A 72,089-nucleotide genomic window follows, 5' to 3' on the forward strand; every position below is an offset into this window, starting at 1 on the left:
AAACCAATGTTGTCCCCTAAATATTGCTGCAGTCAGTGAATACAGGTACCTCAGAACATACATTATAGAATAAACCTTGAATGGCTTGCCTATTTGAATCTGGTACATTTGAATCTAGACCAGTTTAAGCATATTATATTGCACTGGCTTTGATGGAAGCATTAGGTGATCAATGATATCTCTCCCACTGAAATCAAAGTGGCTTTATACTGCTTAATTTCTTCCTGGTCATCTTCTATTATTATAAAAAGAATTCCCCTGGTCTATCTGGAAACCCTTTCAGTTTCCAGACAATATTCACAATAAAATTTATTACAATTTAAACCACATGAAACAAAATAAAACATCTTACAAAAACAAATATAAGTTTTCAAAGATGGATTAAATATCCCCATAAAATGCTTACCTGCTTACATCTAATGTGTTATACTATACAGTAAAAACTTCTTTCATTCTCCAAATTGAACTTCTAACCAATAATTCAATTAACCAGTAGAAGTATTGAAGATACCGTAAAAAGAAAGGTACTAGTAATGTTGCTAATGAGACAGTAGACAAAATGAGATCTGGTCTAGTTCATTCTTATCAACTACCAATCATAATTTCTAAAGCACATATTAATGCCATTTGTTAGCTAGCAATGAATCAAATTCTATATCAAGATGAATTACCAATTCTTAAAATCCTTGCAAACAGAATTGTAACAAGGCGCCTGAAGAGAAAGGCAAGAAATGAATGGTTAGCCTTTTTAGACTTGTAAATTTTACTGGTAATATGTAGAGCCTGTCAAACTGTATTCATTTCTGCCATGTTGACAAATGCATATTTAAACCATTGCTTCTTAAGATAAGTCTTGCTCCCTCTGTTCTCTCAATTTTCTTTGACATATAGTCCTCCAGATAATTAAGGACAGGGCCGGTTGTTACTAGGCGGCCGCGGACGCGGCCGCCTCGGGCGCTGGCTGCTAGGGGCGCCATTCGGGCCTGACTTCCTGGTCGCGGCCGGCGATCGCCCGGGCGGTCGCCGGCCGCGACCAGGAAGTCAGGCCCGAATGGCCTAGCTGTGCTGTGCGCGTGCGCACAGCACAGCTAGGCCATTTTGCCCTTAGTAACAAACTAAGGGCAAAAATGGCTTCTCTGGCTGTGCGCATGCGCACAGCCAGAGAAGCCATTTTTGCCCTTAGTTTGTTACTAAGGGCAAAATGGCCTAGCTGTGCTGTGCGCACGCGCACAGCACAGCTAGGCCATTCGGGCCTGACTTCCTGGTCGCGGCCGGCGATCGCCCGGGCGGTCGCCGGCCGCGACCAGGAAGTCAGGCCCGAATGGCCTAGGTGTGCTGTGCGCGTGCGCACAGCACACCTAGGCCATTTTGCCCTTAGTAACAAACTAAGGGCAAAAATGGCTTATCTGGCTGTGCGCATGCGCACAGCCAGATAAGCCATTTTTGCCCTTAGTTTGTTACTAAGGGCAAAATGGCCACGCTGGGCGGGGGCGGGGCCAACTGTGGCCCCGCCCCCCTCACTAATCGCCCTGGCCCCGCCTCCCACGCAGCGTGGGAGGCGGGGCCAGGGCACGCTGGGCGGGGCCAGGGCGCGGGTGGCGGGGGCGCTTTTCAGCACCCCCGCTTCCCATTAAAAAATATCTCCGGCCGGCCCTGATTAAGGATAAGCTGAATTCTCATAACCCATACTGCTAGAATTCTGCAATGCTTCCCTGTGCTTTTCCCCTTTTCCTCTCATTCATAAAGTTCTATATTCTGTGAGCAGTCTCAATGAATTTCTTCAAGGTTTTGTTTGTTTTCATAAGAAGGGATAGTTCCAGATGAGGCTTTTTATTCACACCAGCACCCTGCAAAATCAGCTGAATTCTATAGATCTTCAGATGCCCTCGTCTTCCATCCCTAACTCTTGAAAAACTGTCAACATAGGAAAAATGTAATAACTGCACGTGCTCTCCAACTGTAAGCAGTGGTTGCCACTATCAGAAGCGGAATGAATCTGCTCTTGGTTTTAGTCCAGACTTGAGAAGAAGGGTGAAGAATGCTGAACCTTGTCTCTAACATAGTTTTAGTACTTGGATAGCTCCTTAAAAGTCTGGAATAAAACTTGGAATTAATTCACCACATCTCTGAAATGGAAAGTCACAGGAGGCAAATCCTTTACCTACTTATGTACAAAGATTTGAAACTAGTCCTCATGGTTCAAAATGAAAGCAGCAACACATATAATACAGTTGCTATCAGATCTTTTTGAGAATAATGTTCATATAGTCACCCTCAGAAGCATAATTTCCTGCCAGAGTAAACCAGTTCATTATTTTCTCTTTGCATAGTTGTCAAAGAGTGGGAATGATGGGAATGAAAGTCTGCAGGACTACAGTGTTGATACTTTCACAATGCTCCTCAGCTCTACTTCTGACATCAAAATGTGGACATTTGCAGGGGGAAAGCCTAGGCACAAAGACTGCTGCATGAAGGATTCCCATATTAATTTGAATTGGGATGGTGTAATATCTGGTTAACATTTGGAAAACTCATGTGATTTCTAACTCAGGTGTAAGGAAAAGACTGAAAACACACACACAAGTGTATGCGGAAATTCATAGTTAGAGACAAATATGATATGTGGTTTTGCCTTGCAGCCCATTGCGAAGAATTCATTTGCTGACCTTTTGTTTGTACTTTTTATTTTAGGAAAGCTTGAAGGAAATTCTTCTTAATACCAAAAAGCACATTTAGGCAAAGTTTGAGGAAATCTTGTGCACAAGACAGCCATGGGTAAAAGCTGTAATATTTATGCAACTGACGAATTCATTTTCAGAAGGGGAACCGCGGTTATCTGGCAGGCACCAATATTCAGTTATGATTAACAGCTTTATCTCTAACATTGGCTCTAGGAAACATTTTCCTTTTTCCAGACTTGCTTTCTAAAAACACTTTGTTCCTTTCAAACAGAGCTCTTGGAAAGCTTATGGAACTGATTATTTCCTGAGAAGAGAAGAAAAGAAAGGCAACAGTGGGCAAAGGCAATGGATAACCATCTGTAAACAGCCATGCATGAATTACATCTTCAAGAACAAATGTTATCACCAAGTAAGTACAAAGTACAGATGGACTTGATTTTGTCCTATTCAATATTTTGATTTCTTGTTCTCTGGCTATGATTCAGATATCTCATTCTGCAGAAAATACTCTTCCCACCACTGTCCTCTTTATGTATCAAGGAAGGATTATGGAGGAAGAGAAAATAAAAAATACTACCTCTCACAGCACAGTGGTCATTTAGGAAATATATTCCATATGTCACCAAAGGACTACAGGGAAAATGTCCATCAGCCAGCACATACATAAAAAAGAAAATATAGCAATAGTGGGCAGAATTCAAATTTAATCATGGATATATGTGTAATTCTTCACAAATTTCATTTTTTGAAGTAAGCAATGAGTAAATGTTAGATTTTTCCCCCTTCCTGTCATTTTTTTTAAAAGTGCAACTTATTTTGTGCCAAATTTACACTTTCTTGCACAAGAAGCAAAATATTCTATTTAGAAAATTCTAGTTTATGTGTGAACATCTCCATTATAATTTCCCCCAAATTTCCCCCAAGTGAGTCCCCTTGGGGAGATAGGGCAGAATACAAATAAAGTTTTATTATTATATGATTATTATTATAAGTGCTAAATTGTGAAGATTCCCATAGATCCTGGATTCTCTTTGTTAGGGCTTCTCAACACTTGAGAAATACATTTCGTACCATTTTTGAGCATTTCCAAACATTCTTTCTAGTTCATCCCTTATTTAGGGCTAACTCTTCATGTTATTCATGTCCTTTCTATTGATTTTAACAGGTCTGTTCCGAGTATGATGATATCTGCACCTATAGAAGCTTCCATGTCAGTACGTTGCATTATCCTGAATAGTTCCTTTCTGGACTGAAACCAAAAACAGGCCAATTCACCACTTATCTAAAATGGAAGCCTCCGACTGCTACTAGTATACACCCATTTCAACTAGTACAACTTATCCAAATATTTTAAAAATACCTACCAGGGTGGGCATGACCAGGTGATCTGTGCACTGTCTGCTGTCCAGGTGCTCACTACAGCTAAGCAATTTTAAGGACACAGCACTCCTTTTTATGTATATTTCTTCAACGGCAGAATTATTTTCCCATTTCTAAATATTTTCCTTAAAAAGAATTTTCTTTTTATTTTGAACTGAGGTATATTATAATTCACATCAGTTCCTGCCCATCTGGACTCTGTTTTGGTTGCAGGAATTCAATGCAATGGTTAAAATTGCAAATCTCAAAGGGAGTCCTCATTTTCATCAAAAGGGGAGGGGCTTGCATCCTTGCAGAAGTTGTTGGATTACCGCTCCCATCTCATCTAACCATCATAGTCAGTGGTGAGAGATGATGTCCACCTATATCTGGATAGTCACCAGTTTCCCATTCTTGATCTAGAGCACAGGTGAGAACAGCAGATAGACCAGGGGCCATTTCCCTTCAAGACATCCAAGAGTTATATCCCCCCCCCCAAAAAAAAACAAGCCCAAATTCTTCCATTTCCTCTGTGTGCCTCTTCAAAGAGGAAGGGATGTCCCATCATTTCTTGTCACCAATTTGAGATAGAACAAAAAGGAAAACAGAGGTAGAGTAGTTGTGCTTGTGAGGATAGGCTGGAGTTTTTGTGTCTTTGGGGAAAAGGTTAGGGCCGTATTTTAAAAATTGGTTGATAGGGACTTTAGGAACTGGTGTGGGGTCAAGGTAGGTCACAAGGGTGGCATCCCAAGACTCTATGCAACTCGCTTGCTCAACTTCGCCCATCTTGAATTTAGACAATCTCTGTACAGATGTCCACTAGGCATCCAGGAGCATGAGAGACATCCCAAGACACTTATTAGTGGCTCATGTCTTCCATGTCAGTAGGTCAGTAAATACATTCTTGCTTTTTCATCTGAACATTAAAGGAGATATTCAAGGTGCTGAACCATATCCCTAAAATAGACTACATAAGAAACATCACAGCAGGGTAAGTGTGAGTATGTTTTTCTATTGGGAACAGAATTAGATCTTTTCAGACCAGAGAAATAAAAGAAATAACAGCTTGTATAGAAGGCTTGTTTATTAAGACAGAATTGTCTGTCTTTGCAAGGTTTCATTAACCTTGCTGCAGTTCAGTCTCCTGAACATTTGTTCTCCGTGTTTTCTAAAATCTCAGTTCTTGACGAAAATCTATTCCTGCTGGGATTGAAACTGCTATTTCTCAGTTTCCAACTATTTTGAGTTAGAAGTGGTTTAGCTTACCTCTGGGAAAGGGCTACAAAAACAATTATACAAATATTGCTTAAACTTTGTTGCACCTTCCATGCGCAAGCTTTTTCTTGCTTTTCTACCAAATGAGTTTCACAATGAAAAATGCTGTCTGGAACAATGGACTGTTAAAAGAGGGAAAAGGACAAAGATGAAAACATGTTTTGCTCTTCTTTTTTTAACTAGCTGCAAGTCATCTCAGCACCCAAGTGTTCGAAGTCAAGCAATAAAATGTGTGTGCAAAAATGCCTATCCTCATGTTCTGAAAAATTGAAGGAGGAATTGCATGTCCTAGGTATAAAAGGAACTCCTGTGAGTGCTTCTGTTCAGGAAAGCTCTTTATGTGAAGGACTAATTTGGGTTAGATAATTTCTGGTAAGAATATTGTGTAATGGGGAAATAAGGTAGAAGGTGTCAAGTGGGAGACAACTGCAGTAGAAAATTACTATGTGCTGCTGTATATTTTTGGCAAATTACTTTTACAGAACTACAATTCAAAGAATCTACCTCCACCCAGCCAACATGGCTACAATAGTCCAAAAAAATCACCTATCCAAGTTCTATACTAAAGACTTAAGAGTTCCTCTGCAATTACTTGCCTGGTCTAAAGCATCTTCTTCCATAGTTAAAGGTAAAGGTTTCCCCTGACATTAAGTTTAGTCGTGTTGGTGCTCATCTCCATTTCTAAGCCAAAGAGCGGCCGTTGTCAGTAGACACCTTCAATGTCATGTGGCCGGTATGACTGCATGGAGTGCCGTTACCTTCTCGCTGGAGCGGTACCTATTGATCTACTCACATTTGCATGTTTTTGGACTGCTAGATTGGCAGAAGCTGGGGCTAACAGCGGAAGCTCACACCGCTTCCTAGATTCAAACCGCCGATCTTTCGGTCAGCAAGTTTAGCAGCTCAGTGGTTTAATCTGCTGCACCACTGGGGGCTCCATAGTTTCTTTCATAGCTGAATATTTATAAGAACAACAGAATTGGAACTTGTCTATCGTAGTTTGCCATCTTGTCCAAACACGCCTCAATGCAGGATGCAATACAAAATGCCTGGCAGCTGGTACTCACATGCCTTATCATGAGATAGGTTCTTCTTAGGTTTAGTAATTTCTTTACTATGATTATTATGTCTATTAAAAGTCTTTCCTAGATTTTAATTTGCATTCCTATCAGTGTGTTTAAATATGGAATCTTCTCCCCTGCTCTTGGACCTTCAAGTGCAGAACGTTTTCAATGCATTGCTTCACAATATTCCTCAGAATAATTTTTTGAACAGACTATTATTTTAAACAAGAGTTAAGTCATCATCATGGGGCCCCTGGTGGCACAGTGTGTTAAAGCACTGAGCTCCTGAATTTGCGGACCAAAAGGTCCCAGGTTCAAATCCCAGGAGTGGCATGAGCGGCCGCTGTTACCCCCAGCTTCTGCCAACCTAGCAGTTCAAAAACATGCCAATGTGAGTAGATCAATAGGTACCGCTCCGGCAGGAAGGTAACGGTGCTCCATGCAGTCATGCTGGCCACATGACCTTGGAGGTGTCTACGGACAACGCCGGCTCTTCAGCTTAGAAATGGAGATGAGCACCAACCCTCAGAGTCGGTCACAACTGGACTTAACGTCAGGGGAAACCTTTACCTTTACATTCAGTTATCATCATTTGAGGGAAAGGAAAAGTTAATCATTTCCTTAGTGTCAATGGTTTGCATGATCTATAATTCAAAAGTGCATACACAAGGGTTCTACAATACATGGTAATGGCATAATTAATTTGCTCCATTTGGATGTTGCCATTTCTCTACCCCATGGTTTGTCAAACTGACTGCCTTCAAGGAACCTATTCCTTGATTCCTCTCCATAAGCCTTGGAACTCTGGAATGTTGTCGTGGATTCTGGGACAGTCCTCATCTTTGACTGAGATCAATGGATAATGCATCCAACATAACGTTCCAATGTATTTCTGGAAGAAAGTAAAAGATGTGTAGTGGTGTAGAAACCTTTTATTGTCACTTTGTCCACTATGACAGAATTCTCATAAAATAGTTCTTCCCAAGCTTCTAAGCAATCTCCAGAGTCCTGCAGAACACAGTTTGAAACCCTTCCCTTTGAAGGGTTCAGAGTAGGCTATGTGGGGTTCGCTTGGAACATTCTTTTGATCCTCAGAACAATAGGCACAACACAAGACAATGGAATATATTTCAAAGAGTTTTGTGAAGAGAGAGACATGCAGACTTAAACTAGAAACAATATTCTTTTAGGTAGGAAACCCATAGTCTGGAACCTTCCACAGGAGATTTATGCAGCTTCTTTGCTTCTGTTTTTCAATGCTACATTAAATCTGGAGGAGTGTGGAAAAATAAATGTTACTTTTAAAGGGGATAGCAAGAGGAGCCATTATTCCACCCACAATGCCCCTGGAACAGTGCCAGGTTTGAAGCTACTTTTCATCCTTTCACAGAGACACCAATAGGGCAGAGTCTCTCAGATTAGTCTTTTCCAGTGCATGTACTCTAAATTCACCCAGATTAGCCTCTTACAATGCATGCATGCTGCTTCATTCATGGAGAGATACCGTTGGTTGCAATGTGCAGACCTGCTGTGTTTCCTCTTTGTTTCTTCTGCCTTTTTTCTCATCAGAGAAAAACAGTGAGGGAGGAGGGAAAAGACAGTGTTGCAATGCCTTTGAATGTGAACCTCCTGTCTGGAAGCACCCTAGGAGTGTTGCTTCCAGTTACCATGACAACTGGTAAAAAGGACTGAGAGAAGGGGATCTAAAAGGATACTTCATTGGCCATTAGAACTACACGACCAGAATAATCTCAGTGACTTACACTGATATAACTTTGTAGAAACTACATCTACGCCCGAGAGCCAGTGTGGTACAGTGGTTTGAGTGTTGGACTATCATTTTGGAGGCCTGCATTCAATTCCCTGCTCAGCCACGGAAACCCAGAGTGATCCTGAGTACATCACAAACACCCAGACTCAGAAAACTGTATGATAAGTTTGTCATAGGCTTGCTCTTGGTCAGAAAATATGACTCGAAGGCTCACAACAACAAACAATGTCTACACCAGTAATTTTTGGATGTTGCAGAAGGTTTGCAGTGCCTACTTGTGCTATTATTTTCCACAGATGTGGAATAGCAATAGATTTAAGTAACCATGGAAATATAATTGAGAACCTTATGTTCATTGCAGCACAGAAAGGGGACTATGAGTGATCTTAGTGCTGCCATTCATCCAGTAAGTACACTAGCAAAAAGTTACATTCCATCCTTTTCCAAAAGGGTGCTTTGTTTCTTGACCACCCCAGGAATTGGAAATAATTACAGAATTCTAGTAAAGTGCACACTGACTTTCCACTTTCAAGAGGAACAAAGACATATTGGCCTACTAATAAATTTCTGCCACTGCGTTAGGCTATATTTTTGTTGGATGTATTTCTCATTCTCATCTATTCTATTTGACCCCTGTGTGATGTTGTGTTGTATATTTTGTTTATTATATTTGGCCACCTTGATCATGGTATTCAAGGGGTGGATCATGCATATATTAATGCAAGAAATACAGCAACAACTGTTATTATGACTAAATTCAAATGCTATAAATTCTGTCTAGTCTTATTTTAAAAGTTTGCTTTCCCTCTGATCAATTTTCCTCTCATTGAGTTTCTCCAGGTGAAAATAAAATATGTTCTTCTCAAATGCTGGCTTACTAGAAGAGTAGAAAGACCTTGTCTTATGGATATGGAAGTTCAAAAAGAACGCTCTGTCAAATAATGTGCTGCTGATCCTTAGAACATACTCAGGAACCAGTTGTGATTCAAAACATGTGTTGATATGTATTTATGATGTTAAGATACTAGATGGATATCTTTTCCTCCCTCATAAAAATGCTTCACATTTTGTCCTGGACATTTCCTTACAGGAAAACCCTGCCCTGCAGACTGAAAGGAGATCCAGTGCCAGGCATGTTTGCAACAAAAAGCAAAGCATTTGCTCCCTTTCTGATGAAGAAGCTGGATCTTAGATCAACACTGACAACAAGATACAGTCTATTATGTTAAGGGATCAGACTAGCTTATAAGGCAAATGGCATCATTTGGAACACATAGTTTTGTTTTTCATAAGACAGGGGTGGACTGAGAATTCATGATAGGAAATCTTACAAAACGGATGCCAGTGCTCTACCCAGCATATGATTTAAGGATATTTGCCTCACTCTTCCAAATAATAGGGCTGGCCTCAATTGAAAGAAAACAGGAGGGGGTAGCAAACCAGGTACACAAAACCCATACTAGCTCCAGTATTCTGCTAGTCAACACGGCTGTCCTTCATGTGGAGATTCTATAGGTTGCAGTCCCCCAAAGTAACCTTTCTGAATTATAATATGGTTATAAGGCTTCTAAATTTTTATTTTGACTTTAATAGCCATTTGTTAGGATTGTTAGGTCCATAAACCATCAACAGTACTTCATGCTTATATCTCTGGAAAAAAGATGTTAAAAATTGTAGGTCCCAAATTTAACTCTGGCACTTTCATGTAGGGCTGAGAAAAACTATATCTGAACCCCACTGAGTTGCTGTTAAACAGTATCAGCAGAACTGAGCTAGAATGACCAAAATGATTATACAAAATGCTGCTTGATTCCAACTTTTCAGCTGCCCCTGTTTGTCTGGGATGGCCCTGATTAATTCTCTATAAAGGAAAATGGGTTCCTTGGAACTACAAAGACAAGTATCCACTGTTACAGTAATACTATTGTTGCTACAGTAATAATATTGTTGCTTTTATTGTTGTCTTTATTGTTTTTATTGTTATTTTAAAGCCAAGTGTATTGTTTTAATCTATTTTTATAAACCGCTCCGAGCCAAACTGGGAGTAGCGGTATAGAAGTTTTAATAATAAATAAATAAACATACAGATTTTTTAAATGTCAGGGTTGTTGTATGTCTTTTGGGCTGTGTGGCCATGTTCCAGAAGTATTCTCTCCTGACGTTTCACCCACATCTATGGCAGGCATCCTCAGAGGCTGTGAGGTATGGATAAACTAAGTAAGGAAAGGAAAGAATATATATCTGTGTGGAGTCCAAGGTGTGGCCAGAGTTCTTTGTCACTGGGAGCCAGCATTAATGTTTCAGTTAATCACCCTAATTAGCATTGGAAATGTTTTGTCCCTTGCCTGGGGGCATCCTTTGTTTAGTCAAGCCCTCATTGTGTTGGTTCCCATCTACTGTTTTGATTTTGGAGTTTTGTAATACTGGTAGCCAGATTTTGTTCATTTTCATGGTTTCTTCCTTTCTGTTGAAGTTGTCCACATGCTTGTGGATTTCAATGGCTTCTCTGTGTAGTCTGACATGATAGTTGTTGGAATGGTCCAGCATTTTTGTGTTCTCAAATAGTATCCTGTGTCCAGGCTAGTTCATCAAATGCTCTGCTATGGCTGATTTCTCTGGTTGAATTAGTCTTGAATTAGGTTGAATTAGGCCATGGGGAGCCCTCTCAGCCCAGTAGTAGCAAATTTCTATATGGAATACTTTGAAAAACAGGCCCTAGAAACAGCACCAAAAAAGCCAACTGTTTGGTTCAGATACGTAGATGACACCTTCACAATTTGGAGCAATGGAGAGGAAGAACTCAGCAAGTTCCTGGACCATCTTAACAGCATCCACCCAAACATCCAATTCACCATGGAAAAAGAAAAGGAAAACTGCCATTTCTAGATGTTCTGGTCATCCGCAAACCCAATCAACAATTGGGCCACCCAGTTTACAGAAAACCTACACTCAGAGATAGATACCTTCATAAAAACTCCAACCATCACCCAAGTCAAAAAAGGAGCACAATCAAAGCCCTGACAGACCGTGCACAAAGAATCTGCGAACCTCACCTCCTCCAAGGTGAACTCAACCACCTAAACTGGGCTCTACAGGCCAATGGATACTCCACCACAGACATCAGAAGAGCTGCAAGGCCAAGAATAAGCCATGAGAGTCAAGACAAAGATCCACCCAGAGGAAAGGTGTTCTTACCATACATCAAGGGAACCACTGACCGCATAGGCAAACTGATGAAGAAGCACAACCTACAAACTATCTACAGACCCACAAAGAAAATCCAACAAATGCTACGGTCAGCGAAGGACAAGAGGGATCCTCTCTCTTCTGCAGGAGTCTACCGGATATCATGCAGCTGTGGACAAGTATACATAGGGACCACCAAACACAGCGCCCAAACAAGAGTCAAAGAACATGAAAGGCACTGCAGACTAATTCAACCAGAGAATTCAGCCATAGCAGAGCACTTGATGAACCAGCCTGGACACAGGATACTATTTGAGAACACAAAAATGCTGGACCATTCCAACAACCATCATGTCAGACTACACAGAGAAGCCATTGAAATCCACAAGCATGTGGACAACTTCAACAGAAAGGAAGAAACCATGAAAATGAACAAAATCTGGCTACCAGTATTATTACATAACTCCAAAATCAAAACAGTAGATGGGAACCAACACTTTGAGGGCTTGACTAAACAAAGGATGCCCCCAGGCAAGGGACAAAACATTTCCAATGCTAATTAGGGTGATTAACTGAAACATTAATGCTGGCTCCCAGTAACAAAGAACTCTGGCCACACCTTGGACTCCACACAGATATATATTCTTTCTTTTCCTTACTTAGTTTATCCATACCTCACAACCTCTGAGGATGCCTGCCATAGATGTGGGCGAAACGTCAGGAGAGAATACTTCTGGAACATGGTCACACAGCCCGAAAGACATACAACAACCCTGTGATCCCGGCCATGAAAGCCTTCGACAACACATTTTTAAATGTCATTACACATATTTAGTTCAATACATCAATTTGAATATGAAAAGAAATAAAGCCATTGCTATACAGTAAAACACAGTGCTGTTACATTCACAGTAAAAGGAATATTTTTCTCTCGAAAGATGAATTGACTTATCTTCTCGTACACAATAATTGTTCTTATTTCTTTACTAAGCAATAGTAGACTCCAAATTCATGAACTGACTTCTCTCTTCATATATAATAACTGTTTTTATTTCTTTACTATGAAATGGTAGACTCCAAATTCACAATCGGTTTCGAACCAAGAGAATCTTCATCAGGTGGAATGTAGTTGTTATCTGTGTTGTTTTTCTGATAATTTGGATCCTATAAAGGGAACATATATAGTGGCTAAAGGTTATTTAAAATACATATAGTTGCATGAGATATACAAAATGCATTCCAAAGATAATATAAAATTATACTCACAGAAAGGTCTATTTCTTAACATTCATATTCTGCTAAAAGTTTGATTATGAATTTGATTGAGCATGAATGCAACTATGTGAATTTTAAATTCATATTGATATTTATATTGATAGATTGACCTAATAAGTTTAATGACATTAAAAAATTCTGTATTACTGTGACAGTGGATACCTGATTAATTCCTTCTCATCTCACTCTGTCAGTTGCTTTTAAAATGTCCCTGATTCTCTCTTCTCTTCCTCTTTATTCCCTTTGTCCTCAACTTACTTCACAAACTGAGTTGCACAAACTGAGTTCATTGTACAAAGGTATTTTGCTTTCAATTAACTCAGCAGAGAGGAGAGAAGAAGGCAGATCCTTGGCCTTTCTCTCCATATACACTTACATGTGTGCATGAACATACACTTATTTAAATGGAAGTGAGGTTAAGGGCTTGGAACCACTGGACTCTACACACTACAGTGAATGTAACTTTTATAAGCCTGTCAGCACAATCCAGTTCTTCTTCTTCTTTTTTTAATCTGAACCATGGAAACACTGTCAAGTTGTAAATGCTTTTTACCCAAAAGAGGACTTTGTACTATTATTCATCCCCCTCCCCCAATATTTTGAAGCTCTTCTACATCAAAACAAACCATTAAACGCAACATACAGCATCAGCCCAGGCACCACAACTATCAGGAAAAATGCAGCTTCCACATAGCAGCTGTAGCTACTTTAATAAGAAATCTGCATAGAGAAAATAGGCAATCACATTTCTGCAAAGTATGAAAATTTCCATTAAATTGTCTCTTCCTTTTATATAATGCAGCTGCAACTATTCTCTATGGGATTCCCCCCTTCCCACCTAGTACGTCAGCTCTGTTGACATTTAGAAACAGAATTATTTCAAAACAATTCACACGACATTCAGTAGATTACATTTAAAAGGTGGGGCTGGTTTGGTATCCCAAAACCTAGAGAGAAAAACATGGGCAAAATCCCCTCAAATTAAAAATCAAGTATATAAAAATTTTGTTTTCTAAATAAGAGTGCTTTCATGCAGTTAAAATAGTAAGAGAGAATATAATATATTTTTGCCCCTTTCTTCCAGATTAATCTCTGCAAATTTAGTCACTCTTAATCTTCAAAAGTCCCTGATATCATGGTGAGTTGGTTTTCTTTGGTCTACTGAATTTCACAGGTTTGGTTTTAATGAGAAAGGAGTGTATGGCTTTTTATCAGGTTTATCAGGCTATTGCTTATCATTTGACTTCCTGGGTTATTGGAAAGTGTAAGATTAATTTATTAAATAATTAATGTTAATATAGATTTTAGCATCTTCTACATATTAATCATCACAGCTTCTTGCAGCATATGTCCCTGTTACAGGTCTCTGCGCCTAGAGAACCTCACCTCTCTAGGAATGGAGATCCTTAATTGGAGTGTTGATACCAAGAATATCTCACTAAGGACATTCACCAACCTCATTTCCCTAGGGCAATGGTTCTCAAAGTGTGTTCCATGGAGCCCTTGGGGCTCCACAAAGCCTACTGAGGGGCTCTGCACTTATCTCCTCCTCTCCTGCTCTAGTCCAGCCTGACCTTGGCACACACTCCAATCCTGCCTGCCTGCTTGCTTGCTTGGCTTTGCGTAAAGGATTGTCTTTCCATGACCACCATCCAAGCCTAGCACTGCCCTTTTTCCTTCTCTCTCTTTTTCTATTATTTCCTTCATGTCAGTATACCTCCTTCCCCTCCAAGCTTTCCCTCCTCTTTTCTGCCCCCTCCCCCGCCTCCCTTTCTGCCAAAAGCCTTTTTTCCCTTGGCTCCCTTACTCCCCTCCTTGCCTCCAAAAGCCTTTTTTCTCACCTTCCTCACCATTCAGATATTTTCCCCTCACCTTGTTTGTTTCCAAAACCCAATTTCCCTCCCACTGCTCAGGGAGTGCTGTTTGTGCTTTTTCCACATGAGAGTAGGGAGTTGAACTGGATGGCATCTGGGGTTTCTGTTGTTGTTGTTGTTGTTGTTGTTGTTGTTGTTGTTGTTGTTGTTGTTACAAAGGCTGAGTGGCCATCTGTTGGGGTGCTTTGATTGTGTTTTTTTTCAGCACGGCTGAAGGGAGTTGGATTGGATGGCCCCTGGGGTTTCTGCTATTATTATTATTATTATTATTATTATTATTATTATTATTATTATTATTATTATTACATCAACGGCTGGGTGGTTATCTGCTAATGGTGTTTTATTGTGTTCTTCATGCATGACAGAGGGGATTGGACTGAATGGCCCCTGGGGTCTTCCACTGAAATATTGTTATGTTTACGTTGGTTAAAATTATTCTTCACTTTAAATATTTTATTATTCTTTCTTTCCTTTTCTTGCATTGTGCACTCTCCATCCATCTGCCACTGGCCCAACGCATGCCTGATATATATAATGTAATATAATATAATATAATATAATATAATATAATATAATATAATATAATATAATATATAAACATTTCTTGGGGCTCCATGAGAAACTTTTGCTTCTAAAAGGGCTCCACTGCTGAAAAAGTTTGAGAACCCCTGCTCTAGAGTGATGGGGAGGAAATGAGGTAACTATCAGGCTTTTAATCCTGTTTATGCTTCATGATCATGTTAATTCTTCACAATATTTTTACTGAAATTCCCTATTTTTTTTTACATATTACTGTGTTTTTATTTTCTTATTTCCTTGTTTGTTTGTTTTTGGTGTAGCCAATGAATACCAACTCCTGAAGGAACTGGCGAAAACATATTTGAGTATTTCTTGCCTAAGAAAACTCAGTGAAATTCATGGGGTCACCTTAAGTCATGAGGTGAGTTGAAGGCACATAAATATAAACTTTAACTTTTGTTTTATTCTAGCTTAATGTCTTTCACCTATAGGCTTGACAGACAGAGAGTGTGATTCATAAATGTAGTACGTCTCTAAATTCCAAGAACCCATTATTCTCTTGCACACTCTTATCCAAAAACCTACAGGTACTTTTAGGGAGGTGGCATACTTATTCAGGGCTCCTCATTTTGGAGAGGAACTGATGAAGGTATCTGCATTTGTGTGTGTGAGAGAGAGAGAGACAAAAAGGGAACAAAAGAGAAATTGCATTTTTGGTGCAGAAAGCAAGCAGGGGCTGTCAGAAGTTGAAAGTATCCACAGATTCTGGAGTCTTTTTCAGGAGATCTGATTGTTAGTTTTGAAGAAGACCCTGCTTCTTATGCCTTTACCCCAGAAAATATTGAAGCTACTCAATATAAACTGCCCCACATTATGACTGAATGCATTTTTCCTTCTACTCATGTAGGCCGGATATATTAATACAAGAACCGATCTGCTGCCAAGATCACTGTACGTATGAGGTCTTCATGTGAGCAGCATTAAGCTGCTCTGTTTGCTTTGTGAGTCACAGAGCAGTTGGCTGTGTGACACTGTTTGCTGAGCGTGGGAGGAGACAGTTTTGTGGATTCTACAGCATCGCTGATCTCCACTATGCCCTCTGGCATTGCTGTATCTTGAAGCAATCTCTTCCCAGCCATTCCACCCCCAAACAACAAACTGGAGTATTTTGAAATGGATTTAAATTATTTAAAGCTGTGTACATCGTCTTAAAACATATTTCTGGAATAGCTAGACATGGTAGAGCACATCAGACTCAATGCCAAGTTGCTTGGGATGTCAGAAAATGATCAGCCAATTCTAGTTTCACGAATGGCCACTGTTATAATCCTCAGAATTACTTCCCTCTGACTTCTCTCTTTATAATCCTGTCTTTGCTGAGTAGTGTACTGTATATACCAGCAACTTAGGCTAAAACCTCATGCATCTGTTGAACTAGATTGTAATTCATTCAAAATGCATAGCATAATGCTGCCATTATTCGTTAAGGTTAAAAACAAAAAGAAACCGTCTTTGCTGGGTTTGTTCGCATGTATTACAATCCAGCGGGAAAGATTGACAGCTGAAATCTACAATTTTAAAGAATGTTATTCATAAACTTAATAAGGAAGGGAAAAAATCCAGTGGGAAAGAGTGACAGCTGAAATCTACAATTTTAAAGAACTTTATTCATAAACTTAATAAGGAAGGGAAAAATCATTTCGTTTTTTAAATGTGGGACCAAATGAACTTGACAAATTTGTCCAACCAAACAGAGTGATTTGAATGCTTAACACCTTAAAATCTGTGAATTGAACAATATCTGTGGTGCTGAATTATGCTTGCTAACTTTTTTTTTCTGAGGCACCTCATCTTCAGCAACTAATTAGCAGGGAGATACATCGTTATTCTCTCCATGCTAGGGATACTTCTTAAATTTAGCCACTGCTGATGGTGGAGAGTTTAATTCAATTCAATAACAACCTGGATCCAATCCCAGGGCCAAAAGGCACTATGAAAGCAACTTCATAGGCCACAAATGTTTGTGTTAGATAAATAATAAAGTATTTTTTTAAGCAAATGGACCACCCAGGAGCATATATATACCAGCAGTCCCTGAGTTACAAACATCCGATGTACAAACAACTCATCATTAAGAAGGGGGTGAGGCAACAGGAAGTGAGAGAAATCTATCCCTCAGAAGGGAAATTCATTCCTGAAAGAGTAATCATCATGGAGAAAAGGTGTCTCCACTGAAGCTTCCCTCACCAATCTGTGTTTTCACAACAAGCCGTATTTTTCAAAATCCAATTATCATAGGGACAGAAAGTGAGATAAAATCTTCTGAACAGAGGTACAGACAGCAAAACAAACACCACAGGAGTGTTAACTCTTCCATGTGCTATCCAGAGCTTATCTATGGAGTTACACTCCAAATTCAACTTAAGAACAAACCTACATAATCTATCTTGTTTGTAACTTGGGGACCTAGATGAAATTCTTTGTCTGGTAGGACTGTGTACTGAAACGGGTTCTAGCTGTTTTGGTTGTTTTGGCCAGCCATTTTTTTTCGGCAAACAGACCACATGGTTACTGACCACAGTTACTTTTGGTTTTATTCGGCTACACATGGAGCACATAGAGGCAGCCGTGCACCCACATGGGGTTTCCCTGTGAGCCTTGCCCATTGAGCCAATCAGAACAGAAGAAAGCCATGACATGTCTTTAGCCAAGCTGGGCCTTCATTTTTCTGTTGCAAGCAGGCTTTTGAGAGAGACAGATTGTGCTCCAGTCTGCTAGTGATCTAAATTCTCAGTACCACTTGCAGTTCTGCATTGCTTGCCTTGCTTTTTGACTCAGATAGCAATAAATAAGTATTTATTGCTGTTTGACCAGGGAACAAGACCCCTCCAAAGCATTAAGAATCAAAACAGAAGTCTCCCAACTGTTTCGGAAAAATTAGTAAAGATTTGTTGTTTTGGAGGGTTTCAAGCTGTGTTTTTTTTCTCGATGTAACATACTCAGTAATTGTCTGGCGTAGGAGGGGGCAAGGAGGCTGAGGTGATTGACAACAGCAGCTGACAGCTACTGTACATGCTGTTTTTTCTTGTCAGCCAATCAGAAGAAGAGCCAAGAAAAAAGCTAATCACATGGCTTTCTGCAAAGCTAGTCTCCTCCCCTCACTATCTGTACTTCTAATTCTTTGTAGAGTTAGTAAGAGAGAAAGACATGTGTACTTGTTCTGTGGTTTGTTAAAACTTAAACTTGTTGCTTTTTGAAAATTCTGTTTCTTTCTGTCCCTTTATATCCAGTCTATAACCTTCCTCTGTTGAAGTTATCAAATCCCAAACTTATATTTATTATATGTGCTTAATCTGAAAAATTCTTAAAAATCAGTGGATAGACTGATTGTTCTGAAACTTGGCAAACTTGCTGCCCTGCTCATATTGTCTCACTGTGCCACAATTTGAGGGGATACTTCTTGTAGGTTTTTTTTTTTAAAAAAATGTTTAATTTAAAAAAACCCTAAAAACCAGTAGATGAACAAATCTTTCTGAAACTTTGCAGGATTGATGCCCTGTGCAGAAATTCAATGGGATACCTCCTGGAGTTTTTTGAAATTATAAAAACCTTTTTAAAAATTCCTAAAAATTAGCAGATAACCAAAACAGTCTGAACCTTGGTAGGCTTAAAGTTGTAAATGTTGCCTACAAGTGTGCCAAGTTTCATCCTGATAACCATATAAACAATGGAGAAATGAGCCTCTAAATTTTCCCTATTGCTGCTAATGGAACAAATCAAATGGAACAATTAGAAAGCTTTAGAGATTCAAATTACTAATTGAAACAGGACCTCTCTGAATCCTTACAAAATGAAGCAAGGGCCATCCAAATCTCAGAAACAAATCACTAATCAGATTACAGTCACTTTGCACACTTCTAGCAGACAAGCTCTTGATTGTCTGGAATTACCACCTTTGTCTTTTGGGTCTTGCATGCTTTGTGTCACACAGAACTTGACATTTGAGTTAATCAAAAACTCATCAGTATATCCACATCACAATTTCCTCCAGGATTGTGCCCTTCCAGGGGCATCACTGCAACAGATTGGTCCTTCAAGTTGACCAACTACCAACTGTCTTTCTTTCTACCACAGGAATCTCCTCCTGCAATCTGTGACGTCAGGGGAACCCCCGGGTAACCTGGGTGCAGAACCTAGTCTGCCTCTCTTTTCAGCCAATTAGGGGAAGGAGCAGAAAGTCTGAATAGCTGTCAAAAATGTATAAAATGTTTGTTGTGGCTCAGCCATCATGGCCCAGGTTTCATCGAGAGTTAGAGTTAGAAACAGATGGGGCGATGGATTTTGAGGGCATTCCTGCTTCAGTTCCAGGCCCCATGGCTTTGCAGGTGCCGGATATTGTGATATTACAGAATCCGCTAATTGACGAACATTCCAAAGTCTCTCCAGTGTTACCTATACCAGATGGTACAGACATGGGGGAGAATGGAACTTTTAATCAGAGAGATTTTGTTACAAAAGATAGAAGCAGGAAACAAGGGATGAGAAGAAGTCAAAGACTCGCTCACAAATTGGATAATGATTAAATTTCCCTTGAGAACTTTGTGGGTCCTGCACTCCCTAATTCTTGCAGACTAGGGATTCTGTTAAAAGTACTCCTCACTCTATTCTGATTGTGGTGTCAACTTTGCCTTTCCTCGGAAGAGGTTCCAGTTTCCAGCTCCTTGCCTTGTCTTCTGAAGCCATGCCGAGTTTCCAGTTTCAGGAGAGCTGCGCCGAGCCTCAACTCCCGAGTAGACCTTGTCTTGTTACCGTGACTTCTTTGTTCCTGAATCGAGATTGACTCTGCTTTGTTTACCTTGTTTCCTTGTCTTTGCTACGGGACTTTTCAAGCGGATTTGCAGTGCTTTGTTTCTACTATTGCTTCATGGACAAACTTTGATTTCTAAAGGAAGCTATCGAGCTTCACTTGTGGATTACAACTTGGACAGTGATAAACTCTTTCTGAATTGCAATAGACTATATATTATGGACTATTTCTTACTCTGCCTTTCAACCTTAAATGCTCATAGATATATATATTCTGCTTCAATAAATGGCTTGTGTGTTATATTGTTCCGGTCTGGTTTTCGAGTGCTCGCACTGAAAAGTGGAAAAGGTAAAATTATTGAAATGAAATAATTTCCAAAAAGAAAGAGAGAAACACATTCCAGTGCTTTGTGTACATACAATTAAATGTCATGTAAAGGAATAATAGTTTAATCATTTCAGAGCTATAGGTTATTTTACTTGTTAGAGTAATATCACATAACACCAAATAGATATACATCTCAAAATGGGATTATTTTCTTTATATCAGTGTGTTCATTTCAAGGAAATGATGTGAGAATATTGGCAGGAAACTAAAAAGACTTCTGTATTTAGGGATGTAGAAATTCAGATAATGCCAGAATCTTCCAACTAGCATGGTCACTAGCCTTTCTTACTCTGGTAATCTAGGAGCAGTACTAAAAAAAATGAGGATGGGCAAAATTACATTTCCAAGCTCTGGGAAATTCTGTCACTCTCTCCCATATCCAGACTTTTTAAAAAACTGTCTTGAATACAAATAATGTTTATGTTTTCAAGACTGGATAAAATGACATTCTCCCCCTTCCTCCCCAGTCAAATTATTCTATATCAGCATGCCAATGCTAAAAGATGAGGAGCATTTCAGAAGAAAAAAAGTAGCAGTCCTAATTCTTCATTAACTTGATGAAATACTAGGAATTCAAACCCAAACTTCAAGAGTTAAGCAGTAAGCGCTCAAAGTCCCATGCGTGCATGTATGAGTTAGTCAAGATTCATTTCCCCCACATTCAAAAGGTGTAAAGCTCAAGTTCTTTCTATCATAAATATGAAGAAACCTGCTAGGGGAAAATGGAAAGTTCTTACCATAAACTGTAAAATTCAATTCTCAAGTCATCCTTACCTGTATCGTCCCACACCTCAGTCCAGGAATGCATATAAATATATGAAAGCAACAGATACAAGTGCGACATTTCTGTTTGCCTGACAGCTCTTCATCCAACTATTGCTCTCTTCCACTTAGCATCAGTGCTGATCAAGTTATTCAAGATCTGAATGTTCACTATTTTATAGCATATAGAGAAGGGATGGCTATATTATCAATATAGAAGGTGTACATGAGTGTGCTTTCTCATTCCATGCAGTGGTCTGGTGTGAATTTATATGTACATACTGAATTAAAGGGAAATTCTATTTCTTATATCCTCCTCTTTCTCCCCCTCCTCTTCCTCCTATTTATTAGTACCCTGCTTTTCTCCAAAGAATGGGACACCAATCAGCTCACAATCTTAAGAACTATAGTTTAAAAACCTATAAAATATAAACATAAAATCATAAAATCACAGAGCTGGAAAATATCACAAGTCATCTAGTCCAATATCCTGCCATGCAGAAAGCAGAGTCAAAACACCTCCAGCAGATAACCATCCAACCTCTGCTTAAAAACCTCCAGAGAAGGAGATTTCACCACACTCCAGTGCAGCATATTTCACTGTTGAACAGCTCTACCATCATGATGTTCTTCATAACGTTTAGGTGGAATATTTTTTCCTGCAATTTGAATCAATTGCTCCGTGACCTAGTCTCAGAGCAGCAGAAAAAAAGCTTGCCTCCTCCTCAATGGGACATCCTTCCAAATATTTCAGTGTGGATATCATGTCCCCTCTCAGTCTTTTTTTCCTATAAGCTGCATATACAGTTCTCCAAGCCATTCCCCATAGGGCTTGGCTTCCAGATGCTTTACTTTCTCTGGATATGTTCCAGCTTGTGAATATCTTTAATATAATAATAATAAAACTTTATTTATACCCCGCCACCATCTCCCCAACGGGGACTCGGGGCGGCTAACATGGGGCCACACCCAGAGCGATACAATATAATAACATATAAAAACAACATATAATAACACAATTAAAAGCAATACAATAGATGATAATAGACATTACATCAAGAAATAAAAAAACAACAACAGTAAAACAGTAAATCAGTAAAACAAGGGCAGGCTGCATGGACACAAGGATAAAACTCGGAGTGAGAGGGACAGAGGGGGTACTCCATTGTGGACAGGGACACATGAAAGTAGGGCAGTCTAGAAAATAAATGCTGAGGGGGGAGTAACACAGAAATATATAGCAAAATTACTCACCGAAAGCACAGCGTAAGAGCCATGTTTTCAAATCTTTCCTAAAAGCTGACAGAGTGGGAGCTTGCCTGATCTCAATGGGCAGTGAATTCCATAGTCGGGGGGCCACAGCGGAAAAGGCCCTCTCCCTTGTACTCACAAGGCGGGCCTGGGATATAGACAGTGGTGATAAAAGGGCCTCCCCGGATGATCGCAAAGATCGGGCAGGTTTATGGTAGGAGATACGGTCACGGAGGTAGGTGGGTCCCAAACCGTTCAGGGCTTTATAGATGATGGTCTGCACCTTGAATTGGGACCGGAAAATGAACGGCAGCCAGTGGAGCTCCTTAAACAAGGGAGTGGATCTCTCCCTGTAACTTGCCCCCGTTATTAATCGGGCAGCCGAGCGTTGGACCAATTGTAGTTTCCGGGCCGTCTTCAAGGGAAGCCCCATGTAGAGTGCATTACAGTAGTCCAGTCTAGAGGTAACTAATGCATGCACCACCGTGGTCAAGTCAGACTTCACGAGGTATGGTCGCAGTTGGCGCGCAAGTTTGAGTTGTGCAAAGGCCCTCCCGGCCACCGCCGACACCTGTGCTTCAAGCGTCAACGCTGAATCCAGGAGGACCCCCAAACTGCGGACCTGTGATTTCAAGGGGAGTGCAACCCCGTCCAGCACAGGTTGCCACCCAATACCCCGATCCGACGGGCGACTGACCAGGAGGGCCTCTGTCTTGTCAGGATTGATCCTCAGCTTGTTCCTCCTCATCCAGTCCGCCACAGCGGCCAGGCACTGGTTCAGCATCCGAGGGGCTTCCTTGGAATCAGATGGAAATGAGTAGTGGATTTGCGTGTTATCTGTGTAGAGATGGCAACACCCTCCAAAACTCCGGATGACCTCTCCCAGCGGTTTCATGTAGATGTTAAATAGCATGGGGGATAAGATAGACCCTTGCGGGACCCCACAGGTCAAAGGCCAGGGGTCCGATCAGGTATCCCCCAGCTTTACCATCTGGGAACGGCCCTCCAGGAAGGACTGGAGCCACTGCAGAACCGTGCCACCGAGCCCCATCCCAGAGATCCTCCCCAGAAGGATACCATGGTCGATGGTATCGAAAGCCGCTGAGATGTCCAAGAGAACCAGCAGGGTCACACTCCCCCTGTCCAGTTCCCTGCGGAGGTCATCCACCAAGGCGACCAGAGCCGTCTCGGTGCTGTGCCCAGGCCTGAAGCCAGACTGCAAGCGGTCCAGAAAATCAGTGTCATCGAGGAACTCCTGGAGCTGCGTGGCAACCACCCGCTCCAGAACCTTGCCCAGAAATGGGAGGTTGGAGATTGGTCTGTAATTGTCACAAACCGATGGGTCTAATGAGGTCTTTTTTAGTAGCGGTTTAACCACCGCTTGCTTAAAACAGGATGGAAATGACCCCTGACCCAAGGAGGCATTTATTATAGCCACAAACCATTCCAACAACCCATCTTTGGCCAGCTTAACCAGCCAAGAGGGACAAGGATCCAGAGCGCAAGTGGTCGCCCTCAAAGACCCAAGAATCCCCTCCACGTCATCAGGAAGAACAAGCCGGAAAGAATCCCACAAGATCAAACAGACAGGTGCCTCGGTTACCTCCGCTGAGACCACAGTTAAGCTGGAGTCCAACTCACGACGTATCTGAGCAACTTTGCCTGCGAAATGGTGCGCGAACTCGCTGCACCGAGTTGCCAAGCCATCGGGAAGCTCCTGGGTCTCGGGGGGCCGCAGGAGCTCCCCTACAACTCGGAACAACTCCGATGGCCTATTGGCCGCAGACGCTATGCGGGCAGTCGTGAAAGCTTTCCTGGCTGCTCGCAGAGCCACGGAGTAAGCCTTAATAGCGGCTTTAGCCCGTGCTTGATCGGACACATCCTGAGATTTCCTCCAGATGCACTCTAGACCCCTCCTCGCATGCTTCATCACGGCCAGCTCCTCAGTGAACCAAGGAGTAGATGTGACTCTACGCAGCGAGAGGGGACGTTCGGGAGCGATCGTGTCCAGTGCCTTGAATTGTGGTGCCCAGAACAGGACACAGTATTCCAGGTGAGGTCTGACCAAAGCAGAATAGGGTGTGACTGTGACTTTCCTCGATCTAGGCACTCTGTTCCTATTGATGCAGCTAGAATCGCATTGGGTTTTCTACTGACCTCTGTGAAGACAGCTATATCCACATGTGAGCAATGCAGCACTGCATAGGGAAGAAAGCCGCAGTTCATAAGTGTGCAAGCAAAAGTTCCATTTTACAATTCAAAAACATCCCTTCTAACCACGTTAGTACCAACACCAGAAAACCAGTCTTACTAAGTTTCTGAAAAATAATTAGATTCTTGATGAGAAATGGATTGTGCTTAAGTGTTAAGTTTAAATATTCATTAGGGAAAGTGGTGTGCTGGCAGATCCAATATTGCTCTACCCGTCCTTCTCATGGCATAGTGACATTAGGTGACATATGATGCCGTCGCTGCTAAAGACTTTGTCCTCACTCCTGTGATTCCTGCTACGACTGGGAAAATTAACCTTCTCTTCCAGCCATTACTGTTCAAGCTGTGAATATTTAATAGGTACAAATTCTTTTTTCTTCCCTGTGTTTATTAAACCAATTACTTACTTTTAGTCATGGTTAATGACAGAGCTGTTAACCAACTTGGAAATAACAACAGACCTACAGTAGAAGACAGTGAATCACAGACTGTTAATGGTGTATCATTGAAATCAAGCTGGCTCAAAATCAATATCACTAAAGCAGCATCAGAATCTTGCAATTCAGTTGGTATGCAGATTGTATTAAAAGGGCTCTGCATATCTTCATTTACTATTGCCTATATCAGTACACACTGATGTGATGAAAGGAAAAAAGGATAATTATAATCTGTTTTAACATTTGCTGTGGATGTTACGTTGGGAGTTTCTAGTTATGTACAAAGAGAGCTAATAAATATCCCAATAAAACAAAAACAAAAACAAAATATGTATTGGCCAGAATCATGCTGGGAATTACAAATGCGTTAGCACTGTAGTTATTATGCTATTCAGTGATTCCCATCTCAATCCTTCTCATCTCTGCTTCTCAGGCAGTAGCTGCAGCAGTCAATATGGGTTTGTTCCCCTGTTGATTGGGAAATATCTGGTGCCCCCTCTCTCTTGTGAGCGATTTCCATTACACAGGCAGAATCAGGGTTCCTGTGGAAATTTTCTCTTGTGCTGGAAATTGTTCATGCAAGGGGGGAGTGGAGATACAATAATCAGGCAGTGGCTTTCTAAGGGATGGGAAACAGACCCCTATTTATTGCAATCACTGCTGTCCGGTAAATGGGGGTTGGGAAACATCCTTTCTGAACTCAGGAAGCAAAATTTTGGGGTACATAGAGAAACATTGTGAGAAGGCCCAATGTACGTAGAGATATTGTCTCTCAGTTTTATCCTTCATAGCACATTCTCCAGAATCTTATATCCACCAGCTTAATTTTATGTGTGTGTTTGTTGGGGGAGGGGAGGGGGGATTCCTGCTTTGGTTCTGTTATGAACCCTGGGTGTTTTTCATGAGTATATATGAACACATATTTTCCATGTATATCCTTAACAATGTATGCACAATTGTCTTTAAAATGTATAGCTTTAATAGAAAAGAGTTTGTGCTATGAGGCAGGTAACTCAATTAGGAAATCCATGTCTTTTGCAAATCAATATCTGAACCTCAGTTCTCTGATCATATTTAGAGACACCGTTTAGATTTTATTCTGTGGCACTGTTATTACTATTATTATAGTATATTTATTTATACTACACTTTATCTCCCCAAAGGGGACTCAAAGTGGCCAAGGAACTCAAATTTTGTTAGTGGGAGCAAAGTGGTAGAGAGAGAGAAGAGGTCTTTGAAAACTCCCTGAGTTTCCTTGGTATTCAAGGGAGAGAGGTATTGTTCCCTCTACCATGTTTCTGCTTTAGATGACATGCACAATAGTCTTCCTCTCAACAAACTTAAACGTCAACTTTCTTAAACAGGTGTTTGGACTACGACACCCACCAGGACATATCAACACAGGCAGTGGTGATGTAGTACTGGGTCTCATTCACCTGGAGATGTCTGGAAAACAAGAAAGCTATCTTTCTTAGCCTCCAGCAGGAGGAGACAGAACATTATATGCCTTACAAGAATAATGGATGACAATAAGAGGAATAACTCTGTTTATAGTTCTTTAGGAGCTGGTTGTAACTGCTCAGTGATCAGAAACAAGCATTTTGCATATGGTGTGTTTACTATTCTACAAATTTCATGGTAGCTTCTTTATTGATTCTAAGATGGGGAATATAATGATAAAATGCCACACATTGTGCAAAAATATCCTGGGACTAGAAACAAGAGAATATGCTTTGCCTCACATCTTTGCCATTACACATCCAGACACTGCAGGGACTGATGTAGAAGGCACTCTCCTGTGTTCTAGGAGAAGATGGTGAGACAGAGAATAGGACCTGACTAGAAGACTCCAAAACAATGACAGCTTAATATGGGAGAATGCAACCTTCAGAACAAAGAACTGGGGAGACAGGTGTTCCAGACTATCTGCTCAGGGCTTTATTGTATGGTAGAGGCATTGAAGTATGGTCATTGCCCTTAGTGACATTCTTATCACATAATGTCATGTGCATCCCATCGCCGGGCTGCCTCCTTACCATGATTAACACTTCCTCCAACATTGAGGGGTAAAATCTGTCAACAGCTGCCAATCTCATCACATTTCCATCACCTACCTGCTACGATAGGGCCAGCAACAGGTAGGTGATGGAACTGAAGTGATATCAGGGGGTGGAATTCTCCAACTCTTCCACTCCGCCTTCTTTGCTATTTTAAAGCTGGTTCTTGAAGAGAAATATTGGGGTTTTAGTTAACCACTGCTATAACTGCTTAATTGCTTAAAATAATAACAATAAAATACAGAGCAGCAGAATTGCAGGGACTGCATAATTGCTTAAATAAAAATAATGATAAAAATTGCAGAGCAGCAGAAATTCAGAGTTTTGAGGATATATGGAAGTATGACCATGGGACCATGGATTGGCAGATTGACAGTACTATGTGAATGGAGATAAGTGGGATAAGTGGGATAAAGAGGGTGCTCATGCCAGAATATATCCACTATCACTTTTAATGTGACTGCTGTGAAGTAGTGGCTTTGTGCAATAAAGTCCTTAATGCCTTAACAAACTGTACTGGCAGGCTAAGTCTCCCACTGGTGAATGGTGTTGAATTTGTTCCCATCTGCTTCTTGAAGAAAGGGTTAATGTATCTCATGAGGGGGCTGGTTTTGAAAATGGTCTTACTGATTCCCTTGCTCAATTACAGTGAGGAACTGAAACAGCTGCCTCTACGTTTCTGATAACAGCAACCGTTGTGATGAGAGTAGGGAAGAAACACACTCCTCTCCATGAATACAGCAAGTCATCTAACGAAAGCTGTTTTAAATTCCATTAATGTGCAAGCCCGGCATTCCCTTTTTAACATGCTTGTCACTCACATCCACTCACATGCCTCGATTCTTGAACATATCCTTGTTAGAGAGAACAGATGGTTTCAGTTTCAGTAGATGAACCTCTCAAGTTTGTCAGAATTGCTGTTCAGATTCAAGGATAATTTGCTTAAATTGGAGCCTAAGCCATCGTGCCCTTGTGATGGCATTCCCATCTCCCCTTCTCCCACCTTTTTTCACTCTGGCTGACAGAACAAAAAGAACAGCTTACAACTGCAGATGTAGCCAATCACTGAACATTAGTTGGCCACTTACAGTGGGTAGTTAATTAATTCTATGCCTTCTAATTATAGGCTGCTAAACAGAAGGGAAGCCCGGAACTGGAAATTAAGCTTGTCTGTATGCTAGCTCCCGGGTTTCAAATTTTGCAAGTGCGCCATGCATTCAAAATCCACCTTTTCCTCAGAACTGCTTTCCAGGAAGGTCTGGTGTAGCCCCGTTTCTGTTTCTGACAGCTGAATTAAACATCATGATAACACAAAGAAGAATTGAAGGGTGGTTGGAGAAATCCTGGCTTTCAAGCCCCAAGTTCCTAATTAAAACCAGACAGTTTGGAAAATGCCAAGATGAGAAAACATGAGGTAATTATTACAATATTCTAATGGATTTCTCATGAAAGCGCCAGCAATGTTTTGAGTGAATGCCACATCAGGCAATGCATTTGGAGAGATGTGTGGCTGGTTAACGTAATTTTCACTGAAAAACTGTTCTGTGCTCAAGATGTTGTTTTCAGTTGTCTTCTTTGGCAGTTTAACCCCCCCCCCCAAAAAAAAAAAACCCAGAACTAATAGCCAGCCCAGCCTGCAAAAATCAGTTCTAAAACCGAGTGAGAAAAGTATCTCCCCTCTTAAAAAATGTTTCCATAGGATTGTTGTTCCTCATTAAATCTGGAAGCCATTTGTAGCCGACAGGTTCATTGCAATCTCACTAATGAGCAACAGGTTGTTAAGGAAACAAAGCTTGAAATAGCTTCATCAAAGCAGCATCTTTTGTTTTGTGTTCCTTTTTGAGTTAATAAGGTTCAAAGGGTGGGGACAATCACCAAAAATCTGATTTGCGCCTTTGGGTATAAAATATGACTTTATAAAAGGTGTTTATTGCAGGATGTCTTTTCACTATTGGTGCTTGCTAGTCTCAAGCTTTACTGTAGTGACATGCACTGGGAAAATAAACCTTCCTCAACCCATATGAGATCAAAGAGCTCATATGCTGGAAGCAATCAGTCCAAAGCATTCACAACAGTCAGGATGCTGAAAACAGAGAAAAAGCATTGGAACTAAATAAAGATGTATGCTTGTATGTTTCCTTCCTTAGGGTTTGACTTTATTGCCTTTCACACTTGTTTATCAGAGATATTTCTTAACTCCTCTTCATTGGAAAGATACTGGGGTGAGATATACGAGTGGGAATAAAAATTACATAAATGTATAATACAAAAGGATTTTAAAACCTCATATTAAAATGAAACAACCCAATAAGAAACATATAACAAACTAAAAGATAAAATTGGAAAGAACTAAATTTTCATTAAAATAAGACAAAATATCATTATTATTTTATTTATTTATATTTCCCCAAAGGGGCCTCAAAGTGGCTTGACATAAAAGCATTAGTATGCAATTTAAAATAGACAAATATACAAATATTAAAACAGAATTAAACACAAATAGCACTTAAATTCTATTAAAATCCATCAAAACATATTCTAAATTAAAAACCACAGCACTCCCTCACTAGATCTTAAACACCTTCATCTATAAAAGCCTGTCTGAATGAAAAAAGTTTTAGGGCGCATCTACACTGTAGAAGTAATGCAGCTTGACACCACATTAACTGCCATGGCTCAATGCTTTGGGATCATGAGAGTTGTGATTTTACAAGGTCATTAGTCTTCTCTGTCAAAGAGTCCTGGTGCCTCACCACACTCTAAATCTCAGGATTCCATAGCATTCAGCCATGGTAGATAAAGCAATGTCAATCTGCAATAATTTTACAGTGTAGATGCACCCTGACCGATCTACCTCACAAGGCTATTGGAAGCATATAATGGGTTAAGGAGCATTGCATATGGCCTTAAGCTCCTTTCTAGAAGAACAATGAATGGATGTATGAAAAAATAATAATAATCTGAACAGGAGCATTAAATAAAATGTGAAACAATTAACAAAAGATTATGTGATGTATTTCACCTGTGGAATATGCATATGTGAGAAAAACCATTGATAGCCACTTTTTTATTTAAGAATAGCAGAGAAACTTGGTAATACATTTTAATTCAGCAGACTCGAGGTTTAATTGTACTGTGATTTGCTCTCAGAAGTCTCTCTCACTCTCATCCCCAATCTCTCTCTCAGATCCCCAAGGTTAGAAATTGTTTTTCAAGGCATATTGAAATGCTTTAGGAATTACTGAAGCAGGAAATAATAGGCTGATCTTAAATTTCATTAAGTTTGTTTTAGATCTGTGATCACAAACACTTTAAGAATGTTGTACTAAATATGAAGATGATTTTATGTGTGGAAAGCTCTTACCTTTCTTCTCCCCGGCTACAGCTTTGTTGGTCGCTAAACATAAAATGCCAGAATAGTGCATTTTAATGGTGAAGTGAATAAGTGACTTATGAATTTAATGGAGTTGTTTGGTTGACTTGAACAGCAACACAGGAGACTCTAAAACCATTTATAAAATATCATTATTTTGGGATGGAATGCATTTGAAGTTTCTCCTGCAGGAAGAATGACTGTAATTTATACATATATTTAAAAGAATTACAATTTGCTTTCACCATAGATATCCCATAGTTTTTTATTTCCCTGCCTGGTGTCAGATAATGCACCAGAAATTAAAAGACTAACCATTAAATATGAAAAACATAAAATGCATGTGTAATATTCCATCTATATTGCAATCATAATACAATAGGGCAATAAAGATGTATATGCTAAAACAGATTAATAAAACATACCAAATGACCTGTAATTTTAAAGGAAATAATAAAGGAGGAAAATATTATGCTCATCTACATTTTTTTGAGAATAACAGCAACAAAGACATCTTTGCTTTCTAAGGTGCCATGCCTGGGCACTCTTGGGCCAATTTGTTGACCCACAGTACTGGTGCAACAACTAAGAAGGTCCTGTTCCATTCTTCCATTCATTGCTCCTACAAAGCTCTTTTCTCATTCAATATAGATAGATGTGTTCTTTGTAATCCTGCATCCAAGATGTGTAGTAAATTATAAGCTACTTATAAAGCATAGTACTTTGAACTGAACCTAGAAGTTAGGAAATAGACACAGGCAGAACAGTTGAAGGACTTCTGGAATATATTAGCTCTTTTCTGTTCTATCAAAAGGCAGACTGATGGTTTCTGGTCAAAAATTGATATTGGAAAAATATGATCTTTGTAAATTCCTCTTGAAGTGAGCAAAGTCTAGCCATCCAATTATTGCTGATTTGCAATTTCGATCACCCAGTGAGATTAAAAACGAGGAATGTTACAGCACACTCATTTCAATGTATAAGAGAAAAATGACATTTATCTAATTTTTAAAATAGATTTCTTTCAGATCACAGGTCGATAGGTAAATTAACAGAATTGTGGCTTAAAACAGTGAAGCGATCATCGATTGTCTCATCTGCTACTTTGAAAGCATTTTCAAAGGTAATTTAGGAGAAATGAATTATATAAATCAGGTTTTGAGACTTCCCTATCCTCAACCAAGAAAAGTAATCAATCTAAAGGTTGTGAGTAACCATGGCCCACTAATGTTATTAATCTGGCTGCTGCCCGTTGTTAATCCAGCTGCTGCCTCCTTAGATTATTTTGAGATTTGTGGCTGCCCTCCCTTCCACTCCCATTCATGAAGAAGCTCTGTCTTTTGAAAACTGGCTGCTGCTGCTGCTCAGTCGCATAGTCATTTCCGACTCTTCATGGCCTCATGGACGAGTCCACACCAGAACTCCCTGTCAGCCGTTGCCACCCCCAGTTCCTTCAAGGTCAAGCCAGTCACTTCAAGGATACCATCCATCCATCTCACCCTTGGTCAGCCTCTCTTCCTTTTTCCTTCCATTTTCCCCAGCATCATGATCTTTTCCAAGCTTTCCCGTCTTCTCATGATGTGGTCAAAATACTTCAACTTTGCCTCTTATAGCCTTCTCTCCAGTGAGCAGCTGGGCATTATTTCCTGGATGATAGACAAGTTGGGTTGAAAACTGGCATTCATTAAAAACGCTCTGATTGTTTTTTTAAGGAAGTTGACTAGCAGTGGATCACTTCCCCATATCCAAATAGCAGGTAGCTTTTATGAGGTTGGCCTTCTTTGAGAGAAGAATCTATGAAGCTATTGTAAAAATGGTTTCATTATTTACAAAAATTGAATGCAGCAAAATACAGCAGCTTGGCAAATAGCTGGGGGATCCTGGGAGATGTGATTAAAAGTAATTTTTCCAAACGGTACAAGGTTTCTGCCCAGGGTTCCACTTTTCCCGACAATTATAGCAACAGTCAGGCCAGAGTTTCCATTTACACATTGGAGACTTATCCCTCTAGGTTTACTGTGACTTGACAGACGGATTCTACTGAAAGCAAACACCACGCTAAAAATGTCAATGTTTAAGAGGATACACACAGGATGGTTTGTTAGCAAGCCTTTTCTTCAACCAATGGGCAATTAACCAATCTGAACAGCTCCCATTTTATCAAAAATCAGCCCTAAAACTATCCATTTGACCATTACTTTGTTATATTGTTAAGGCACGTTGATTATCTGTGTTCTGGCAAAATGAGAGTAGAAGATGTGTTGAAACTGAAGTTAGTAGCTCTCCTTTGCCCCTGGGTATCATACTTGCTGAAATGCTGTTTGTTTCCTTTGCCATCTACTTTCACCATCATGCCTGCTGAGGCATAAATACAGTCTATCTACTGCTTGATTTACTATCTTGCTAGCAAGGGTTGGGTATAATTTTCAAGTCATATGTGAGTTTCTACCAGTTGGCCATTAAATACTTGAAAGATGGTGAAGACAAGCAGAAGCCAAACAACACCTGCAAAAACAAGGTGATATATCTCTGGGGCACCACAAAACTATCACCTCCAGTTATTTGGAAACTCCCCAAATACAAAATAAAAACCTGCATGAAATAAAGGGCAGAAGTATACAGTTGGGGAAATGCTCACTTCAAATGAAGCTAAACAAATAGCTTCCTCCTTCCCAAATAATAAACCTTACCACTTTAGGATGAAATTGGTTTTCATAAAGGTGAAGAGAGGGTGAGAACCTGAAGACAGCAACATATGCACTACATCAGGTAGCTAGCCACCAAAGCTTGGGAATGTCTTGGTATTTTTTTTTTGGGGGGGGGGGGGGTACTATGTTTTCCAGAATCCTTAGCCACCTGGAATTACTAGTTGATGAATTATAAGCATTACAGTCCAAAAATCCAACTCTTTCCAAAAATCTAGTTATCCTAAACTTACATTCAATGGCTCTATACTCTTTGCTGGTCAAGGTGTCCTTGGGGATCAGAACCAATCAGGTTTTTTTTTTCTCTTTTTACATACTTCCAGCCCCGATACACTATTGAATTCAAATATTTAACAAGTTCATTTATACTATCCTAAACTTGGATTTATATCATCCTAAACAGCAAATAGATGATTGCATTCATTTCTCAACTTGAAATTGTCCTTCCTGTTTGGCCAGAACATCAGAAGCCAGTTCCACCACCAATTTCCTTTTCCTACTTAGAGCAACTACACTGAACCTCCTAATGGTTTCTGGAGGACAGCTATTTTCCTTGTTGATCATCACCCAATACTAATATAGTGTTAAGTATGAGTGTCTGGATCATGTAAAACTGGAGTGCTTGTTGTCTGACAAAATTAAAGACAAAGTGAGTTGTTTCAAAGTACAACCTGAGAGATGGTGGTTGGTGGCTTCCATGACAGTAGAGTGACAACTCCAGGTTTTAGTCCAACCTTCAGTGATCTAATATATTGAACATCATCCCCCAAAATAAGTTCAGCATCCTGGGTAGCTGCTGAACTAGATCCCAGGCCAGATTAACTGCTCCATTGATATATGGGAGCCACCAGCTACTACGTCTTCTAGTGCTGCAGAGGGGAATGGTTAGAATTCAGCTTGCAGGGGTAATGGCAATTTAAATCTACCTCCACCCTCCCCCTCGCCCATCCCCAGTGCTCATAATACAGCCAGCACTCCATTCAGGAGGAATCCTGGTTTGAGTGTTTGTGTTGACAAGCTTCAAAAGTCAAATCAACACGAAAGAAAAGCTCTCAAAGTGCATCTACATTGCATAATTAATGCCCTTTGACAATACTTTAACTGCCCTGGCTCAATGCTATGGAATCATGGGAGTTGTGGATTTACAAGGTCTTTAGCCTTCTCTGCCAAATTGTGCTGGTGCAAAAGTACAATTTCATGACTTGATAACATTGAGCCATGACAGAATGTCATTAATTCTACAGTGTAAATGCATCATTGGCTTTTGTCACTAATCTACCCAATTTTATTGTCTAGTCACATTATCACACCAGGGCTTTAAAGCTGACAGCCCAACATTTCTGCTGCCTGCAGAATTCTGGGAAATGTATTTTGGAAAGGCCAGGACTTCTGTAGTTGAGAATTCAAAAGGTCCCACCCTAAACTACATTTCCCAGAATTCTGCAGGCAGCCAGAAATGCTGGGCTGCCCACTTTACAGCCCTGGTGTGACAACATCATCACTTTCATATATTGGAATATTTTTAAAGAGTTACAGCTTCAGGCGGGAGCATTGCCACCCCCATAGAATTTTACCTGAGAAATTAATTTTTCCTTCACTCCCCAAAGAAAAAAAAGCAAGCCAAGTTACCAAGGGAACATGAAAACAGCAAATAGAGGAATTGTAGGCATGAACAGTTTTCAATATCTCACTCTCTGCAATACTAGAAATTTAAGGGACTGAAATGCAGGATTCTCATTTGGGGACCCCCTGTAGCTATAACACTATAAAGAGCCCATGCTGCATGATGCAGGCAAGCAGAAGTGATGCCTTCTGTTGCCAGCAAATTTGCCCCATTTGAGGCTATCCATGAAAATCACTGGGGTCAGGGAATACCCCACAATTCAGAAAATAAGTATATTATGTTATCTGATTGTATTTTTCTTTTATCTTGTGGTGTGTTTTCTATCTCTGAATTTTTTTGGCAGAATTTTCTTGATTCTGTAGACACAATGCTAGCTTAGTTTGGTCTTGCACACAAAAATGAAAAATTTCAAATATCTTTCCTCTCTGCTGAGTGAAATTACTTGCTTGTGCATAATATCTGTATTTATCTTTTTAATCTATATATTTGCATGTGTGTATTTCTGTTCAAAAATTCACTCTTTGCACCCAAACAATAGTGATCTGTGACACACAGCCACAACAAAGCAAAATATTAATGAAAAATGAAGAAGTATGACTTAATTCATAATGGTTGGCTCACCTTTTTAGACTGCATGTCTTGAGGTGTTGTGGCATCCTTTCTTGTTGAGGGCATAAAAATTGAGTGTATTTTTTACATCCCTGACCACAATGCACTAGAACAGTGGTTCTCAACTTGTGGGTCCCCAGATATATTGGACTTCAACTCCCAGAAATCCTAACAGCTGGTAAACTGGCTGGGATTTCTGGGAGTTGTAGGCCAAAATACCTGGGGACCCACAGGCTGAGAACCACTGCACTAGAATATTCTTTATAGTCTAAAACCACTCACAATCCCATACAATGCGATGTTTGTTTGTTTATTGACCTAACACTTAAGGTTTGAAGAGGGCAAACATGATGTACTGATTTGAATGTTGGACTACAACTCTTTGAATCTAGTCATGGAAACTCACCAAGTGATCCTGGGCACATCACATTTTTTCAGCCTCAAAAGAAGGCAAGGGAGTCTGAAAATATCTTGCCAAGATAACCACGTAACAGGTTCCTTTTAGACTCATGAGTTGGGAATAACTTGAAGGCCCACAACAACAAATGAAGATCGAAAAGGGATGGTTCTGAATAGATCTTTACACCCTTTCTCTAAACTTTATTCTACATATGTAATTAACACTGAAATCCCATCCTAGTGGGGTTTTTTTGGAGTTCCCCTCCTCAAGCATACATTCTGAAGGGGGTTAGCAAGGAAATAAAAAGCACTGATAGCACAGACATGGTTCAATTGGTTATATCAAGACACTGAGTCACAGCTGAACTGTGCTCAGCAGCTCACAGCTCTGTCACTGTCATGCTCTTAATAGCACAAATTTCATCACACCAGGAACTTCAGGTTTTCTTTAATAACAACAAGCTAGAACATTTTGTTCACTTCCTCTTCTTCAGGGGGAAAGGCTGAGCTCTGAGCTTTAATTTCAGCACTCATTATCTCCCTTTTTAAAGACATAATTATAATTTTAATGGAGCCACGCAAGAACCCAAATGACAAGTATACTCCAGCCATTTAGAATCAACAAAGCACATAGCATGACAAAGCATTATTTTCTCTGGGAAAGATGGTGCTGGCACTAGCTTCCAAATGGGTTTTGTTGCCTTTTGCCAGGACAGACAATCTGCAAGAAGCAGGCTGCAATTATAGCAGAAATTGGAAAAGTTCCCCTTTTTGCACTATAGTTTCCAGAGGCCTCCAGCCAGGACAAGCACTAGCCTTTCAGAGAGGAACATCTCAAAAAGGAACCTTCCTGAACTCTGAATTATCTACATGCATAACTGGGAGTTAATCCCTCTAAAATCATCTGGGTTTACTTTGAATAGGCCTGCATGGAATGGTTGCGGCAAAATGGAAGGAAGAAAAAGGGTCTCCTGTAACTTTTCTACTGGAAGGGCAAAAATGTTTTGCCTTCCATGGATGAAAGCATCCAACAAATGAGGAGATTATTTTTCAGCATCTGGTGGATGTAGTGAAACCACAAACGTTTTTCCTTGGAAATTGTTCCAGGGTTTGATTTAACTTTTAATGCCTCTGTTTGATTCATGATAACTACAAAGAAGAATATTGCTCTGAGTTATTTGATAGTGTTTTTTGGGAACTTTTCTGCATATATTAAATATTTCTTTCTATCTCCCTTTCTTTCCACACCTATTGAGCATATTGATTGCAGAATATGCCCTCGAATTTAGAGCTTAGAAAATTTTGTTTTTTAGATAGTGGTGAGAATTATGCAGCTAGGATAGCCAGTGAGCATTCTGTAAACTGTAGTTTTAAAAGTAACTTTTCCAGAGGGCTGTGCTGGCTGAACGATATGCATATGCCATTCCTTAGCAATACTGAATGCTTCATATGAGTAGTTCTGGGTGGGTGGCATAACTCCATCTTCCTGTAATGACCCCATTAATGCCATTACACATCGCATTCATTGTGGTGATATCTCCATAACCAGCCACAGATTTCCCCCTCGTGGACTCATCTCATTATGAGAGGGTGATCTACATTTCCAGTTCTCTGAATTATTTTGGGTCATATAGTCATGGTCACTCTGCTTTCCGACTTCCAGCACATTTGTGAGAAAATGCATGGAATCCTGTCAACACAGTTATAGCACTATGGTTCCACTTTAATTGCCATGACAACATTCTATGGAATTCTGGAATTTACAGGTCAGGAAGGGAGATTTGATGCTCTACTGTAATGGTTCTCAACTGGGGTCCCCAGATGTTTTTGGCCTTCAACTTCCAGAAATCCTAACAGCTGGTAATGTGGCTGGGATTTCTCGGAGTTGTAGGCCAAAAACATCTGGTGACCCCAGGTTGAGAACCACTGCTCTAGTGTCTTAACAAACCCCAGGTCAGCTAAAATTATAAACATGTGGCATGAAACGGCTCTAGAAGGATACATCTAATGTAACCCATTCAGGGCAGGTTCATTACCCAAGTCATGGACTTTGGAGCCACTAGTCTATTGAGTCTCCATTTTGTTGAAACTCGGTTTCTTAGCCCTCTTTTAGCCCTTTGCATATCAGTTTTGTTTCTCTTTGTTGTTGGAGACAGTGACAGCAGTATCCAACAGCAAAGAGAAACAAAACAATTATTTCAATGTCACCACTATAATCAATCTATTTTTTTTAAAAAAACCATTTTCAGTTCTGCACATTTTTTAGAAATGAGCAAAAACCACTCTCTAAAAATGTGCAAAATCTCTCCAAAACTAATAGAAAAATATCACCATGTTGCAATAGGAAAATTTAGTTGTGTATATTTGTATGTACTTCACGTTGCCTGTTGACTTATTAGCTAATTAGTTTTTCATTTATTTATCTTGTCATTGTCAATCAATTTAGGACCCACATCTTTTGCTCCAACACAGGCATGTAGCTGGGGAGGGGGGCCTTGAGGGGCTTCAGCCCCCCTCCGCGAGAAGGCCTTACATTTATTATTTAAACTGTTATGTTTATTCATATCATGATCTGATCACCATGCTCAATATATCCCATATGCATGGGGGTATTGGGATAACAATACAAAAGGTTTGCTAGAGTAGATCCTCTCTCACTCAGACTCAGTGCGCCCCCTTGAACCAAAATCCCAGCCCCCCACCCCCTATCCTGGCTATGGGCCTGCTCCAACACAATGTAGTATTCCATTTTTATCCTTTTATACTTTCCACAGTAAACTCTGTAGTACTCAAGAGTTCAGATGCCAAATCATCTTCTTAGCAACCAATAAAATAAAGCAGAAAAGGAGAGACATAAATGTATTCTCTAAGAAAGAACAAAGGGAGCCAGCTGTTTACAAATGAAACAAGCTGAGAAAGCAGCTCAGATAATGTCTTGAAGAGCAAACACAGCAGGGGAGAGTCAGAACTAAAGGACTGAAAAACAAAGAGATGTTGAAATACAAGGGCAGTGAGTCTAAAAAACCCCCATCTTGAAAATATTTGGGTAAGTTAAAGAATCTTTTAGATTGGCTGAAAAATCTCTTTAAACCATATTTACATTACTCACTTGGAGATAATTTTAAACGTCACATCTCTATCCTGAAATTTGTACATTAGTGAAGATCTTTGAGTTCTGTTTAGGAGAGAGGCACAAAGGTCCATGTCAAAGAACTATGAGTCCCTCACCAAACTAAAACTCCCAAGCCTCCATAGGATTGAACCATGACAGCTAAAGTGTCAGTTACGCTCTCAATTTGCTTTCATTATTTAAGATAGGCTAATATTGATATTACTATAGTGTGAGTGGAAATAAAAAGAATTGACAGTCTAAATTGTGAGGACAAGAATCCTGTGGCTTTCCAGGAATTGTAAGCTTATAATTCCCATCATTCCTGGTTTAGACTATGGAAGAATTTGAGAAGAAAATACCCAAAATTTTGAATGCAGGCTCCCTGCTTCAGCATGGACTTATTTTAAATTTAGACCAAAGTATAAAAGGAGCCCCGGTGGCGAAGTGTGTTAAAGCACTGAGCTGCTGAACTTGCAGACCGAAAGGTCCCAGGTTCAAACCCCGGGAGCGGCATGAGCGGCAGCTGTTAGCTCCAGCTTCTGCCAACCTAGCAGTTCGAAAACATGCCAATGTGAGTAGATCAATAGGTACCACTCCGGCGGGAAGGTAACGGCCACATGACCTTGGAGGTGTCTATGGACAACGCTGGCTCTTCAGCTTAGAAATGGAGATGAGCACCAACCCCCAGAGTCAGACATGACTGGACTTAACGTCAGGGGAAACCTTTACCTTTATCTATAAAAGCTGGGGTGAAAAACACAACCTATGTTCACACAAGGTTTTGCCTTCCTTTAACAAAATCAATATGAAACCCATTGAGAAAAAATAGAACTAACTTTCTTGTTGAACACAGAGCCAGAAATGTAAGACTAAACATAAGTCTAGTTCAGTAGATAATAGAGATGATGCCTTTATGTTATTGTTCAGATAACATCTATCAGTAAGCAATGCTGTGACTGCCATTTTTGAATTTACTGCAAAAGGCAATAAATATACTCCCCTCCATGATGCACCTATAGAAATAGATGCATTTGTATATGCAAGTTACTTGGTGATGAAAAGCTGCTGTGAATCATTATTAACCTTGGCTTTCATATATTTAGCATAATCGGATAACTGCAAAGCTTTTATTGTGTCTGAAGGACACATGATGTTATACAGAAGAACCTGTCAGTCATGTGTACATCAGAATATAGATAATTTCTAGGAAGGGAAATCACATAGAAGAGAGCTCTAAGGCTCAAACACAGAGCCGGCCTTAGGCAATTTTCATGTGTAAGCGAACAGAATTTTTGCACACACCCCCCCCCCCCAAAACCAATCACTGAAAAATAAAAGCCTTGGATAAGCGAAAATGTTGGATAATAAGGAGGGATTAAGGAAAAGCCTATTTAACATCAAATTACATTATGATTTTACAAATTAAGCACCAAAACATCATGTTTTACAACAAATCAACAGAAAAAGCAGTTCAATACACGGTAATGTTATGTAGAAATTACTATATTTGCGAATTTAGCACCAAACATTGGGATATAGGGCAGTGTGGACTCAGTTAACCCAGTTCAAAGCAGATATTGTGGATTATTCTGCTTTGATATTCTTGGTTATATGGCTGTGTGGAAGAGCCCTGAGGGTCCTTCCGCACAGCCATATAACCCAGAATATCAAGGAAGATAATCCACATTATCTGCTTTGAACTGGATTATATGGCAGTGTGGACTCACGCCGGAATTCAAGCTGTCTCTGCCTCCTCCGTCATGTTCCTGGGATGCCTAGCAGCGGCCCCGGGGGCTTCCCTCCACCTTCTTGCACCCTCCTTTCCTGACAAGGGGTACGAGAGGGGGCGCCGCCATTTCTGCCTCCTCTGCCCCAGCAGGCACCTGGCCCCTCGCTTCCGAGGTGCGCTTGTGGAGGAAGGCCAGGCCACGCCCGCGGAGGGCGGGGGAGCCAGGGAGGGGGAGGGAGGCAGACTGCCCTCTCATGGCGCCTCCACGGCTGCAGCCTGGCCTTCACCCAGGCCGCGGTGCCCCCTAGGTGCCCCCTAGAGGATGGCGCCTTCGTCAACGGCCTACTTGGCCTAATGGGTGAACCGCCCCTGCTCAAACATACACCATGATTTCTCTTTCTATGCTTTGTAACTCTTTTAAAAAAAGTATCTCAAAAGGGTCTTGACTGCTACATCTGAGTCCCCATTGGGGAGATGGCAGCAGGGTATAAATAAAGTTTTATTTTATTATTATTATTATAAAGGCACGCAAAATTTGCTTCTTTGCCCTTCTGTCATTATTGAATTCGTAACTGCTTTTCTTGAGCTGTTTGGGCATCCATAGAGGGCAAGATTAAGGAATACAAGCAACTTTGACTCCCCCCCCCCCAATGGGTGAAAAGACCATTTTTAAGGGCTGGCAACATAAAACTTGAGCAGCGTTTCCACATGCTTAACCTCCGATCGTATTCAAAATCTGCAGGGGTTTTTAAAAATCAAACATTCGGAGGCAAGAATGATCCAAGGCCACATACCATGCATATTGAAATCCTCAATACTACATTTACAATGCCATGTGGTCCAGTTCGCATTCACACAGATCACTGGAGCTTTGTGGTCCACAAGCAGAAACCAAAATCACAAACATTTTATTATTAGAACCACTAAAATGTTTTTTTAAAAGTGGCCAGTTAGTAGTTCAAATTTTCTTGCTAAAGATACGTGCTTGCTGAACAGGTAATATAATTTGGGATGAATTGAAAAATGAACTAGGGATCTACTAAGGCTTTATTGCTCCTGTCACCAGCCATGAAAATTTTGCAAATTATTTTATGGCTCCCAGGACCAATAAAACATAAACTGAAACAAGAATTCATTTTGAAAATGTGTATGTATTTGCCTCCAAAGTTATTCTTGATTTGTTGCAACTCTATGGATTTATAGGGGGGGTTTTAGGCAAGAAATACTCAGGGTGGTTTGCCCGTTCCTTCCTCTGAAATATAGCCTACAGTACCTGATACTGACTAGTGACTTCCAGTCCAACTGTTAACCAGGACTGACCCTGCTTAGTTTTTGAGGTATGAAAGGGTTGTGTCTCTTTAGGATATTTAGGCTGTCATTTAGAAAATAAATCACGTACTATTTAGTGTGCAATGGAATGGGAAATGCCTCCTAAAATACAAGAATCTGCACAACTTATTATTATGGCACTAGCGAAAATTCACAGCATATTTACATCAGATATTCAACTCCTAAAAATAATAAAAAATACTTTTCAAAAGGTTAAAAAAACCAAAAAGTATAATTTGAAATAAACCGGCAATTTCACTTCTGTTAGCTTTACAGGGGCTTTCACATACTTCATTGGAGGATGCCAGATAACATTATGTAGAAAAGGGTAAAGTAGTGTGTGGATACTGAATGAAAGTCATTTTGAGACCACCTACATTGCAGAATTATAGAAGTTTGAATACCACTTTAATTGCTATGGCTCCATCTTACGGAATCCTGAGATTTGCAGTTTGTTGTGCCACTAGAGCCCTTTGACAGAGAAGAGTAAATATCTCAGAAAACTATAAGTCCACCCTACATAGTATTGAGCCAAGGCAGTTAATGTGGGGTCAAACTGCTATAATTCTGCAGTAAAGAAACAGTCCTTTGTTTTGTGCATAAGTGGCAGCGGCAATGATCTACAGGTACATATTGCTAAATATGTCAAGTAATTATAGATTTGGTCTTTTCTAAACTATTATTTTTATTCTATAAATAAGATCAGTTGTATCCTTTTCCTGAATGTTTAACTAAATAAATGGCAACATTTTTTTCTGAGTCAGATATGAATCTTTTGATTGTCAACAGAAAACAAAGATGATGATATTAAAGATCTAGTTGTTGCCTGAGGATCAATTGCATTATCAAAGCAATTCTTGGATATGATGAACAAAAACACAACAGACTCCCATAAGTGCCCAAGAAAGCTATTGTGGATGCTGAACTCAGTTTCTTATTTCCTTTACCTCATTCTGCTCTTCTGCACCAGGAAGTGTGAGGGTGAAGTACTGGGCTGCTCTCCAAGAAACACAGGGCTAAAGTGCTCTTGTCTCTGTGAAGACTTGGTTTTCTTTCTCACATTTCTCTCCTCTCTGTCTCTCACAATCAGGCTGCTAAGTCTTGTGGCTTTACCTTTTTTCAACAGTAAAAAATATAGCTTTTTCTGTCAATGTAAAGAAACTCTGACACATGCCTTGGCCACATTACACCTCTGCCTGCCCTAATCTTATTTTTACCTGTTCTTCAACATTCTTCTGCTCATTTCCACCCAGCATTCTACTGTCAAAAGGATTCAATTCTCATCACTTTGATTTGGCTTTTATCTACTCTCAGATCCTCTTCAAGTATTTAATTCTCCTCTTTCTGACTCCCTATAACTTTGCACATCCTTTACTGTAATCTTTGCTCCTCCTGCTCTACCACTTTCACTCTCTAAAGGTCTCTTTCCACCAAAAAGTGTCTTCCTTTGGCCAGTCACTTGCCTTCTAGAATACCTCAACTTTCCTTCCTTCAGATCATACATCAAAGCTGCCCCTGCCTGAGAAATCTTTGGACAAGCCCCAATTCCAAAGCTCTTTTGTAATTACAGCAGGGCCATAGCCAGAAAAATATGGGTGTGTGTGAGGGGGGGGGGGGGTTGAAACATTTTAAAGCAAATCATTAAGAGTAGGTCCATAACATAAAACAATTTACATTATATGATTCATTCTATATTTTATATAGACTTAATTAGATCAATTTTCTATTTTAGTTACAAAGTTGTAAGTTTTAAAAAATTGAAAATGACTCTTAATTGGTAATTTATATTTACAAAAGAATACCACAACGTCTGTGGAAACACTTGCAAACTGTGTCAAAACACTTTGACAGAATTCAGGCTCCATCTGATGATGCTCAGCAGTCCCTCTCCAGGCCCTGGCCAAAAGTGGCAAAATGAGGCTATTTAGCCCCGTGTGAAGAAGTCCCATGTCAACTATCTTCAAAAGCCATGCTCAACTCTTGAACATTCAGGAATGTGGTTTCTTTGACTGAGTCTATCGATTTGTAATACAGCCTTTCTCTTTCCCTGCTGACTTCTACCTTGCCAAACCATATTGTCTTTTCTAATGCGTCATGTTCTCTCATGATAGGGCCAAATTATGACAATCTCAATTTAGTTATCCCAGCTTATATATTTATGAAGAGTTCAGGTATGATTTGCTCTATGACCATTTATTTGTCTTCTCTTCAGTTTATGGTATCCACAGAACTCTTATTCAGCACCACCCTTCAAATGAGTTAATTTCGTCGTATTAGTTTTTGTCATTAGTTATCCTTCCCAGACATAAAATAGAAATATGAAATATAATGGCATTGACAATCTTAATTTTGGTATGTCTTTATACATCAGGATTATATTTAGTTCCCTCATAACTGTTCCTCAAATTCTTAGACTTCTTTTGATTACTTGACTGGCCCTCCATCCCATCCCATTTCCCAATTCCCCTTGGATTTTGTACTAGGAGGCTGTCAAGGGTACAAAGACATCTGGAAGACGAAGGTGTGGATGGGTCCCTTCAATTGCCTCTCAGTGGGCATATTTGTACTATAGAATTAATGCAGTTTGATGCCATTTGAATTGTTATGGCTGAATACTATGGAATAATGGAAGGCAGGTTTTTAAAATTTCTTTAGCCTTCTCTGCCAAATAGTTCTGATGCCTCATCAAACTAAAAGTCTTGGGATTCCATAGCATTAAGCAATGGCTATTAAAGTGGTGTGAAACTATATTCATTCAATGGTACAAAATCAGCCTTGGTGTCTGTGGATTGGGATCATTTCTGAATGATATTAGTCAGTTGTCAACATCAGCTGTTTAAGAGCTTAATATAAATATAAAGAAGCATCTTGGTTGCTGAATATTCTGTAACTAATTACTTGATTGTAATTAATCATTTTAATAATATGAATATTCAGACATTTGCTAAAATAATCTCTCAGCTTCAAAGGGAAGTGACATCAAAACTCAAACAACAGATATTAACTTTTATTTGAAAATGAGCTGATCATTGGCTTAGATATGCAAAAAAACCCCTCTAATTCCAATTGTAAAGACTGATTTGAAGACACTATAGCAATCATTATAGGTGTATTCATGCATTGACAATGAAACACAAAATGCATACACACACACAATTCTTCATAGAGATTTGGCAAAAAAGACCTTTCAGAGCTAGTGCATGGAGGTACCACTTCACAGCCCTTTGATGACAAGAGGCATAGGGAACTTCTATAACATTGATGAATCTTATAAGTGAGAGCATGACATGCCTGCAACTGTAGAAGACCAAAACTTGAAGGTATTGTGGGAGAAATATAGTATGAGTCATTTTGACTGTGACTCCGAGACAACGTTATTCATGCTGTACAGCTATAGATCTCATCCTACACACAGCTAACCAGAGAAAACTAAGACATTAGAACCCACATCTTCCGATAATTTTATAGGGAAAAAGATCACAATAGGCTGGAACAGGTCTGGACAATAGGTAGATCATGATTTACTGATAGATCTCCGAGTTATTTCAGTTAGATCTCTAAGGCTTCCTGATTGCCATTTATCTAGCAATAGTAACAATCAAAGTACTTTCCCAACTTTATTTCAGGTTGTTGAGAAAGAACACTGGGGAGGTGGGAGTTCTGAGTAGGTTTTCATGTAAAGCAATTTTTAGCCTGCTTCTGATTCAGATCACAAAAATTCCTGGATTGAGGGTGTGTCCATGAGCATGTTCAACTAAGAATTCAAACCCTGGTCTCCAGAGGCCTAGTCCAATACTTAAATCACTGCCTCAAGCTAGCTCTCTCATTATTAATTACTGCAACAATAAGTTTCAGGATGCCATTTAATTTCTCTTTTTATGTATTTTCTTTTCTGCTTTCAATGTAATTATTCAGCATTAACATGACATATTAATCAACTGTCTTTTGAAGTATATTGTAGAAGTGACCAGGGCTGTAGCCAAGGGGGGTGGGTTAGGGGTTCAACACCCCCCCCCCCCCGAAAATTTTCAGGGTTTTTTTTAAACTGGTTTACTCATGAATTTTAATTGATTAAACAAATCCCTATGAGTGTCCACTGAAGTTTATCTGTCTTGAATGTCCACTGAAGTTTATTGATGGAGCCTGGTTTCTAAATTATTTTATGTTATTGAACACTAAAAAAAAAGCCCCCCCCCCCCGATTTTTTTTTCTGGTGGCCCTGGAAGTGATTATTGTATTTTCCATATTGTTTTGTATATGCAGATCATTTTGTTAAGAAAAAATTAAATTGGTCTTGAGAACTAAGATGAACATGAAAATCAAAAACATCTTCCTCCTGACTACTTTTATCTTAGTTCATCAGACTAAAGAGTTTGAAATCACAATTAAGCAAAAATAACAGAATTGAAGCCAATTCAGGGAAGTTTAAATGACTCTTAACACATCATATTAATTTAGCTAGACACTGGCCTATGCAATAAAAAACTGCCACAATGGTAAATGAGGCTGAATCCATCTATGCATAGTTTTCCATGTTATTAAGTGATTTGGGTAATTATTTCATATAATGTATGGTTACTAACACAGCCTCCATAAGGTTTGGGCAACTTTGCAAGCAGTTAAAAGCTACCCATAATAGGTTGAGCCAAATTCCATTAGATGAATATGGACTGAATTCTGTACTGTGCATGTTGAAGTCATCACACAAGTTCTTCATTATGGCCTAGTTTTGGCATAGGTCGGCTCCCAGAGAAGCACAACAGAAGTTGAGGAGCACCTCCACAAGAGAGCTCTTCATATTGCTGCCATCTGATTTCTGCTCTGGTAGCACTCCCCTCTCAAAACCATTTAAGACAAACAGTACCCTCATATGAGCACTGTTGGCCATGAGCCCGGAATCAGCTTTCATGACTTTATATGGTATTCAATTCATATTGGCTCAAACGTTTGCTTAACCTAGGAGTATGAACTGGACTCTGCACAAATCCATCAGCCCATCTATTTTTGAAATGGACTAAAGTATAGTATGCTACTAGATGCTCATTTGCCTACATGTTCCACTTGCTAATATATTTCATCTTGAGGACATGTGAAAGCAGATTGCTTACAAACAGGGCCGGCCCCACCATAAAGGCCAGTGACGCCGCCGCCTCGGGCGCAGGTCCCGGGGGGCGCCGTCAGGCTGGGAGGGAGGCGGGGCACCGCTCTGATGGTGCCCCACCGCCCGACCAGTGCGCCCTGGCCTTGTGGCTCCCTCTTTCGCCGCCCGGGGAGGGGAGGAGGGATCGCCTCCTTCCCTCCCCGGGCGGCGAAGCCTGCTTCTTTCGCCGCCCGGGGAGGGGAGGAGGGATCGCCTCCTTCCCTCCCCGGGCGGCGAAGCCTGCTTCTTTCGCCGCCCGGGGAGGGGAGGAGGCGATCCCTCCTCCCCTCCCCGGGCGGCGAAGCCTCCCTCTTTCCAACCCTGGCCGCGCCTCCCACGCTGCGTGGGAGGCGGGGCCAGGGCTAATAGCATGGGAGGCGGGGCCAACCCTGGCCCCGCCTTCCACCCAGCGTGCCCTGGCCCCGCCTCCCACGCAGCGCGGGAGGCGGGGCCAGGGCACGCTGGTTGGGAGGCGGGGCCAGGGCGCAGGAGGCGGGGCCGGCGGGGGGCGCTTTTCAGCGCCCCCGCTTAATATTTAAATTTATCTCCGACCGGCCCTGCTTACAAACAACAGTTTAGATACATTTCATTTTTGCTTTAATTTATTTGAATGAAGGCTGGAATTTAGTAATTTATACAGCACTTTCACCTTCTCCCCCAAGTGAATTCCACATCTACTAGATAGATTTTATCTGAAATTGTATGCCTGAAACTCCTTCATTTCATACCTTGCTTTTTCTTCTGCTTCAGTATATATTGTCTCTTTGTCTTGCCAAAGGCCTTTGCAGAGGATAGCAATCAGATATTGCTGCCCAGTTTTGTAATAACTTCTATATTTGCTTTGTGTAAAGAGAAAGATGATAAAAATAGTTATCTGAGGACCATATCTCTATTGTTTTGTATTGTGTGGCTGATAAGCAGGAGTAACAGAATGGCAGAAATCGCATCCCTGTTTAAATTCAAGCTAGCTGCCTGCTTTTCCACACTTTAATCAGAAATACAGCAACCACAAGACATGTTCTTGAGGTCCCTTCCACACAGCTGTATAAAATCCCACATTATCTGCTTTGAACTGGGTTATATGGCAGTGTGGACTCAGATAAACCAATACAATGCAGATATTGTGGATAATCTGTCTTGATATTCTGGTCTATATGGCTGTGTGGAAGGGTCCTCCTGAGTAATTGTCCCAAATAAGAAAGCAGCAGAAAAAAAATCCCATTACAACAATACTGCTGCTGCTGTGCAAGCCTCTCTGTGAGCCAGCACACTTTATGAGGAAGGAGCAGGGCACTGCTACCTCCTTCAGACACATGGAATTATCTCATGGTAGCACTACAATAGGATAATATGATTGAGTAAACAATATCAGGAGGAAGCAGTCAGTTAAAGAACATGACTTCAAGGGGAAGAGTAAATGGCAGCAGATATAGTAGAGGCTTCCATGCAAGTGTGATCACTGAATCAGCTTTGAGATCTATCCCAGATTTTAAATAGATAGAATCATAGAGTTGGAAGAGACCATAAGTGCCATCCAATGACAACCCCTTGTAATGAGGGAAGACATAGGGCCTAATCTCACTGAAAGGAGAAGAGTATACATCTCATACAGGCCTGTAGCGAGGGGGTGGTTTTAGGGGTTCAACCCCCCCCTGAAATTTTTCAGGTTATAAAAAAAATCTGGTTTACTCATGAATTTTAACTGATTAACCAAATCCCCATGCTAAGTCTATGAGACGCAAAACATTAAGAGTCCCTCCAGGCACTATCTCAAGCAGATATTGACAGGTTTGTAGCGGGGAGGGGTGTGTGCTAGGGGCTCAACCCCCTCCCCCGAAATTTTCAACCCCCCCCCCCCCGAAATTTTTTTCTGGCTACTGCCCTGATCTCATAGTGTTCCATATGTAAATCATCCTGTTATCAAATAAAAAAAACTCAACCCATCACACAAGCTTCCTTCATATCTATCTTGAATTAAAGCACATGTATTTGTCCTTATCACACAGTTCATGGCTATCTCATCCGATCCCTTCTTTTCTTGTTTTCTTTTTCTAGAAATTGTGCAAATCATTCATCAGTTATTCATCTGCAGACCTAAAAGAAAAAGCAAAGAGAGAAATGCTAAAAGATCTCCCATGGTGCATGCCCACCTGACACGCCATGAAAAAGTGGATGAAATGCAGATGGAGTAAATGTCGAAACCCACGTCAAAAGAAAAAACAAGACAATAATGATGCATCATATAACACTGAAGACAATTCCTAACTGGCTTTCAAAATGAACAGGCTGAAAATTGTTTTCTTATGGCATCCAACACAATACGTAAGAAACTGAATTAACATTATGGGATGGCAAGCATAGGATTCCATAGGAAACACCTCAAAACAGGTGTCCAAAACCTGTGGGATGAAGTCTATAAACAAAACACTCCTGACAAATGGTAGTCCAGCCTCTATTTAAAAATCTTAAAGGAAGGAGGTTCCACTACACCCAAGGCTGCATATTCCATTGAATAGTTTTTACCACCAAGAAATTCCTTGCATTTGTTCAAGGCAGATTTGTAAAAGCAACATCCATGCAACGTCACCAACTCCAATGGAATATTATAGGCTAAATGAGTGCATCCCATTTCTGGACTTTTTCTGCAGTCAGCTTCAAGAAAGGTTTACAAGGCACAGGGAAGTAGTTCAGGAACTGGAAGTATACTTCCCAATTAATTGTTAACCACTTAAGATCCAACTTGAACAAGTGCACAGAACTTTACAACAAATGCCTTCAAGATGACACACTGATGGAAGAGTTTGATCTGTGGTATAGAAAATGGAAAAAGATTACACTTGCAGAAAAAATATCAAATGAACTGGAAGCGTATTTTGTCTGTGATTGAAAGTTTTTTCTTAATGTGAAGAAACTTCTTCAGATTTCTGCAACATTGCTAGTGTCAACAGCTACAAATGAAAGGTCATTTTCAACTCTTAAACATTTGAAAACATACATAAGAAGCACAATGGGACAAGAAAGACTGATTGGACTTGCATGCTTGAGTGTCCACTGAAGTTTATCAATGGAGCCTGATTTCTGTAAAAGTGTCTTGACAGTTTTCAAGTGTTTCCAACAGGTGTTGTAGTATTCTTTTGTAACCACTAAATTACCAATTCACAGTCATTTTCAGGTCTTTTTAGACTTGAAACTTTATAGCTAAAATAGAAATTTGATTTAATTAAGTACAAATAAAAATATAGAACAAGTCACAGAATTTAAATTGTTTTGTGTTATGGACCTACTCTTTATGATTCGCTAAAAAAATAACAACTTTTTCACACACCCCGCGCCCCCATGTTTTTTTTTGGGGGGGGGGGGTTGGCTACAGGCCTGCTTCAAATATTTGAACATTGTTTTTATGCTCACTCTTGACCTTGTCTTCTGTAGGCTAAACATACCCAGAACCATGAGCCCCTCTCCATAGGGCATTGTTTCCAGATCTTTTACCATTTTGATTGCCTTCCTCTGGACACACTCCAGCTTGCCAATATCCTTTTAGAATTGTAGTGCTCATAATTGGAAACAGTTCAGGTGTGGTCTGACTAAAGTAGAATAGAATAGCACTATTTCTTCCCTCAGTCTAGACATTATACGGCTAATGATTCAGCCTACAATCACATTGACATTTTAGTTGCTACATCAGTTTCCCCTAAATAGGTTCAACACCTTAAATAGCTTCTTTTAAGTTCAAACTAAAAGATTGAGTGATTTACGCCCCTGCTGGCATGGAAGCCACTTCTGAGTAGGCACAATGGACAGATCCAGGCAAAGTACCAACGCTAAAAAGTGTTACTAGACTATGCAGAACCCAGCAAATGTCTAAGAGATTATGCTGGACCTGGTAATATTACTCCCAGATTTAGCTTCACAAAATGTTGTTTAATTCTTCAACATTACATAGACCACTGAAAGGGTATTTAGGATCATGGAGATGGTAACTAAAACTTTGAAAGCTTATTCAACCTGAAGCTTAGTTATTTGTCACTACACTGGCTGTTAGGATCATCTGTCCCTCCAAGAGTTATAGAATATAAAGAAGTCCTACCTAAATTGCTACTCCCAAAGTATTTCCCTTGGTGTGTTTGACACCCATTTTAACATTCTTGTAGCCATTCTGCCAGATATTGGGGACCATGACTTCTCACAATGCCATCTTCATTAGCTTTTCTCTATTCAATTCCTTGATTTACTAAAGTAAACCACCAGGACAGAAATCTATTGAATGTATTGCCAGTTCTTAGATAACCTTCCGATTAGGTTATGGCCATTAAATGTATGTGACACTGCCTTTGAAAACTGCAGTTATAATCAAACACAGCTGTTTGGCTACTGAGACCTATACTTGGGAGCAAATATCCACTGGTTACAGAGGTCCACTCATCTTCAGTCTAGTTCCAAATTTCAGATGTTTATTCTCAAAGATTTATAGAGCCAACATAATGTAGTTGTTTGAGTGTTGAACTATGACTCTGGAGACCAAGATTTGATTCTCTACTACTTATAGTGTCACCTATATCAACTTCTCCTTGCAGTGAGATAATCTTTCGAGACTTTTAAAAAATAGTCCCATGTCCTGAGGTTCTGCATTAGATGAGTCTACACTGATCACACAATGCAGTTCAATGTAGTTAAATTGCATTATATGGGTCTACACTGACCATATAATTCAGTTTTATTGCAGTATGAATGTTTTATTTTATGTCAAAAATAAATAAGTTTAAAAGGGATCACAAGCAGCTAAATAGTTTTAGACCAAAAACTTGCAACAGCTACTGCATTTTCTATACTATAATAAATTCACACTAGAGATATTTCACTGAAGGGTAATACAGAAATATATTCATTCAATTATGAAAATGAAAAATAAGACCACAGCCTCTGTCTACCTAAATGACATCTCAGTATTCTATAGTTCAGGCATGGGCAAACTTTGGCTATCCAGGTGTTTTGGACTTCAACACCCACAGTTCCTAACAGCCTACCAGCTTGCTTTGGATTGTGCCTTCACAAGTACATAAACAAAAAAAAGTGCTGCTTTACTTTATCAACCAAATATCTAGTTTAAGGTTCTCTTTCCACAGTGCCAAACAGATTCTATGGGAATCCCCAAAGTAAGGAACACATAAGTAGGATCTCTTACTCATAATTTATTCATTTCCCCCTGTGTGAGTGTTGAGATAGAAACATTTTATGACAGGAAACTGTTACATGCAGGTGTGGCAGAGGCCTTTAGCAACTCAACAAGACTGCTTATGTCTTCTATCAGACTTGCTGAAACTTTCTGAAAGGATCACCTGAGATGCTCCCCTTCCATTCAATTTCTTTTGTGCTACTGATTGAAACAAACAGTAGGTGGCAAGGTATAGCTCCAAAGTCAGCACACCAGAGGTGCTGTTGCTTCAACAGACAATTTAATATTGAAATGTTTGAACTACTGCTTTATATTTCACTCTCTTTGGGGTCAGTTATTTTTCTTTACTTTCACATACGAGTGCTCATCACACTTCAAGTAGCTTTTTAAAGACATGTAAATAATAATACAAAATATTAGATTTTTAAAAATATATGTATGTGTTTTTGGATGTCTAGCCAGCTTCTATGAAACTATATGTGTTCATACCCTATGTGTTCTTATGCTTTCCTATTCCTTTCCTTTCTTTGTATTGATATTTTCAAGATCTGACACTTTTATTTAAAGTAGGAAATGACTCACTGGTTACTCACTGAATAATTCACATGTTAAACACATGAAAATCTGTAATGGGTTCACATTACAGATTTCCTGGTGTTTACTATGTGAATTGTTCAGAGGCATTCTAGATGCAGACATTAGGGTTGTGCACAGATTTCATTTCCTTCATTTAATTTCCTTAATTTCATCTGGTATCTTTCGTACTTCGGGAGCACGTAATAGGAAGGGCCCTCCTGGTATGAAAACCCTCCTGCAATGAAAGCAAGCAGGAGCCGATCTCAGCTCCTCCTCCCCTATTCGGCATCCCAGTTTAATCTGTTTGATTTTCCTTAATTTTCCTGATTTTTTATTTATTGGGACAGACTGGAAGTTGGAGACCTGAGGGATGGTGGGTGGGGTGCATGCGCCTGCATTTGGGGGCTTGGAGATGAAGAGCCACCATTTTACCTTCTTTTTCTCCTTCCCTTCCTCTTCTTCAAAAACGTCTTCTAAAAGATAATTATTGTAATAGTAACCCCAGAAAAGAAACAAAAAGCCTATCTCTCCTCTAGAGTAGAAAGTAGAAACACCTAAAGGAAGCAAAATCCCAAGCAGAAAGGAGATTGCAGCCTTGCAGCAAAAAGAGATTTTTAAGGTAGCACAGAGAAGATACAGCTCCACTGAACTCCCAGGTCATCGATCTTCCCCTGGGCCTCTTTAAAATGCCTCTTGGAAAGCTGCTTGGCATGTTAGTGCTATTGAGAGAAGCACATAGGCCTTCCTCTCCTGCAGCCAAGCGCCTCTCCTCTAGAGTAGAAAACAGCTTTAAGAACAAGAAGCCTCCTTAAAGTGTGCACCTGCCTGCAGCTGAGTACCTCTCCTCTAGAGTAGAAACAGCTAAGAAGCCTCCTTAAAGTATATGCACCTGCCTGCAGCCTCTCCTCTAGAGTAGAAACAAACAGCTTAAATGCCTAAAATTTACAGCACAAATGTTAAAGCTTGTCTGTCAAGGACAGAACGCCACAAGATTCAAAGTAACAGAGTTTATTAGATTACAGAACTCAAAAAATGCCCGTAAAACACAAGGGCCAGGCAGTATTTGCCTTTAGGAGCAAAAAGGGGCAAAAGTAAATGTTCAAAAGATAAACCGGATTAAACCGGAGTTTAATCCGGGTAAAAACAAACTGCTTGCTTCAGCCTGAAGATAAACAAAACGAAAGCCAAGGAACAAAAGATACAAAGAATGCAACTAATTGGCAGCAGATTCCTCTCTGCTGCCAACACTGTGCTTAGAGTAACTTGCGTCGCTCCCACACACACACAGCAGACAGGATTTCCAACACGAGCAGATCAGCCAAGGATTGTAGCAGTAGAGTAGACCAGTTCCGTTCCGTAGATCAAAGCCAGAAGCAGACGTTTGTAGTTTTCCAAGTCCAAGAAGGGGGGGAAGACAAGCCGTGGTCAGTTCAGTCCGAGTTTTCAAAGCAGGAGATGGCGTCCGTCAAGAAGACGACGGAAGGTCAAGCTAATAAGAGTAAGCACAGGTTTGCACAAACAAATGCCCACACAATTCCTCCCGCCGTCTGACCCTGAATTCCAAAACCACTTACGTCTCAGCACAGGAAAACACACCAGTCTTCAGGAAAGCGTCCCACACACACAGATCCCAAGCGTTTGTCCAGATTACCTTGCCCAACGCAATTTGCAATTGCTCCCAAGCCCCATTTTATGCCAGTTACAAATCCTCATCACTGTCAGCTGTCCTCCTTAACCCGGGCGTTTCCTCATCACTTTCCTCGTCAGAGCTGGAACACCTCTGACTACGCCCAACAGCATCTCCAGCTGTGGATCCCGTCCCATCCCTCCAGCTAAGCCATGGGTCTAATCCTGAAGGTCCCCATTCATCTTCTGTCCCATCATGGCCAGTGGCACCCAATTCCTCCCTTACCCGAGTCCAATCCATCTCATCCTCCTCTGAGCTAACCAGCCCCTCCTCCATTCTCTCCGTAAACCCCTCGAAAGACTCTTCGTCAGATGGTGCTGCAAATATGTCTCGCAGTCTTTTTCTCTCTCGCTCCTCGAGAGTATCTGACTCTCGAGGAGTCTTACGCCCACGTCTGTCAGTAACAGAGCCATGAGGCTCAATCATAACACTGTCCGTAAAAGATATAAACCTATGATACTTGCTCAGTGCCAAATCAAGATTATGATTTAACACAGAGGTTTTATATATCACAACTGGCCTTGCTTAACAAACAAACAAGGCAGACATGCAACATTGGTCATATATTCCAGCTGATTATGTGTAAAAGGGGGGAAAATCCATACAGTTGTCTGCCTTCTTTTACGCCATAGTGTTAGCCTAAAATTATCCAAAATATCATTAATTGTAGTCATGAATATACTAGCAAATGCTTCATGAATAGACTACAAATGTTTCAAATGTGAAGCAGCTCTTCAGTTGTCCTTATGGAATCATCAAGGAATAAATTTATTATTATTATGATTATTATTATGATTATTATTATGATGATGATGATGATGATTATTATTATTATTTATACCCCGCTTTATCTCCCCTGAAGGAGACTTTAAAAACATTAGCACAGCATTTAAAATATACAAATAAAAAAATATTAAAACAGAATTAAATACGTTGGGGTGCTTTGTCAGGGGTGCTTTGAATATTCCTTTCCTGCTTCTTGGCAGGGGGTTGGACTGGATGGCTCACAAGGTCTCTTCCATCTCTATGATTCTATGTTTGATCTTAAAATTTGACATCTGAATTTTAGAATCGGGACTTGATGTCAACACCCTAAAAATGCATCATTTGTTTGGCAAATGAATTTTTGTTCATCAGTCCTGCTATTTTTCCTGTGAGAAGTTTGACATCCATGTGGTATCTGTAACATTTGCCCTACATAATAAATGGAGAACTAATCCAAGACATTATGCTGCCAGAAACAAAGAAGGGGGTGGCAACCCCTGATTTTACAAACAGAAGTCAAGTAGGCTAGACTTCATCACATGCAAGTGTCCCCCTTCCTCCCATTTCTCCACACTTCTAAAACATTTCATAGACAAAGTACTACAGAGCTCATCATATGACACAAACAGACTTTTGCATGTCGTACATGGTATTTTGTCAGTGAACTGTTTTAGAAGTGTGGAGAAACATCAGGTAACTGGAGCCAGGGAGAAATCATCTTCTGAGCTCCTGATGCACATGGAAATGGGAGAAAGTGCTCATTTGCGGGATGAGATCTGTCAGATTCACCCATGCTGAATTGTTTCAGTGATGCAGAAGAATGGGTGTTCCTATGGGAGGTCTCTTATTGAGCATTGATGCTCTACTTCTTTTCAAAACTCCTGCTGCGTGAGCCTGGAATGGTAACTTTTAAAAATTAATTTATTCATTATGAGTAGTACAACTGTAAAATATCACTACTTTGCTTTCCCTATATTTTCTCCTTCATAGTAATCTTGGCTTTTGAATTGTGCTATTGCTTTGTTTTTCCTCTTTTGTTACCCACTGTAACACCCCAAGGCAGCTCAAACACTGGAAACCAGACAGAGACCAATAATCATATAATATCTTTATTAAAACAATAATAAATTCAGGAAAGAGTAAGTGGAAGGGATGGGTGAGCAATAGTCCTTTAAGGAATGGTATGAAATAATCCAAAGCGTTGAAGACATATGTCCAATATTATTGTCCAAAGTCCAGAAACGGAAACACACTCAAAACTGCTGAAAAGTTCTTGAGCAAGGAAAGCAACAAGGAAGCAGGAGGAAACAACAAAGTCCAAAGTCACTGAAAAGTCTTTGGTTACAAGGCAAAGAATAAAAGATGAGGCTAAAAGCAAACTGGGTTCAGGAACAAGGCAAGGACGTGAATTCACTCTGGATTAACAACGGGAATCGCAGCTCGGCTTGGCCACCAGGAAACAGCAAACACGGCTTGGAGAAATCAAGGAACTTGAAACGATGAAGTTGCTACATTATTGACACCACAAGAAGTTCACAGTGCAAGACACTTTTATAGAAGTTAGATCTAATAACAGCAAAGGGAACCAAACTCCCCAAATGTTCCCAAATCAATCTGCTATCCAGTATCTGCTTTAGCAGCCAATCATTGACTCCTGCGAAGCTGCTGTGTCTGGGATCTTTGTTGCTGGAAAGACTGTCTCTTGTTAAACGATGCATTCCCTGGGGAGCTTGAAACATCTGGTTCTTCCACGGGAGTAGTGTTATCAGTATCTCTCCCAATTAAGGAAGCCTCGGAGCTATCCACAGCTGGGGTCTGTAATTGGAAGGAACTTGAAGGAGAACTGGGTGAAATGTCAGAATAAGCTTCATCCTGGTCAAAGTTCATTTCTGAACCAGGTTCAGCACCCAAAGGCGGCTAGGATATAACACCCACTATAGAAAGTTCTAGTGCCTATGAAAGTTCTGGAACAATTTTAATAACCTTATAATTATGTCTTAAATTTTAGCAGAGTGGGTGGGGTCTGCACTCATTCGTGTGATGGAACAGAACATAAATCCTTTCAGGAGAAAGGATCAAAAATAAGAAGGTGTGTGATGGAGTTTGAAAAATGAAACAATTTCTTTTTAATTTCTTTTTAAATGCAATGGGACGATGCACTATGCTAAGAAGATGAGTCCACCCACCCCCACCCGCCGCTTTCTTCAACTCATGGGATGAGGTCCTAGGAGCTGAATTTTACTTCAATGCTTACACCACAGCATAACAGATTAGCTTAGAGTCAGGATACATCATAGGTTGCAACCAGTTATCTCCTCTAGGACTTTGCCTCTGCTTACTGGTCTCCATCACTTGTTATCTGAGGCAGCTGCTCCATTTTACATCGCTAGCCCTGGGCAAACATGATATGGGATGCTTTCCCATTCTCAGCACCAAAACTAACCGTGGCTGCTATTAACTTTTTTCTTTTCTTTTTTTAAATAAGGAAAATTTTATCCATGGGTCTCCTGCATCCTACCTGGTTTGGTCTAGATATGCAGACTTGAGAACTTAAAGGATTACATTTGCAGTTTGAAAGTTTGGTCATTTGCTCTCACACACGTTCTCTTCATATTTCCTGTCCATCATAATCAAGAGCATTTTGCTAAATAAAAATCATAGATCTATGGGGATAAGATCTGCTGTACAACAGAAAGGAACTTAGTCAGTGCTTAGTCTGCTATTCTATAATAGCAGAGCAATTATCTTTTTCTGTTTTCTGTGAGCCTGGGCCTGTAAGTTGCCATGGGAAACAAGAGTGAAATTTTGACCATTGTTCAGCTCTCTCTAATCACACTGGAGTCTAGACAAGCTTCTGTTGTGTTTGTAACACAACTGAAGTAATAAGCCCAGATTCTGGAAAGCGATGGGAGGAGGGAAAAGATAATAACATATCATACCCTCAGGTGTACTATTGATCACAGTCAATCTGTACTAGAAGTAAGCAAGATACTCTATGTAATGTATAACTGGAAATTTTAAACAAAAAATATGTCCAAAACATATGGATCGACTTGTATAGTCTAACTACTATACCTAAACTTTTATCAAAAAAAGGAGCTGCCACATTCTCTGAATAGAGTGGTGAAAGGCAAGAGCTTCATCTATCCTGGACAAACCTTAAAGAAACACGCATCCCCTCTATTCCCTCTGCTGTGGTGCTGTTTCTGGGCTTTCTGAATGCCAGGGTAGGAAAATTGTGGGGGATGGCAGCTAAGGTGGATTGGCCCCTGTGGTCACATTGGTGCTTTTCCTTGTTGGCAGAATGACCCTTGATTTGTTCACGGGTCACATCAAAAGCCATAATTCTTGACCCCCAAACCTGCTTTATTTATTTATTTATTTATTTATTTATTTATTTACAGTATTTATATTCTACCCTTCTCATGCTGAAGGGGACTCAGAACGGATCACAATGTACATATACTTGGCAAACATTCAATGCCATTAGACATACGACATGCAGACAGAGACACAGAGGCTATTTAACATTTTCTAGCTTCTGGCTTCATGAGGGTATGCTCAATTCCAGCCACAGGGCGAGCTGCTGCTTCATCCGCTGTGACACTGAGTCCTTGATGGAGTACTTCATCATTTTTCCGCATGCACACTCCTGCATGGTTTAATAGTGATGTAAATTAGTTAAATTAGCCTCCCCGCATAAGCGGTCCCTAAATTTTCCTACTTGACAGATGCAACTGTCTTTCAGGTTGCTTAGGTAAATGATGAGCTAGGCTATTTAATGGTCTGCCGCTCAATCCCACCTGGGCTGGTTTCGAATTCATGACCTCTCGGTCAGTAGTGATTTATTGCAGCTGGCTACTAACCAGCTGTGCCACAGCCCAGCCTGCTTTGACATATACATGAGATTGACCTATATATGAGTATATGTGGTACTTCCTGATTCAGTTAAGAAAACATTCATGCACTCCAGAATACAGAAAACGATGAAGCTGATATCTAATAAATTACTATTCCCTGTTTATCTTCTTCTGTCAGCAGTGGTGCCTATTTTCCAGTCGGCCCAGCTGTACAGAGAATTCTGGGAACTGTAGTGAAAAAGGCAGCTTTTTTCTCTGTAGTCCCTTTAATTTCCACTGCTTTGAGCAGTCATAGAGCCTTTAATTTTCTGAGAGAGAGAAACCAATTATATTGTAAGAATATCATGCAAAGCAAGAAACCTTACATACATCTGCAGTGTCACGGTCAAATTTCTGGAGCATGAAAAATCTCCCTAATTTATAGATTTTCTGTAAGCATTTCCTTGGAGCCTCAGCTCATACCAAGTCGAAATGTGCATGATTGTAACCCTTCCTCGACAATATGAAAAAGAACAGCTTGGGAAAGTTATCACCCATGCTGGCTGAGGAATCTGCCTGGACATGTCATCTAAAAAAGTAAGTTTTTGAAAGACTTGGAAAGGTGGCACCATAGTTTATTTATAGCAAAATCTATCATGAATGGTAGCACAAAACTTTTGGGAAATGGCAATTATAACCTTTTGGGAAACACCTCTTGGAGATCATAACTTTTTAAGAAAAGCATGACCTTTCAGAGAAGAGCCAAAAACCCTTTAGAGTATAATCTTCTCTTGTGGTATACAACCAGATATAATTATGCAAGGCAAATGGTTTCAGTTGTTAGACTGAATAACCTGTTATCTCTGATCTCTTAGGAAAACAGAGATTTGCCAATGCATAAAAACAGCAGAGCTTTAGAAGTGTTTTCAGTTGCTCAAAAATATATACTCTCCCATAAAACAACTTATTTTATATCATGCACTCAAGAGACAAAAATGAAGCAGACTTTGATGAAATATAACATATTTCGTTTACTCACAACCTTCATGTGTTCAGCATACACTGGTACAAAACTTATCAGCCCAGTTTCAGATATGTTTGAGATAATTCTCTGTGCCTTCTGGCCAGGGCATCAGAGACATTATTAAATGTCCCATGAGTTTCTCTGGTGCCACACTAGCCATAGTTCAAAAATAAAATAAAATAGAGATTTGTGCTCATCAGGAAAATCCCTGTGGCATAACACAGACACCTTCTGAGGCAAAGAACAAGGTGGTCATAAAGTAAAACTTTGATGCAAGCCACCCGAGTCCCTTCGGGGAGATGGGGCGGGGTATAAAAATAAAGTTGTTGTTGTTGTTGTTGTTATTATTATTATCATTATTATTATTATTATTTGTCAGCTCACCACAGCCGCTCCTGAATGAACACACGAGACTCTCTGTGATATCACCAGAAACTTTTACTGTAGGAAACATGAACATCAAAAAAGCCAAGAATGGGAGGCTCCGGCCAACCATCCTTTATATACCCTCCCCCTCATTTGAAAAGTCTCTTCCCGCTCAGCAAAACCCCGCGCAAATTCCCCGCCAAGTCCAGCAGCCGTTTCTTCTCCGAGTCCTGAGCCGCAGGTGTCTTATCAATGTCAGTGACCCTGAAACTCAGAGCCACATCCAGGCTCTAGTAGCAGGGTTCTGACATGGCGTCCTCCTCCCCTTCGTCCTGGAAGGAAAAGATTAAATACAACTATTGTTCTCCGCTGTCCAGAGTTCCTTTATACTTTTTTAACAGGCTGCAATGGAATACCGGGTGTACCTTTCCTAGGTCCTTGGGTAGCCTCAGCTCATAGGTCACTTCGTTTATTCTTTTTGCTACCCTGAACGGCCCTATATAGCGTGGAGCCAATTTTTTAGATGGGAACCCCAATTTCAGGTTTTTTGTGCTCAGCCAAACCAGATCCCCCTCGCCCAATTTGTCCCCCTCTCGGCGCCTACGATCTGCAAAGAGCTTGTACTTCTTTTGTGTTTCCCGCAATGCCTCCACCACGGTCTGCCACCCTTGCTTAATTTTGGCCGGCCATTCCTTGTCGGTCTGGCCCTCTCCTTCCTTCCACTCGGGTAGCCTGGGGAAAGGTGCCACCTCCTGTCCGTATACTATTTCGAATGGGGCACGACCTGTGGCCGAATGTACGGCCCCGTTAAAAGCCATCTCAGCAAACGGTAGAAGGTCCGCCCAATCATCCTGTCTATAATTGGTGTACATCCTCAAGAATTGGCACAGTGTTTGTTGGGTGCGTTCGACTCCCCCGTTGGTTGCGGGATGAAAAGCCGAGCTCAGGTTCCTTTCTGCTCCTAACAGCTGTAAGAATTTTCCCCAAAATTTTGCAGTAAATTGGACTCCCCGGTCGCTAATTATTTTGTCGGGACACCCATGTAGGCGATATACATGCTTCACATACAAATCAGCAAGTTTTTCAGCTGAGGGGAGTTTTGGCAGGGCCACAAAGTGTGCCTGTTTTGAGAATAGGTCCAATATTGTCCAAATGTATCTGTGGCCTCTGCTGGGGGGTAGTTCGCCTACAAAATCCATGGCCACGCATTCCCATGGCCTCATGGGCTCCACCACCTTCTGCAATAGCCCCTGGGGCTTTCCCGGTGGTGTTTTTCCCTCTGCACATACTTCACACTGCGTGACGTACCCCCTGGCGTCTTTCCTCATTCCGGGCCACCAGCATTGTTTGGCCAACAGTTTAATAGTCCTGGTGGGGCCTAGATGACCCGCACCCTTGTTATCGTGGCACTTCCTTAACATTTCTCGTCTTAAACATTCAGGAATATACAATTTCTTATTTACAAACACCAAATCCCCACACAATTCTCCCTTTTCTTTGTTAGTTTGTAACCATTTGTCCATTCCATACGCTCGCTTCAACTCTTCCTCCCATATTTCTCCTCCCCCCGTGGAAATGGCAGTACGTTTGTTTTCTTTGGCCGCTTGTGCTCGAGTTAGTACTGCCAGGCCCCACTGCTTATCTAGGAACAGGCTCCCTTCAGATTCCTGAATTCCTCCCCCGTGCTGAGGCATCCGAGAGAGAGCGTCAGCGAGTATGTTATGTTTCCCCTGGAAGAATCTGAGTCTGAAATCGAAACGGCTGAAATATTGGGCCCATCTAATTTGCTTCGCTGATAGTTTACGAGGGGATCTTAGATACTGTAAATTTCTATGATCAGTCCACACCTCAAACGGTGTTCCACTTCCTTCCAGAAAGTGTCTCCAGCACTCTAGTGCTTTTAGGATCGCTAAGGCTTCTCTCTCCCAAATCGGCCAGTTTTTTTCTGTATCGCTAAACTTTTTTGACAGATAGCCACATGGCTTCAGGTTCCCCCCCTCGTCTTTCTGCAGCAGAACTGCCCCATATGCCCGGTCTGACGCATCGCAATGTAGTACAAAGGCCTTAGACATATCAGGGTGCTGTAGGACAGGTTCCTCAGTAAAACGCTTTTTAAGGGCTTCGAAAGCTTCCTGGCATTCTATTGTCCATGTCAGTTTGGCCCCTGGGGCCTTCACTTTGGCTGTTTCTCCCCTGCCTTTAGTTTTTAACAAATCCGTTAATGGCAAAGTGAGGCGCGCAAAGTCCTTGATAAATGTTCTATAGAAGTTTGCGAACCCTAGGAAGGATTGCAGCTGCTTCCGTGTTTTGGGGGCTCCCCACCCCCTCACGTCTTCCACCTTCGCAGGGTCCATCGCCACTCCCTGGGAGGAAATCCTATACCCCAGAAAGTCTATCTGGTCTTTATTGAACTCGCACTTGGCAAGCTTCGCATACAGTTTCGCTTCCCTCAACTTTTGTAGGACTTCCCTGACTAGTTCTACGTGTTGCTCCTTAGTTCGAGACACTATCAATATGTCATCTAAAAAAATAAAGACTCCCTTGTACAACAATGGATGCAATACTTCGTTGATCAATTGCATGAACGCGGCCCCTCCCCCGCACAAACCGAAGGGGAGCACACGATAATTGAATAATCCGAATGCGCAGGAAAAGGCCGTCTTCCACCTGTCCTCTGGTTTGATCTGCAATTTATGGTAGGCCTCAATTAAGTCCAATTTAGTGAATATCTGTCCTTCCGATAATTGGGCGATCAAGTCCTTCACTAAGGGTAGGGGGTATTTATTTACAGTACTGATTGCATTTAGGCCCCTGTAGTCAATGCAGAGCCTCAGCGTTTGGTCCTTTTTCCGCCTGAACAACACAGGCGCCCCTAGAGGGGAATTTGAAGGCTCTATGAAACCCCTCGCTAGGTTTTTATCAATGTATTTTCTCAGTTCCTCCTTTTCCCTAGCTGACATCGGGTATATTTTTGCCTTGGGAAGCTCTGCTCCTGGGACTAGCTCTATTTTCACTTCGACTCTCCGCTTCGGTGGGAAATTGTCTGCTTCCTTCTCATCAAACACGTCCACAAAATCCCGATACTCTGGGGGTAATTTATCTGCCAGTTCTGCTATTCTGATAGAGTCTTCCTCCCCCCTTTTCCCTGGCTCCCTCTCAACTTCCTGGCTCCCTTCTTCCAAATCCATCCTGAAGATCATGCTCTTATCCTCCCAGTTGATTTGCGGGTTGGCCTGCCCCAGCCACGGCATGCCTAGTATAACATTATAGCTGGCTATTTGTGATATCACAAATGACACCTTTCCTTCCCAACTCCCTATCTTACACTTTACATCTTCGGCACTGTACTTAGCTAACGATCCCGATGCTGTGGATCCGTCCAACTGCGAAAAAGCTATTGGGGATTCTAGGTTCGTTCTTTCGCATCCCAATCCCTCGGCTAATTCAGGGGAGATGATGTTCCTGGAACATCCACAATCCACAAATGCTTTGCAGGTTGCTTGTTTGCTGCCATTTTCAAGCTGAATGGGGACCACTATCATAGCTTTGTCCTGACTTACCAACCCCCCCGAGTGGTGCCTCATCGGTGGTTCTTCCTCGGCGCGTTTTCCTGCCACGGCTCTTGGTTTGAGCTGGCCTCCGCCTTCCCCTTTCCTCTGCCAGCACTCGGCAGCCCTGTGGCCCAACCGGCCGCACACGAAGCAGCCACTCCTGCTGGCGCTCACGTTCCCTGTCGGCTCCGTTCTCCTCCCGGCTGGGGTTGATCCCTCCTTCCGGCTCCCCTCTTTCATCTGCGGCCGCTGCTGTAGCCCTCCTCGGTGCCTCCTCGCCTGGGCCAGCGATGTCTCGACGCGCCCCGCCAGCTGAATCCATCCGCGCAGTGTGTCAGGCTCATCACGATGCACCGCCCAGGAGAGGATCTCCCGCCTGAGACCCTCTTTGAAGAGTTCTATCTTTGTTACTGCAGACCATTCCGGCACCTTTTCGGCGAGGCATTGGAACTCCTCCGCATACTCTGATACCGACCTCTGCCCCTGGGAGACGGTCTTCAACTTCTCCCTCGCCCGGATCTGCTCCAGTGGATCTCGGAAACGGGTCTCCAGGGCCCCCATAAAGCGTCGGAGTGACCCCAGACATGGGTCGCGCCGCGCGTGCAGCTGAACGTACCAGCTGGCCGCTCCCCTCTTCAACACTGCACCAATGGCCCGTATCCGGCTGGATTCCGTTCTAAAAGTGTGAGCATTGTCCTCCATATAGCCCCTCACCGTGGTCAGGAAAAAATCCAGTTCAGAGGACTCTCCCCCAAACTCGATCCTTAGTTCCTCTCGTCTCGGTAGGGGTCCCTGTGGTGGCAATCCCCAATTCTCCGCCCGTCGCAAGCCCCCTTGCGGACCAGTGGGCCCCGCTGCTGCTTCTCTTGGCCCTGTGCCACGCCCGGCATTCGCCAGGGGCACCAGGGTCTCAGCTGGGAGCGTAGCTGGGATTCTCGGAGGCTTTTCCCCTTCGTCGTCACTCTCCTCCACCCGCGTCAGGCTTGTTTGGGTCTTGGGCCGGGCGCCGGGCTCCTTTCGCATTTCCCTTCCCTTCGGTGCTGGGAGGTCTGCAAAGCCCTGGCTGCTTCCCACGCTCACGTCCCACATTGAGCCAGCCCGAAGTTCCCTTCCTCTCTCTGGCTCCGCCAAAGACGCCAGGCGCTCCATCGCCCTCGACATCACTGCCAGGGTGGTCTCCATCGCCGACATCCTCTCCTCCAGAAACACCATCCTTTGTGGGCCTGGGGAAGGTGAACCTTCCTCTCCTCCGGTGCTGTCTCCCCGCACCACTCCACGCCTCTGGGTTACCCCATTTGGCTGGGCATAAGCGGTGGATGACGCCAGGGCCGCCAGCTGGTGGAACTCAGCGTCCGGCTCGGGAGTGGCCCTTTCCGACCTTCCTCCTCCTGCGCCCAAGAGCTCTTCATCCTCCACTTGCATGTTACACCTCACCGCTACAGCGGGATGGTGTCCGTATTCTTGGCTTAGTGTCAGCTCACCACAGCCGCTCCTGAATGAACACACGAGACTCTCTGTGATATCACCAGAAACTTTTACTGTAGGAAACATGAACATCAAAAAAGCCAAGAATGGGAGGCTCCGGCCAACCATCCTTTATATACCCTCCCCCTCATTTGAAAAGTCTCTTCCCGCTCAGCAAAACCCCGCGCAAATTCCCCGCCAAGTCCAGCAGCCGTTTCTTCTCCGAGTCCTGAGCCGCAGGTGTCTTATCAATGTCAGTGACCCTGAAACTCAGAGCCACATCCAGGCTCTAGTAGCAGGGTTCTGACAATTATTATTATTACATTTCATTTATGTGTCAAGACATAAATCTGTGCTTGCAAGACTTAACATCTATTAATGATTATTTTGGTTTGATAGATGCACATTTATCAACTGTGTATTGGTCATGTTTGACCACCACTCTTCTTCACTGAAGCTTGTGACTCTGAAATACAGCATAACCCCTTTATCCATGGGACAACATTATAAATTAAAGATGCAACTTACCTTTTGGTAATCCACATTCTTTTTCCTTGTAACTGGAGTCACCAACTGCAGCAATACCTCCAACCACCCATGTCATGGCTTTCATAAATTATTGTTGAATGGCATGCTATTATAAATGTAAGGGGTTGCTTGAGGTACATAGCCTCCTGGAAATATTTATCAGATCTGAAAGACTCCCATTTCTGCAGCTTTACTGCTGGACCAAAAAGAGAGAGTGAGAGAGAGATGCAGATGAAGGATGTAAGTGTCCTGTAGTTTTGTATGGTAAAATGTGCTAACAAATTCACTGGGGATACATGGTGCACAATTTTGAACAAAATATATACAAGGCTAAAAATGGCTAGGAGGGAGGAATGTAGCTCAGATGTTCCAAGTGCTGAGGTCATCAGGCAGTCAAATTTAAAATGAATGTATTGTTCTTTTAAAGCCTTTTCTTCTACTTCTCTATGGGTCTATTTACATTTTTTTCATTCATTAAATTGTCTTTGAAGATTTTACCTAAACCAAACCCACAATTTATTTGTGTGGGAATTAAACATGTGTGAAAACCATTTAACAGCTGAAGACCTGCTTAAATAAAAATGTTGGAGGCTTGTTGTCAAGACTATTGAAATTGGCCCCATTTACACTGCCATTCAGTTTAACTGCATCTGAATCTACACTGCCATATAATCCAGTTTCTGAACCCAAATTATCTGCTTTAAACTGGGTTATATGAGTGTACACTGTCTTATCATCCAGTTCAAATCAGATAATCTGAATTCAGAAACTGAATTATATAGCAGTGTAGATTGAGCCTGTATTTAACTCCATTATATAGCAATGTAGACTCATGTAATCCAGTTCAATGCAGTTAATCTGAATTCTGAAATGCAGTTTAGATGGGGCCCTAGTTTGAAGTGAGGAATCATTCATGTCCTACTGAGAAAAGGAATTAAACATAACAAGTGGTTTATAATTGGTTACTTTCATGCTTTCACTTTTTCACATATTCACATATTTTTCACAGATGACATAATCACACCAGGGCTTTAAAGCGGCAGCCCCACATTTCTGCCACCTGCGGAATTCTGGAAATGTAATTTGGGAGGGAGAAAACCTATGTAGCTGAGAATTCAAAAGGCCTGCCGTAAACTACATTTCCCAGAATTCTATAGCAATGCAGAGCTGCCTCCTTTAAAGCCCTGGTGTGATAAAATGGTTTGTTTTTGGTTTGAGGTTTTTAAAGGAAAGGCTCAATCATATGGAAGTATGCATGAACCAAGCCTGTTTTTCCTATCATACCAAATATACAGAACAATTGTATTTCTAGAATAGCAGGAAATATTGCAACAACTTGAATCTTAGACACAAATATTAACTTTTGTTTCATTTCTCTTTATTTGTTATTTTTATTTGTCTGTTTGTTATTTGTTAGTCCCTTCCAGCACAGGATCGAAGGTTACATAAAGTATACAGCTGGATCTTATGATGATTTTAGAGGATGATGACAAACAAGGTCTCCTTCTCAGCTTCGCCATGTTTAGAAAATTCCCTGCAGGCAACAGAACTCAGTCTGATCACAAAGCATAGTAGTAAGTTTGGCTTTATACTAGGGAGGATGCTGTGGTTTTATTGTTAGCCTCTTAAAGTATGCTTCTATACTGCCTTGTAAACTACTACTCTTCAATAATAAGTTGTGTGTGTAATAAACTCCCAAAGAGTTTCATAATATAATATCATGATGGCACAGTTCAACAGAATGATGGAAGTTCTAGAGGTAGGCCTGTTTTGTTTCTATTCTCTGCAGATTCCTATGTCAATCTCACTTCTTAGACCAATGGAGCTTGGCCATGGGTGAAATGTTCCACCCTGCTGGGGCGGAAAGGCAGGAGAAATGTCTTTGCTGGTTTTATTTTCTCCTTGCTCTCTTTTTCTTTCCAGTTCATGGAACAGTAGTGAGAGGCAGCAGCCCTGACTCACTCCCATTCCCCCAAGGCTGTGTAAGCGAAAGTGTGAAAATTGCTTCCAATACTCTTAGAAGAAAAGTAGCTTGAAAAATAGTCCTCCATATGGTCAGCCATATGGAGGCAGCATCAGGAAGAAATTGAATAAATCAAATATGGCAAAGTTTATCCTTATACACTCCATTACTGTATCTGGCACTACTGTGACACAATCACACTAAACATGGCTTTTACAAGTAACATTATAGGTATATTTTGAAAATTATAAACTGAATTTAAAGCACTTTAAATGTATTTGATGTAGCATAAAATGTAAGCATCACATATGTTTCTTTACAGAGGGGGTAAAATGAGAGTATTGTACTCCCCAGATAATAATTCTGCCCTCCAAAATAAAGTTTTACATAAGTTTCCAAGTTTCTAACATTGTGGTAATTTAACACTTCAGTTGAGCATTTATAAGTGCAGTATATGCTTTCAGAGAAAAGGGGAAAGCAAAGCTAGGAATTCTAAGTGTGAACAATTTTCAAAGTCTCTTACTCTGCAACGCTAGAAATTTGGGGATGGATGGAAAAAGTGGTGGAAATGCCTGATGGAAGTCTAAAAGCAATGAAAAGTTGCAATATACCATAAAGTAAGTTTAGGTCTAGAATGGTGATGCCTTGTTAATCTTCATAAATCCTAACATGCCCATTAATTGAGCAAAAGCAAAGTTCATTAAACTGATATGAAATATTTTTGCTTTCTTTAGCAAACCTGCATAAAACTTCCAAAATTTAGCTTTTGTTTGAACAAAACTGAAGGGTAAGTCACCCATGGATCTCTCTCTGTGTGGCACAGTCAGCACTGCCCACTTATGTCTTCATAGGATTTATAGGGCAGTATCCAGAAGATAAAAGGTAAAGGTAAAGGTTTCCCCTGATGTTAAGTCCAGTCATGTCTGACTCTGGGTGTTGGTGCTCATCTCCATTTCTAAGCCAAAGAGCAGGCATTGTCCATAGACACCTCCAACGTCATGTGGCCAGCATGACTGCATGGAACGCCATTACCTTCTCGCCGGAGCGGTACCTATTGATCTACTCACATTGGCATGTTTTCGAACTGCTAGGTTGGCAGAAGCTGGAGCTAACAGCGGTCGCTAACGCCACTCCTGGGTTTGAACCTGGGACCTTTCGGTCTGCAAGTTCAGCAGCTCAGTGCTTTAACACATTTCGCCACCGGGGTTCCTATCCAGAAGATGCACCAACATAATGGTGGACCTCATCACATTGGGCTCCAGCTCCATCCTAGAATGCTTCCAGGACGGAGACTGTCAGAGCCCATCATATGATGCAGGGCTATTTCCGGCAGGGCTCCATCCTGGCTCTGCCCTGGAAGTGTCCTAGGACAGAGCCCTGATACCATGGGAAGCCTCCTGTGTTTTCATTGCATAGAACAGGGACAGTGCAGGGGGAAACTGAATAATGATGCTTTCCCCTGTGTGATAGAGAAAATGGTGATGCAGGGTGTGGGGCGACAGTTTCTCCCACTCCTCCATGAATTTACCATGCTGCTTGGTGAATTCCCCCACTGTCACCCATGTTAGGGACCTCCATATGATGAGGTCCTTAGTCACCACTGGTGGTTGTGGAAGGAGGCCAGCATAGCAGTTGTGATGGAAGTCAGGCACTGGTGTAATAGGCTGCTCAGAATCTCAGATTTTTATCTGCCTTCCCTTACCACTGGTACACAGCCCTGGGAAAAGTGCAACCATTACACAGCACACCAATTCTAGGATTCTAGTGAGGCATTCTCCTTTCCATTCAGCACCTCCATTGAATGAACAGGTATCATAACTATATGTACACACCATGTGAACCATGGGTTTTGTAACGCCTCTAGGCTGCGTGAGCACTGGAAACCAACACAGAGGCCAATAAACAATCTAATATCTTTATTAATGCAATAAAAGAATAAAACAAAAGTATGCAGAGTATATAGTCAAGCAATTGTCCTATTAGGAAAGATCAAAAATAGTCCAAATAAATGAAGTTATATGTCCAGTATTAAAGTCCAAAGTCTACAATCCAATAACCGAAACACACTCAAACTCTTTGGAAGTTTGAGTGGGGAAAGAGCAAGGATTCACCGGGAGATTCTTGAAGTTAAGTCCAGACAAGGATTCGAGGCTAGGCAAGGTAATTCGTGGTGGATCTGAAACGCGGTCCAAACTTGAACAGGAGTGAAAACGCAACTCCTGGTCTACTCGTAAGTAAGTGTACCGAAAGGTCGCTTAGAAGCTTAGGAACAAGAGATGATGTTCTTTTTGGATTAGTCACGTTGACACCGCGATAGGGAGAGCTCAGTGCAGAACTTTTATGGAAGTTCAAGAGTTCTCCCCAACAGGTGTTTAACTCCCCTATTGTTCCCAGAGAAAGTAGCTGTGTCAACATGCCTGCCTCCCCGATACTTCCCAAGGGAAACGGGTTAATTAAAATCCTCTCTCTCCGCTAATCTCGCACTTCATCTCAAAAACTCCTTATGGGAGCGATGTGTTTTGAGAAAAGACTTCCTATCAAACACAACACTTTCCGGGGAATCAGGCTCTGTTTCAAGGGCATCCGTACTTTGCTTTGGCACCAAAATGTCAACAGGGAACATCTGGAATGGAATAGAATCTTGCTGAGATGGGAAAAAACCCATATCTTCTTCAGTTTGATCTATGATGGCTGCGGGGTCATAGAGCAAGGGTCCCTGAGACATCACAGGTTTATTACTAAATCATATGCAAATATTGGCCAAAATCCTTCTTGGAGTGGGTGGAGTGAATTTTTTACACTATGGAGTGATGCCGCAATTGTCTTGTTAGAGAGTTGTGCCGTCATACAAGCAAATGCAAAAATATACCATGCACAAGAATTTACAATGCACATTCAAGCACAGTGCACAACAGAATGTGGGGCTTTACCCCTACAACCTTGAATTGTGTTGTCAAAAGCTTTCATGGCTGGGATCACAGGGTTGTTGTGTGTTTTCTGGGCTGTATGACCATCTTCCAGAAGTATTCTCTCCTGACGTTTCGCCCGCATCTATGGCAGGCATCCTCAGAGGTGGTGAGGATGCCTGCCATAGATGCGGGTGAAACGTCAGGAGAGAATACTTCTGGAACATGGCCATACAGCCTGGAAAACACACAACAACCTTGAATTGCACATGGCCATTTTGGATTGGGCAATATATCTAACTACTTTGGTAAGGGAACTATATGCTTAAGACAGCAACAGGATTTTGTGTGTACAAAAACCCAATATTCTTAATGACAATACACAAAGCAGTTCTCAGCATTTCCTTTCCACAGACCAAATGGAAATTGAAGTGGTCTAAGTGCTTTTGTTATTATTCTACAATCAAATCATATAAATAACTCATGCCTTAATAGCTATACTCTCACTGTTAACTGGTATTTTTTAGAGGCGGGGTGAGCAAAATGTTTTTGCTGCCCTCAGCTCATCTAGACTGAAGAAAGCCCCTTTTCTCACCACAAAATGATGGGAATTGCCACCTTTACGGCTTCCAGGAGTGAGAAATTCACTTTTTAAATTGGTTGTAGGGTGCTGTTTCACTGTTTAATACCTCCAAAACACTTTGATGTTTTTTCTTTCCAAAACTAGAAGGTGGCTTCTGATTTCTTGCAGGAGGAATCCATCTTTCCCCATTTTTGGCAACCTACACATGCCCTAAAAGGCTTGGATGGATTATTCCCTAAAAATGGTCATTGCCCAGCCTTGATTTAAGCAGGACATGATTAAACAATAGGCATGTGCAATCCATGAAAAAATGGTTCAATACTCGCTTCTAGAGCGGGGTGCTGGCACTTCGTTTCTAAAGTCTATTCTAATTTTTTTGATCAAAATTTTCAGAACTTTCCAAAAATTCAGAATATTCGGAATTGATTTGTTAATGGCGGATGCGCATGCGCAGTCATGAATAAACAGTGTGTGGGGAGAATTTACAGGACCCTCCTGCCCTCATTTTTTGAGCTATCTTGACCAAATTTGGTACAATGGGAGAACACATTCAACCCTGCTAGCTCACTAAATTGCAGAACATTTCCCTTATCCTCTGATTAAAGGCAAATTTTCATAGCATATATAAGAAACCATTTTTTTAAAATTGCAGAAATTTGTTCCCGCTTTGAAAGTCTTATTTCCTGTTCCATTGGGTTTTCTTCACTGTGAAAGTCCTTCTACTTGGG

General features: G+C 41.1%; 3 long non-coding RNA genes across 3 annotated transcripts in view; all 3 read left to right on the plus strand.

Moving 5' to 3' along the window:
* The window catches only part of LOC134297486 (uncharacterized), a 25,935-nt gene extending 19,827 nt beyond the window's left edge, over window positions 1-6,108 (plus strand). The window contains exons 2-3 of the long non-coding RNA XR_010004246.1: window positions 2,953-3,090; window positions 3,847-6,108. This is a non-coding gene — a long non-coding RNA (uncharacterized LOC134297486). The remainder of the gene's footprint in view (window positions 1-2,952; window positions 3,091-3,846) is intronic.
* A 21,337-nt stretch (window positions 6,109-27,445) lies between these two features.
* On the plus strand, window positions 27,446-50,184 carry LOC134297487 (uncharacterized). The gene is made up of 2 exons (XR_010004247.1): window positions 27,446-28,330; window positions 48,992-50,184. It is a non-coding gene; the product is annotated as an uncharacterized LOC134297487 (long non-coding RNA).
* Window positions 50,185-59,071: 8,887 nt separating this feature from the next.
* Window positions 59,072-68,266, plus strand: LOC103278353 (uncharacterized). The gene is made up of 3 exons (XR_505986.2): window positions 59,072-59,573; window positions 67,327-67,483; window positions 67,833-68,266. It is a non-coding gene; the product is annotated as an uncharacterized LOC103278353 (long non-coding RNA).
* The last annotated feature ends 3,823 nt before the right edge of the window (window positions 68,267-72,089 follow it).

The sequence above is a fragment of the Anolis carolinensis genome, chromosome 3 (assembly GCF_035594765.1).
Source record: "Anolis carolinensis isolate JA03-04 chromosome 3, rAnoCar3.1.pri, whole genome shotgun sequence".
Taxonomy (NCBI): Eukaryota; Metazoa; Chordata; class Lepidosauria; order Squamata; family Dactyloidae; genus Anolis; species Anolis carolinensis.